Consider the following 72,089-nt stretch of genomic DNA (forward strand, 5'->3'; position numbering starts at 1 on the left):
TTACCCAATGTCAAGTAATTTTCGAGGCATTGAAATTCTAATTTAGCAAATGAAGTAAGCTAAGGCTCATAGACAATGGAAAGTGCTTTGGGAGGTTGCCCAGCCCTTGTACTGGTGAAACTTGATAACATCAGTAGTTTAGCTGCAAAGGATTTGACCCATCAGCATTTTTTAGGGGGTGACCAGAAACTTCCTTGGAGCAACTGTCTAGGTTTCTTCCAAGTGTCCATACCCAACCTGGTTCTGGCTGTGGATGAGCCCTACCTCTTGAGATGACCGGGCTGAAAAGAGTTATTCAGGTTAAAATGTGGGATTGCCCCATTTCTCCAGAAAGGCAGGTTTGGGGAAGTTCAGGAATCTTGTCTTAGAAACAACTCTGGATAGAGAACTTCTGTTTCCTTTGTATGGTTTTAGCAATGGATTGGTATTCTTTCTAAAATGCCATTTTAAAGATTTTAAGTGACATTTCACTTTGAGAAACAATGCCCAACCAAATAAGCCTTGCTGGTCAGGGCCTAAAGTATCATTTTAAAGGGCAATTGGAAATTGAATTAAACTGTACCATTTTATTCGTGATTGCTGGCTTTATGCTTTTCTCAAAAATAGAGAAGGCCTATTCTCTCTTTCCCTGATGTCAACAAATCACCTGTAAAATATAGGACTGGGGGCTTGGAGTAAGAAAATGTTTGTGCTAGAATGGACTTTTGAGGCCTCTCATCCAACCCTGCAATGCCAGGAAACTGAGGCAGAGAGAGGACACACAAGTCACTAGTCACAGAGTAAGTCAATGGAGGAGCAAGATGTAAAAATGTCTGATTTCCAACCCTGTGCCATTTTTATGACACCATTCTGCAGTCCCTCTATCAATAAATACTTCAGTATTGTTATTTTCTCTTTTTGTTTCCTACTTGACACTGTATTAGATTGCTCAAATTGACATAACAATGTACCAAAGTTACTGGGTAGCTTAACCAACAGAAATTTATTGTCTTAAGAGTTAAGGAGCCTAAGATCAAGGGCAGGGTTGGTTTCTTCTGAGGCCTTTCTTCCTGGCTTGCAGACGCCCATCTTCTCTCTGCCTCAAGTGGTCTTTCCTTCGTACGTGCATCCCTGGTGTTTCTGTGTGTGTCCAAATCTCCTCTTCCTATTAGAACACCAGTCAGAATAGATCAGGGCCCACCCTAATAGCCTCATTTTAATTTAACCATCTATTTTAAGACCCTGTTTCCAAATACAGTCACATACTGAGGTACTGGGGGTTAGGTTTCAACATGTATTTTGAGGAGACACAATTCAGCCCAGAATGCCTCTCACTTTTACTTTGTGATCTGTAAATTGTTTCCATGCCCATAATGCCATAAACCCTCCCCATTGTGCTGGGAGGGAGGTGTCACCTCCATTTTGTCTTCACTCAGAGCTATTAAGTGACTTTCTCATTGTCACACCATTGCAAGGTCTGTGGTGGACCCAATACTCCAACAGGGCTTCTAATTCAGAGGTCAGGGTCTTCTCACTACATGTTTTAAAATCATGACCATCACTGTTGGTGAATGAGGATATGCTGATGTAATCAATTCACATAGTACTACTTCCCTTAGATAAGACAAAATATTTAAAATTCCTTTCATTACCTTGCTGTAGGTTGAAAAGATATGTTTAAACTTTGCCTTACCTTGGTCTGTCTCTGAACCTTATACCATCTCTCATCACAGCAATTTTCAAAACCTGAGAGTGTAATGGCTTCATATTTTGACCACATAAAAATGTTTCCAATCGAACTGACAGCATCCAAAACAGCTGAATAAATGTATTGGGTCCCTGGAAGATGGCTGGACATCCATTCTCTAGGCATCTGTTGTACAACAATGTACAATAAATATACTTAAATATACTACTGAAATGTATGTTTAAAAATGGTTAAGGTGATAAATTCAGTGTTATGTTTTCTAACCACAATCAAAAAATATATCTACAGTTACACCATGAAAAAAGTGAAAATATACAAAATAAAAGAAATTTTTTGCATTCACATATCTGATAAGGCACTTGTATCTACAATATTAGATGGTCTGTTACACCTCAATAACAGACAAATAACCCAATAAAAATGGGCAAAGGATCTGAATAGATGGTTTTCCAAAGCAGATATACCAATAGCCAATTAGCACATGAAAATATGATCAGCCATGAGAGAAATGCAAATCAAAATATCAAGATACTACTTTGTGCCCACTAGGACAGCCATAATGAAAAGGACAGATAATAGGAATAACAAGTGCTGGGGAGAATGTGGAGAAATTGGAACCCTCGTACACTGCAGGTGGAATGTGACACAGGGAGGCTGCTCTGGAAATCAGCCTGACCGTTTCTCATACAGTTAAACGTAGAGTTACGGTACGACTCAGCAATTCCACTCCTATGTTTATAACTAAGAGACATAAAGCATATATCCACACAAAAATTTGTACACTTAGGTTAATACTAGCTTTATTCATAATAACCCAAAAGTGGAAACAACCCAAGTGTCCATCAATTGACAAATGCACAGACAAGTGTGGTCTATCCATACAATGGAATGTTATTCAGCAATAAGAAGGAATGAAGCACTGACATGTACTACAACAATGGATGAATCTTGAAAACACTATGTAAGTGAAAGAAGCCAGACTCCAAAAACCACATGTAATGTGATTCCATTTATATGAGATGTCTACAATAGGCAAATCTATACGGACAGTAGATTAATGGTTGCCTAGAGTAGGAGGTATTGGGGCATTGAGGGATAGCTGCTAAACCATGTGGCATTTTGGGGGTTAATTAATATGTTCTAAAATTTGCCCTCGCTGGTTTGGCTCAGTGGATTGAGCACTGGCCTGCGAACCAGAAGGTTGCTGGTTTGATTCCAGTCAGGGCACATGCATCGGTTACAGCCAGGTACCCAATAGGGGGTGTGCAAGAGGCAACCACATATCTGATGTTTCTCTCCCTCTCTCCTTCCCTCTGTCTAAAAATAAATACATAAAGTCTTTTAAAAAATGTTCCAAAATTTGTTGTGGTGATGATTGCACAACTCTGAATATTCTAAAAGCCACTGAATTGTACACTTTAAATATTTGAATTGTATGGTATGTGAATTACCTTAAGACAGTTTGGTATTGGTGGAGGGATAGACACATACAGAAATGGAACAGAAAAGAGAACTCAGATAGAGACTCATAGAAATATTTTTTGACAAATAGGCAAAAGCAATTCAGTGAAGGAAATATAGCTTCTTCAACAAATGATGCTGAAACAACTGGACATCCATATACAAAAATTGAAGCTTGACCTAAATCTCCTATAGTATAAAACATTACTTCAAAGTGGATCATGGATTTAATTATAAAATATAAAACTATAAATCTTTCCAAAGACAACACAGAAAAAATTCAAAACCTAAAAGTAGGTGAAGAGTTATTAAACATGACATTAAAACCAAAAAGATAAATTGTACTTGGTCAAATTTTTGGACTAAATCAAATCTTTTGGGCTTTGATATACCTTGTTAAGGCAATGAAAAGAAAAGCTATCAATGAGGAAAAAATATTGCAAGCTAGATATTTAAAAGTCATATCTAGTAGTTATACATTCTTTTAGTGATCTTTTCATACTTAGCTATGCCTCTCTGACTTACTCAAATCTAAAATACATTGGTACTTTTATTAGTGTGTAGTCGATGCAAAGGCAATAGGATAGTTAACACTTCAGATCTTGTTTCTACATTTTCCATCTTTGGGCTCTAATATGGATGTGGCAAATTTGAAAAAGGAACCTGAGACCCTGGGGCCGTCCCTTGCCTGGGGCATTATGTGACAAGCAGTGGGAGCTGGGTTTCAGCCCTTAGCTGTGTCTTTGGGCAGGTGTTCCTTGGTTATGAGCCCCAGATCAAGAGCTCAGTGTAGACTGGTCAGTCCTGGCAAGGAGGAGACATGCCTTCTTCTGAGCAATCAGTAAGGAAGGAGAGAACGAAGACATAAGACTTTTGAGGCAAAGGAGGGTTTAGGGTCTGACGTGGAATTCCAGGGACATGGTTTCTGCTACTTTGCCCCTATTCTCTACAGAACAGAGGGAGATACTTGAAGCTGCATTTGTAACTCCATTTTGCAAATTAAAATATGAAATCATGACATTATTATGTGCTGGCTTCTGGGTACAAGAGGTATAAGAGGTTCAAGTTTGGGAATATGTACAACATTTCACAGGTTTTTTATATCATGTTCTTGGTGACAAGTTAGAGTTTTTAATTTTCCAAAATTTTCCAAAATTTTTAATTTTGTCTATTATTATTTTTGAATTTATTATGAACATAGATCACCTAATATTTGGAGGAAAAGGAGTTACTGGTGATTGTTGAGATTCCCTTTTGGAACAAAAAACGAAAGGGAGTTTGGCAAACTGTATTTTAGAGTGTATTATAGAGCTACAGGGTGCAAAACAGTATGGCACAGGAATAAACAAAATGTTAGTGGAATAAAGTGTCCAGAAATTTTGAGTCATGATGTTTAGTATGTAACAATCATTTCAGATATATATGGGAAGTTTAGGGACAATAGGTGAACCACTGTGAAAACATTAAGTTAGAGCTTTAACACATCCACACATGCTTATAATCTGAGATGAGTTAAATATTTAAATATTAAAAATACAAGCATTACAATGGCTAAAAGAAAATATAAGGGAATTGTACCAGTCTGGGTCCAGTCAGTAATTTAAACAGGGGAACTTAACTATAAATAATTATTAAGTGTGATAGGAGAGTAATGATAAGTGAGGACAGAGAGATAACAGTGACAGGTACCCTCCGACCAAGGGAGAGTGCCAAAGGAGGACAAGTTTGGGAGGGGCCCTGCCCCCAAGACCAGCATCCAGACTCCATGGAGAAGGTCCACCTGCACACCACCAGGTGGTGGAGAAATTACATAGTCAGAGCAGATCCCTAGTCACAGGGCAGCAGGAAACAGACCCTGGGCAGGGCTGTGAGCGTTTATGAGGCTGCACCCTCTCCCCACCACATGTCCCTACCACCCTGCACCACCAACAGACCTCACAGAAGGGACAAGAAAGAGAACAAACACAGCGCTCCCAGACCAAGAGGAAAAGGTGCCAGCCTCTGGCCACATTCGTCCAGCACCTCCTACAGTTAATTTCCACACTGTGTCTACTGCAAAGGAGAAATGCTGAGAGACTCTGGTCCAATAGGGTAGAGTAGATACCAAGGCTGAAGTTAAGGTAATAAGTTGATAACTAGCACAGAAATATTTTTATAATTTCAGCATACTTTTCTTTGCATGACTCCAAGGACAGAAACTATAAAGAAAAATCTGATGTCAGACTTGACTGCATAAAATAGATAATCTTGGCAAAGTAAAAGGATCCATTAAAATAGTTAAAACAACTCTTTACGATATAATAGTTGATATTCTTAAATATGAAAGCCTTTTATAAATTAACATGTACAAATAAAGCCTACCAGTTAGCAATTCAGCATCAATACACAACATATGGAAACAAAAACACATAGAAAGATGCTCAGTAGCAGTTCCATTAATAATTTTACAAGTGCAAGTTAAAAAGGGCATGTGGCAAGTGCTTGATAAACACTTGAATGAATCATTCTGCATATCAGATTTCCTAAATTTAAAAATATGACTAATGCCCAGTACTAACAAGGGTGTGTGGGAACAGGCATTCTCAAATATTAATGATGGGAGTATACGTTAACACAAATTTTCTGAATGATACCTTGGAAAAGCCATTAAAATGTGCATAAAATTAACCTAGAGATTCTACCTCAGAAAACTGAGCAAGTGTGCCGAGAACTATATATAAGTATATTCATGCACCATTGCTTATAATTGCAAAAAACTCATTCGTCAATAAAGGATGAGTAAGTCCATTAAGCTACAGACGCACATTGTCATACATAGCTATTAAAAAGATTAGTAGTGATTTCTATCCCTGGCATGGAAAGCTGCCTAAACTTCTGTAGTAACAACTCTGCTGCAGGCAGTGTGTGATATGATTCCACTTTACCTGAAAAATCATTGGTAGATTAATGCATAAGTATCCATACATTTGTGTGTGTGTGTGAAAATATATACAACAAATGTGACAGTCTCTGGTGTAGAATTACAAGGGGTCACCCTACATTTGGGATGAAGAGGCCAAGGGAGAACAGTGTCTCCTGGCCACAGGTCAGCATACTGTCACTGGCAGCCCTGTGGACACCAGTGCCTAGGAGAGGCCATTGGTCCCAGGAACAGGGCAGGGTCCAAGGGATACTCACAGCAGCTGGCGTGCACTCTGAGTGGTGCCACTTTCTGACCACAAAGCCTCTGGAGACCTTGACCACTGTAATTTTGCCTTTAAGAGAAAGAAAACACCTAACAGCAATACCTCCTACCAGAAAAAAGTGGTAACTGACATTTTTATAAATTGCTTAGTAGCAGGGTAAATAATAAAGGTGCTTTGTAGAACATTTAATAACCTGCATCTCCACCGTCTAAAAATCCTTTACACGTCCACAATCTTGTCTGACCCTCCCAACGACCATTTTGCCAGAACTGGGTATTTTTTGTCTTCCTTTAATGAATGAGGAGACTAAGCTAGACAGGCTGAGAGATGCTTCCTCCAGTAAGAGAGAGTCGTCCATCTACTTTCCTAATACATCATCCTGCCCTCAGAAATGGAGAAAGGGGGAAAGGTTGGCATTAAGGAGATGTGAAAATTACCCAGCCACAGTGCCCTGGGCCACCACTGCAGGATGGCACTACGTCCCCATCCCCAAATCTGGCTGCTCCTCCTCATGCTGCGCAATCACCCACAAAGATCACTCCTATGTTTGAAACAACCAGGGGTGCAAGGTTCTAATGGAGTGGGGTGAAAAGACAAACACTCATGTGTTTGTCTTCCAGGCAGAGACCATCTTGGGACCTGAGTGACAGAACCTTTCTGCTCCAGCCTCACTCCCTGGTAGCCTCTGCATTTCTGGCTCACGTGGCCTCAGTTCTGCATCCACTCACTTAAAAGGCTCTGTCTGTTAGTGATGGGCAAGAGTGGTTTTAAATTGACAACTTAATTCCCGTTATTTCATCAGGCATTTAGGATTATGTTATCCTCAGTAACAGAGATTCCCATCAGGCTAAATGCTCTTGTTTCTGGAACATTCTTAAGGAATAAATTCAACAGTGGGAATTTCAGGAAGAGTGAGGAAGATGGGAGAGACTTCAATGGCAGCAGGTGCCAGGGTCTGGTCCAGAGAGCACGGATAGCTGCCTCTGCCTGAGGCCTGTGGTTCTGTCTGGGGGGAAGTCGGCCTCAGGATGGCAGCGTGGGGATTTCCTGGCCGGCTGTGTGGAGGGAGGTCACCAACCCAGCCCAGTGGGGCTGCTGAAGCACATTTAATAATAGTGATGACTCACTCGGGACTTTTCTCTCCAGTAATAACACTGGGAAATTAAGAAATAGGCTGACACATTTGAAAGGACTTTGTGGATGCCAAGTAAAAGATCAAAGGGTCAGGAGGCCACGTGTGGTCATCCTCAGTGGTCAGCAGAACACTCCTCAGGAGCAGCCCCTGTCAGCCTCTGTTTTTAGGATGGTAGGTACCAGACCAGCCTGCTGTTTCCTTTTCTTTTTCAGAGCTTTCACCCCGCCTCAAACCCCAAGTATTCTGCTATCACAAGTCTGCTTCTGAGAGGAGCATAGTCCTTTGGTTTTATTTTCTTTTAAAGGCACCTGTGAAATTATAAAAAGTGTATGTTGGCCTCTGTCTCCAGTTCCCAGAGAGCTCATAAAGCTCTTGTAATCTCCTAAATGATGAGACACTAGAAACATCTCTTACTCTAAATTTCCACACCTTTGGTGACCAGGAGTGTGGAGATTTAGAGTAAGAATCTAAATCCACCAAATGTGACAGAAGTCACCAAATGTGTGGAGAACTGGAGGGAAGAACTGGAGTTTTTGCTTACATAGGAAGGAAAAGAATTGAGGGGTTTTTTTCCCACTATAGTGCTAATCACTTTTTTAATAAGCTATAAGTAAGATACAGGACAATCATTTAGATTCCAGAATCTTATGTTCTTTGTAACCAAGGTCCCCGATCCATAGCAGGTCTCCCCTTTCTGAAAAGGAGCTGCCAACTGATATGAGTTTCAGCTTGCAATTTCATGTCAGTCAACAAATTTGTATTGAGACCTGAATATGAATATTCTGGTGCAATGGATACAGTGATAATGAAGAGAGAGAGAGAGACAAAGAGAGACAGAGACAGGAAGAGATGGAGAGAGAGGCAGAGAGACAGAGAGGAGAAACAGAGAAAGAGTGAGAGAGAGATGGAGAGAAAATGAGAGAGAGGGAGACAGAGAGGAAGAAACAGATGAAAAGAGAGACAGAGATAGAGGGAGAAAGAGAGATAGTAACAGAGAGAGAAAGTGAGAAACAGAAAGATGGAGAGAGAGAAAGACTGAGATGGAGAGACACAGAGACAGAAATGGAGAAAGGGAGAGAGACATCTATCCCTTACTTTATTCAACAGAACACCTGATACAAAGTGGAAAGCACAGAAGTTTCAGAGCAAGCTCTCCAACCTGCCTGGGGTCTCCCTTCTGGAGCAGAGAGAGGTCATCTCTAAAAACAAACATCTGCTTTCACACTTAGAGCCTCCAGAGAGCCATGAATATGGAGTCCGTTTCAAGGCACACCTCTTTGCTACCAAGATTTTATTTCATAAAATTTTTTCAGTTTTTACAAGTTTATTTCATAATTTAAAATGAGTGACATTTACTTGTTGGGTTTTTTAAATTTTTTTCCTTTGGGGGTGACAAGAAACGAATATTCTAGACATCTGGAAGCTCTCCTCCTGAAACTGTCTTGAAGGGAAGAAAGCTCTGATGTTCCCAGGGCCATGGCTTTTGGAAGAAGTCTGAGAAGTCAGGTGCATTCACAGTATCTGAGCAGGGCAGTGAGGGAACCTCCCAGGCTTTGGCATCTCCAGATTGAACCAGGACAGGAAGGTGTGTTAGTGTCCTGGTGCTGTCATAACAAAGTACCACAAACAGGGAGCTTGAACAACAGGAATGAAATCTCTCATGGTGTGGGGGCTGGAAGTCCAGTGTGAGGGTATCCACAGGTCGGTTCCTCCTGAGGCTGTGAGGGAGAATCTGTCCTCAGGCCTTCCCCCATTTTCTGGTGGTGCTGGCACTCCTTGGTGTTCCTTGGCTTCTGCTCCATCACCCTGATCTCTGACTTCACCTTCCCATGGTGTTCTCCCTGTGTGTGTGCATCTGGACCCAAATTTCCCTTTTTTATGAGGACACCAGTCACATTGGGTTAGGAGCCTGTGCTCCACTATGACCTCACCTTAACTAGTTATATCTGCAACAAACCCATTTCCAAATAAAGTCACATTCTGAGATACTGGGGGTTAGGATGTCAACACACGAATTTTGGGGGAACACAGCTAAATCCAAAACAGAGAGATTGTACTGGGGATGGGGTGGGAAAAGCCTCTGGCAGAGGCAACTTTCATTTCAAAAACTAAGTAGACAGCCTTGAAGAAACTTTATTTTGTCATGTATTTGTTTAAATGGGTAGAGAAGCAGAAAATGTAACTAGCACAACTCATGGATGTTTTGTTAATGAAGAGGATGTGAATAAAGTTGATAAATTTTAAAAAGTAAACCTATTATAAGAAAAATATGACTAGTACAGATCCTACATGGATATAAAAATCCACATAGATGTGGTAAAAATTTACATGGAAGTGGTATCTGAATGATGAAAGTCTGGCCAGTTGTTTGCTATGGATTGAATATTTGTGTCTCCCCAAAACTAATACCAGCGTGATGCTCTTTGGAGCCGGGCCCTTTGGAGGTGATTAGGGTGAGATGAGGTCATGAGGGTAGGGCCCCCATGATGTGATTAGTGCCCTTATAAAGAGACATGAGAGAGATCTCTTCCCTTCTACCAAGTGAGAACATAGCAAGGAGGCAGCCACATAAGAATCAGGAAGAGGCTTCTTACCAGAACTCGACTGTATTGGTAACCTGACCTCAGACTTCCAGCCTCCAGAACTGTGAGAAACACATTTCTGTTGTTTAAGCTATCCAGTCTGTGGTATTTTGTTATAGCAGCCTGAACAGACCGAAATACTGTTCTTACAGATGTGCCTTCTTAAAAGATGGGTCTGGCAGCATGGGGGAGATAGATGGGAGGGGAGAAAATGTGGACAAGATAATAGTAAGACTTCAGTTCCACTTTTAGGCCAGGGTGAAGGCACCATCAGAGTCGGATCTCCTGAATCAGCTGTAAGTTGGGCATCTGTACGAGCCCCATAACCTCTCCTTACCTGGCCCCTCACTGCTCCAACACTTTCAGGAATTAAAGCCAGCTTCTTGGCATGGTATATAACTTGGAGCCCTGCCTTCCTCTCCAATCTCATCTCCCACGTCACAAGTTCACTATGTCCCAAGTGTAATAACAACGCTCAGAAGAGGCCTACCAATGTTTACCAAATATGTGGACACTTCTATGCATTTCTGACTGGCGCATTCCTTCAACTAAGCCCTGCTCCATTTGAGCAATTCCTCACAAAACATGATCCTTTTTTGGAAAACCACAACACCAATCCTAAACACAGAGTTTTGGGTTTTGGTTTTGATATATTGAGTCTTGAGTCTTCCTGTTTTCTTTCATGTATGTATTTCAATCACACTTTCAAATACCCATATTTGCTAGGTTGAAGGAAAAAATTATTATTCAAACAATTAAAGAAGAAAATTGTTCAATGACATTTGTTAAGGCATGGTAAGTAGGTTCTACTCATAGAATTGTGCACCTGAAAACCGTATAATGTTGTTAAGCAGCATCACCCCTAAAAAATCAATAAAAAGGAAAAAAGGTAGATTTTACTCAAGTGGGGCCATCATGATGGGTGTAGGAACTACTACAATGGGGGAGACCCCTTTATTTCTTGCAGTAGGGGAGAGATCAGACTCAATTCTCAATATAGCACGGACAAGTTGGAACGTATAGCCACAACACAAGGTGGGTGTCCAGGAATGGAAAATGGTAAAGAAGAAACATCAACTAAATGTCAGAAATTCTGGTTAAACCAACCTAACAGGATTCTTGCTGAAGGCTGGCCAAGGTGAGCAGATTCCACCTGAGGGTTGTAGGGGATGAGGACCCTAATTAGCCATCAAGGATGATCATATATGAGGGTAGGGGATTCTAACTAAACCAACTTAGTATTTTTGTTAAAATTGGACAATGCTGAGAGAAATGCACAAGTCCAAAAATAGAGGCCTAGTTGAAATTCAGGGGAGTCAGAATAGAGTTTGGTCAAGGACAGAGTCTTTGTCACTTATTTATGGTTGCTTTGTCAAATAAAATTAAAGGATGTGAGTTACAAATCTACCTTTTTTCCCCCACTTTTCCTGGAACTTTTTAGAAACAAGAATCCTAAAGAAAATTGGAAATTAGTAAAAATTTTAAGAGTTGGGCAAAACTTGGGACCAACCAATTGGAATATTGGCATTTGAAAGTACTCAATAGACTCCCCCTTATAATTTTCACATACACAATTATCCTAAACATATCTTAAGGATCCATCATCATATATATGTTGGTTTATTTCTCTACAGCTACCTAAATGTGTATACAGTCCAAGTAACCCTAAAGAACCAGGAAATCATATTAATTGAGGAAGGATGCACTCCAAGAATTCCATTACTATAACCTATTTTATTTTCCTCTTTATGCAAAATAAATTCAAAGGTTAAAAAAATTTAACAGTGGACTGGAAACTAGTCTGGTATTATTCTAACCTCTGTTACAGGCATGCACGAACTTTGTCCTTGGGCAAGTTCCTTAGTTTATCTATGTCTCAGTTTCACCAGTTGCAGAATGCAGGTAAGAAAGAGTAAGTCCTCCTTCTCCTTATTATGGATCAGAAGGCATGCTTTTTGACCTTTTGCAAAATGGGATGCCTCTTTCCCAGGAAGTGTAGAAGTCATTATCAGAGTGTATATCTTAAATAGATAATTTGATTAACATAGGCATAGTGTATACAAACAAAAATGATGGAATTCTGGAGTGGATCAAGCTCGAAAGGTGTTCATAGCATATTTCTACCTTTTTGGTCTGAAGAAAAGAGTACTGCTTGAACTACTGAAATATACTTTCTTGCCTCATCTAATAGATTATAAACTCCTTGAGAGAAGACACATTGTAAATCTCATTCATACTTCCCATTCATTAGTAATTGCTCACCGAGTTGAAATACTTGCTATTTTTTCTCACTTTATCTAGAGCAGGGGTATCAAACTCATTTTCATGGTGGGGGGGGTGCACATCAGCCTCTCTGTTTCCTTCAAAGGGCCAAATGTAATTTTAGGGCTGTATAAACGTAACTACTCCTTAACAGTTCAGCGAGAGGGGGGCGCTGCCCAGGTAGAAACAAGGTGCCGGCAGGATAAAACAAGGTGGAGGGCTGGATTCCACCTGTTGGCCTTGTATTTGCCACCTGTGGTCTAGAGCATTTCCCAAAGTGTTTTATGCACCATTGTACTCAACACATTTGTTGGATGAATAGGATAGCTCTTATATTTATACCGTTAACAATTTCCCTTTGTTAGGCATTGCCTCTTATTTCTCGTTTTATTAACTAATGCTGCAATGCGCTATCTTATGCACCAGTATTTTCCCAGACATGTGGTTACCTACTTACAGTTTAATTACTGTGATTAGAATTTTGTAAAAGAAAAAAAGGAAAGCAATATACACAAGGAAAAAGAATATATACAAATCAACTACATGATTAGAAAAGTACTATAATATCCATAAACGTTAATAGTGGTTATTTTTCGATTGTGAAATGATTGATAATTTTCACCAGAAAAAAATTCTATTAAAAAAATACAATCCTCCGTCATTGAAAGAGAATTTAGCATTTCTTTGCACGCAGCAATGTTTCTTTCTCTGTATTTTTGCTATCTGTTCTCGCAAACGACCAGCAGGCGCCCTAATTAGGGCAGAAAGCGCGGGAACTGGCTGTCCGCTCGCGGACTGGACTCTCAGATCTGAAGGAGCAGTGGTTTCCCACATAGGATTAATTGAGCGAATTACAGGCGAGCGGCCAAAACCTTCTTGGGGACCAGGTATCCCGCTTGCCGGGGAGGTCACAGAAATCCCAACCCTGAGTCCCTGCCACTGGGCCGTCCACTGCCGGACGATCAGGACACTGCCTTGCCTGGGCAGGGGACACAGCCAAGGGCCCGTCGGACCAGCCGGACCCACAAAGTCAGGGGGACATCTGGACACAATCCCCCCCTCGCTTCCAGCTCCAAGTCCCTGCCCTCAGTCCGCGCCGTTCCTGGCGTCAGCCCCAAACTTGAGTAGCACCAGACCCCGCCCCCTACCCCCGGCCCCACCCACGGCTTCTGGCTCCACCCAGACAGCCTCGGCACCACCGCGCGCTCCGGGGCCCCTCCCCTCGTCTCCGCAGCTCTCAGCCTCCGCCCGCCCAGGCGTAGACCGCGTTCTTTGACCCACTAGGCCCCACCTCCACTGTTCCGGGCCTCCCTCCGGGCTCAGCGTCTCCGGGCGTCAGCCTCAGGCCTGGCCACTGCAGGCCCCGCCCCCAGCCCCGCCCCCCGTGCGCGTTCCTCTCCGCAGCCGGCGGGACGCGACGGCGGCGGCGGTAGCGCTGGAAGCGGTCTCTTGCTCCTTTGTGCTCAGGCGGCGGCGGCCTCTCTAGTCGTCACCGACGTGTTCTTTCGGCCCGCCAGTGCACACTCTTCGGTGACGAATTATGTCGGCGGCGGGAGCTGGCCCGGGCGTGGAAGCGGGCTTCTCTAGCGAGGAGCTGCTATCGCTCCGCTTCCCGCTACACCGCGCCTGCCGCGACGGGGACCTGGCCGCGCTCTGCTCGCTTCTGCAGCAGACGCCGCGCGTCCACTTAGCCGCTGAGGACTCCTTCTACGGCTGGACGCCAGTGCACTGGGCCGCGCACTTCGGCAAGGTGGGCGCGGGCGCTTTAAGGCGCCATTTTCCGCGGCTTTCCTGTGGGGGTCGGGAACGTGGGGGCTGGGGGCGCGGGGCGTGCCGGGAGCGCGGGCAGAAGCGGGATCCGCTGCGGCGGTTCCCGGAGGGACCCGGGGCGTGTCGGGACTGTGGGGCAGGAGCGGGCCCAGAGGCGCCCCGAGGGGCTTGAGGCGTTTGTGTGGCGGCCCCGGTTTCAAACAGGGGTGGCCTCCTGGAGACGCTGGCTTCCCGGGTGCGCCGCCCCTGGCGGAGTGAGGATTAGCGCCTGCGGTCGGCTGGGAGGTTCGGGACCACCCCCGGCAGCCTGTGCTGGGGGCCCGGGCCTCCCGCGGCCGGCCAGTTTGGGTGGTGGTGAGACGAGGCCCTCTTGGGGGCGCGCGAGCTGCCCGAGACCCGGTGCTTCTGGGGAAAGCCGCGGGGCGGCCGGGATCCGGGCGCTCTGTGACTGCGGGCCCTGGTGGTTTTCTCGCTCCCGCTCTGACCCAGGGGAGGATTACTGGCGTCGGGAGCGAAGCGGCGCGGAATGCGGAGGATCGGTGGGCCGGGTTAACCTTCTTAAATGCCGAGTGTTGCCAGCGGCGAGCTGCGTCCGCGGGAGCCGGAGCCGGAAGGGGTCTGCGCGTCTCTGGCTGACGGAACTGCTGCCCCGGGGCTGCTTCGGAGGCGCTCCCTTCTCCCCTCGCCCCTGCTCCGAGGTTCGGGTCTGCGCCCTGCTCCCGCTTGAACGAGCGTGTACACGAATTATCTGGAGACAGCTTCTCTGTTAGCTGAAGGTTGTATTTCAAATGATCTCGGTGGTGGAATAACCTGATTGAATTGTAAAGTCATCAGACCGTTGTGTAAGATGAACGGTAACACTTAAAACATGGTTTTGGGGTATTTTGTGTGTAACGTTGATTGTATGCCTCTGAGACTCTTAGCTTATCCAGGTTTAGTAAAATCAGTGATGATTGTACTACCTTGCGAGGAAATTACTATAAAGGTGTTAAACTAGGTAGAATTATTTTCCTGTGATAATTTGAGAACAGATTGCTACTTCATATTTTTTAAAGATTCCTTAACATATTCCTCGCCTGTGCAGTAAACGGGATTTTTTAAATCAGAGTAGTCATAAAGTGACACGGTGCGTTTCAGAAGTAACTAAGATTTCTATGCCAAAATTCATGGACATTTAAAAATGTTCCTCTCTGAAACCATGAGGTTAAATTGAAGAAATGGTTTTTGCAGAAATACATGTAGGATAATGTGAAATAAGTTACTTTATTTCAAGACAGACCTGAATGTCTAGCTGATGAAGGTGCTTTACTTGACTCTTGGTGCTACATTTACAGTACGATTGTATCTTTTGAGAAACAGTTTCTGATTCCCCTCATAAAGTGGAAAAGTCAGGAGTTTATTATTGAAAGAAATGAAGGAGTTATGACAGTGGGGGGAGTCAAGTAACGGTAAGATCCCAAGGCACCAGACTCTGCAGTTGTGTACCAGTTGCTGAAAATGAGCACCCACGGGAAATCAGTCCTTAAACAAAACAGAGCCCTCTTTCCTGCCCTTCTCCTTCTAGCCTTGACTGTAAATGTAAATAGATTTCCCAAGGCAGTCAGTGGTCTGAGGCATTTTCTCCCTCCTGAGTGCATCTTGCTCTGGTTTAATTTTACATTAAACTGTAGGTAACTCTCAAAGCATTGATTCTCAACATTTTTTGTCTCTCTGTTTGGGGGAAAGACACCCTAGTAACAGGCAACGAACAGTGTTTTTGAAAAGGCTTCCTTGTTGATGCCTATCCTCCCTACCCTTTAGAGAATGACACAGTGTTGTATGACAATCCAGTACATTCTGTAGAGTGCTTAAGCCTCGTTTCAAATGGTCATTTAGAGTATTTATTTACTGGCCCAAGGGTGCCTTCAGGTATCTCTAGGGATAAATAATGGTCATAACTGCTTTAAAATGCTTCAGTTGGTAAATTTCATGTTATGTGTGTTTTATGACAAAAGTAAAACTGACTTTTTGAAAGTCTCTGCTTTTATAGAACATGAGTAGTAGATTAACCTCAGAAACCAAATGTTGCAACTAGAAGCAGTTACTGTAGTGTTATCAGCTGTCTTTAATTATTGTATCTGTATTGTCTTTGATACAGAAGGGGCCATGCAGGGATTTTCAACCTGCGGCCTGCAGGCTGCATGTAGCCCAGGATGGCTCTGAATGTGGCCTAACACAAAATTGTAAATGTTCTGAAAACATTATGAGATGTTTTTGTGATTATATGTCACAATGTATTTAATATGTGACCAAAGAAAACTCTTCTTCCAGTGTGGCCCAGAGACACCAAAACATTGGACACTCCTGGGCCGTAGGAAGCATCATTCTGTCTTTGAGAAAAAGCTGTTAGGACAGAAATTAGGCCAGGATTCAGTGCTGTTAAGTTCCCAATTCAGTCCCCGCTAAATACCTCCCATTCCTTGAAAACAGCTTCCCTTCTTTCATATACATTCAAGGCTACACTGTGCAAGTGCCAAGTTAGCATTTAGCATATTATAAACTATTCCCAACTTTCAAGCTTGTGTTTCTAGAAATGTGCCAGGTGTGCACAAATTACCTAACCTTTTACGAGGTTTATTTGTTCCCAGAACACTAAACATTTAAAATCTCTAATTATACCTTGCTTTTACAAGCTATCTTACTGAACAATATTTTTCCAAAATTTCAAACCCAATTTCCAAAATTGAACTGATAGGTAACAGATTTAAGTCCAGGGAGCTTTTGATTGGTGTTAAGATTAACAGCTTTTGTCATGCCAAGTGATTTTCATCCTTGTTTCATTTTTGTTGGATTTGACAGTTGTTCATTTTGTCACTAGTATTGGCAGCTTTCTTTTTTAATCAGTACATTAACAAAGGCAGTATATAAAAAATATACCAAAGTTGTCTCTTTATCAGCCGCCACTCCCAGATTCAAGTTCCTTAAAGACAGATATCATGTTTTAGATTTGTGTACCTCCCAACTGTGAGAACTCATCTCACAAAAATGTTGATGGCAGTAATTTGCCCTGTGCAAGGAAAGGCTTAAATTTCTGAAAGAGGATAGGAGACACGGGGTGAAATGAAAACATAGCTATTCTTCATTTGAGGTCTGCCCTCTGGAAGAGAAAGAATTTTGGCAATTAGAGCTTTTTCAGTAATTGTGCATAGCTCTTCGTCAGGGGGAAACTGGGCAGTCTGAAGTCCAGCTCCTGAGAACACAGAAGGTGGAAAAGTATAAGTTCTTGAGAACAACAGGCCTCTGGACAGTTCTTGGCATGTGTTAGGCATTAGTCAAATGTTTGTTGAGTGTGATGAGTTCTTTTACCCAGAGGCTAGTAGAATTTGGTACCTGGCTGCAGTCTTATCTTAACTCCTGTCTTCCTTTTAGTCACCTGACAGGTACAGACCTTAGCGATGCTCTACCCCTTTCTGCATTTTTTCCCCTATACAATCAGTTTGAAAAGATTGAGTCCTGCCCTCTCACTTACTCTACACATCTTTTCCCTGAAAAAATACTCTGAAGGATGGGCCTCAATTGAGTATTCGTCAAGTGATGCATTGTATAAAGATGTACAATTGTGCAGACTGCAGAAAACAGCCTTTGGCTAAGCAGAGTTTCCTATGGCTACAAAACCTTTTTTTTAACCTACCAATCACTTTAACATTTTTATACTTTAGTGTGTGAAAGTGGCAAAACCTAGTTTTGATAAAAGTCTGAATAATGCAGTTTACTCTTATTTTGTCTTTTCCAATGGTAGAAAAAACAAAATTTTTTAATTTATGTAGTGTCAGGTTTTTTTTACTTTATATTTCTATGTGCCAACTTTTTAATAAGAATGTTCTTTTAAGTGCCTTTTAAAATTTGTATAGTACTGGGAAAAAATGGCTTGCTTTGTTCTCATAATCAGAAAAAAAATTGGTAACAAAAAAAATGCCACTTAATTCCATTGTACCATTTAGATTATTTGAGTAATATTTAATAGTATACTGACATTTATGTATGTTTCATTTCTCTTTGTGCTGTTTTCAAAGTTGGAGTGCTTAATACAGTTGGTGAGAGCTGGAGCCACACTTGATGTCTCCACTACACGTTATGCACAGACCCCAGCCCACATTGCTGCTTTTGGGGGACACCCTCAGTGCCTCATCTGGTTGATTCAAGCAGGAGCCAGCATTAACAAACCGGTAAGGGAGTGTCAGTGATGGACTTGGTTTGGTTTGGTTTCTTTTTCCAATTGTAATTACATGGTATTGAGTTTTAAATTGAGGCCTTAATTAGAGTTTGATATTTTTACCTGTGGGCTCTTTGGAATTTATGTTTATTGAGTTATTTGTGGATAATAGGCCTTTCACATAGCAAAGCTTTCTCACCCATAGACTTACTATGATCCACACTGAACCAAAGTGATTTGCCCAAGGTTACAGTTGTAACTGAAGGACTCTGTCGTAGAGTCCAGCTTTCCAGCTCCCCTGCTTATAGCTGCCTTAGCCTCATTTCCGCTGATAATTGCGGAAACATATCCATACTAGCAAAAGAATGGCTATTAAATCATCTGTATGGTTAAGTTAGCCTTAGAATGACCAACATGGGTTAATGTTGCTTCTGATACAAGCCGGAGGTGATGACAATGCAGATAAGTAGACATGTGTCATATAGGAAATGGCTCCTGGACACCAGATGCAAGGGTTTTGTGTTTAAGCATACAAACATGAACACGACAGTGCCAGTTTTCTTATGGTTTGTTTTCAGTATTCTTTTCACATAAGTTGTGGGGGGTGGGGATCCACAAGAAGAGTGCTTGGCTTATTGGGAACTTGCTTGAACTCCACAGATAGTCTGGCTGGAGCATCCCCAGTCTTGGTGCCCTGTCCTGGGATGGATTCATTTAAGGGACTAAGTGCCATGGGCTTTGCAGCTATTCTTTATGCCTTTTTTTTCTTTTCCCTTTATATCTTCTTCCTACTAATAATCATCAAACGCCTACTGTGTGCAAAGGACCTTTTGTTTTCTCTTTTCTGTCTTTCTATCTTTCCTAATATTCAGTCCTTTATGATATCCAGGTATAAACTAGTTGCGACCCCTCTCCTAAAGATAACACAGCTACCCACTTACAAAGTAAGTAATTGAAGAAAGGTGTTTTAGCAGTGATTTAACACAAGGACCAGTGGAAAAGGGGAGTGAGGGGGATAGAAGGGTAATTTGTTCGCCATAATAGACTTTTAATAGGACGGTAAAGGGAGAGCACTGGGTTTTAGGCCTGTTTCTGTTACTAAACTGGAACTCAGGAAATGGCACAATTTTTAGGTTTCCTCTGCTACCTCTTTTTCTTCGTTCCATCTCCCTGCATGGGTGCCTTTATATATACAGGCTTCTCTGCTCCTTTGTTACTTTTATCCACCTATTCAGTAATTGTATACCATTAGGCATCGCCTGTCTTCTGCTTGTCTCGTTCCTGGTCCTGCATTCTCCTTTCTTCCCCCTGCTTCTCAGTAGAAAGGGCAGTGGGGCTTGATTATACATTCTGCTACCCTCATCTCTCTGGCCTTGGGCAGGTTATTTACTTAGTCTGCGGCTTAATCTTATCAATAAAATATGGACAATCCATGAATGGTAGTAATTAATTTTAATATGGAATTTAAGTACAGAATATTCTGTATGTTAATTTTCATTAAATTGTTATGTAGCATCTAATTTAGAGCTAAAGAAATTGTCTAACGCTACTTTTCAGACCTTTTAAAATCTAGAACCCCACTTTTCATATAACATTTTTAGCAGGTCAGTATTTTCCACAAGTAACAAGCTTGTGGCCCTCCCCCACGCCCCCTTTCTCTGAGCTGCTCTAGATAGCACTATGTAGAACTCTCTCCTGAACTCTGCTTCCAGGGCTAGAGTCTCCCAGATCTCCACTCACAGCCCTCCATATGTTTTAACTGCTCACCTGGTTCAATATCCCCAAGCTCTCTCATGTACAAGAGTGTTGCTTGGATTTCTTAGGCATACTGGCATTGCTCCTGAAAGGATCTCAGGTGACTATGGTCTTGTGTGCTCAGTCTGAATCTCAGATGTCATCTTTATTAGGTAATAGTGGAACTGCTATGACAGGCACTCAGTGACCCTTCAGGTCCCAGTAGCCCTTTTCTTGGCCCCCCTGACACACTGTTGACTCATCTTGAGGTAGACACTTTTTCTCATTTTCCAGATAAACTAGTATAAAACCAGATCCAGATTTTTCTTAGGCTTTGTGTGTGTGTGTGCATGTAATTTTTTTAAACCTAGTATAGTATTTCTTTCCTCTTTTTTTTTTTAAACAGAGGGAAGCAAGAGAGAAAGAAAGGGAGAGAAAAGAAACATCATTGTGTGGTTGCCTCTCATGCACGCCCTGCGGGGGAGGGGGGGGACCTGCAGCCCAGGCATGTGCCCTGACTGGGAATTGAACAGATTACCCTCAGGTTCTCAGGCCAGCATTCAGTCCACTGAGCCACACCAGCCAGGGCCTTAGTAATATTTTGTTAGTTTTAACCCATCTTCTAGTTTTAGTCTTTTGGCATCTTTAATGACTAACCATTTTTCTCAAGTCTAGTAAATACTATCTGCCATCTCTAAAGTTGGCATCAGGGGTTTCTAAAACTTAGATGTACTGTCTAGAAGCTCAGTGTTCTAAGTTTTACAAAAAGGAAGTGAAGGCTGTTTTCAAGTGATTTATTTTTGTAAGTCTACAGCAGCGATTTTCAGCCTTTTTCATCTCACAGCATACATAATTACTAAAATTCTGCAGCATACCAAAAATACATATTTTTTTGCTGATTTGACAAAACATAGTTATAATTTTGATTCATTCACACTGGATGGCTGTTGTTATGTTGGCTATTGTCATTTTTAAATTTGACAATCTAAGGGATATGAGGTCAATGCCCCTGACTAAATCGTTAGGTGTTGCATGTTTTAAAAGTTCTTACAGCATACTGGTTGACAATCACTGGTCTATAGTGACTACCCATGGGTGTCATTTTTTGTGTTTGCAAATCATCTCTTTAATACCCCTTCTAGAATTTTGCTGACATTTGATGTTGCTTTTATAGTTTCTTGTAAGTGAATTAGAAACAAGATTTTTGTTTATTTAAATTCAAGGTGGCTTGTCTTTAGATTTCTGGTAACCTCTCCCACTTTCATTTATTACTCAGAGTTTGCCAACAATACTTCTAGAATCCTACTACAAACTATTTGGTATTCTTGAAATGTGATTGCTCTGAAATGTAACCTTAAAATGGCTCTTTACTCTTACTCTCTTGACTGCAGTTTTCTTTAAGTAGTTTATTCTGTCCTGCCCAGCTTAATATTCTCCTGGTATAACCCAAAATAGGAGCAGGGTAGTAGTTGTTTTGCTTTTTCTCTGTCATCTGTTACTGTCCCACCATGGTCTGAAAATAGCAAAAACCCTTACTTTTTCTTTCTGTTCCAAAGGTAGCTTTAAAAAAAAATTATTTTTCTTGAGGATTTTTATTGTTTTGCTTTTTGAAAAATCTCATAATAATATCAATTCTGCTTTTCCTGGCAATATTTGCCTTAATTTTTATTTGTCCTTATTATGTACCCACTCTCCCCCAGATTTTGTGGAGAATGGGGACATGTTAAGGTTACCAGTTCGTTGCCCAGCCAGGGCACATGCCTGGGTTGTGGGCCAGGTGCCCAGATGGGATCATGAGACAGGCAACCTTTAGATGTTTCTCTAGCACGTCAACGTCTCTCCCTTTCTTTCTCCCTGTCTTCCCGTCTCTCTAATAATAAATAAAATCTTTAAAAAAATTTTTTTTTAAATCTGAGTTCAGAAGATAGTTTCTTGTACAGCTACATGGTTTTCTTTCTTTCTTTTTTTTAAACAAACGGGGTTGTTATTTTTAGTTATTTGTGTCACTTTTGAGCATATTTTAAAATAAATATGCACTTTTCCCTCCATTAAGCCGTCAAGTCTTTCATAATACATTTTTCTATAAAATAATGTGCCACACTTTTACTTTAGTTGTCATCTCAGTTTTTCCCTCTGTGAGTAAATATCCATTGATGAGCTCAAATATTGACTGAATTTATGAATGAACTGTTTGTTTTCTAAGTACCAGACACTTTGTACATTTGCCCCACTCCTGCTTTATATCTTTATCCCTTCATTATGTGGTAGTTGTCTTCTGCCAAGTTCAGCTTCCAGTGTCATGGAAGTGTGATTCATTCAGGAACTGTTGCTTCTTGGCCACTCTGACTTTCCCAGGCAAAAAGTCCTAAATCAGTTTTTCTAGCAGAAGTGACTGCTCTTGATTGTTGTATCTTTTTTGTCTCTTATTTATGTGAGAGCCTATAAATGAAATTGTGTTTCAGACTTTTTTCCATTGATGCAGTATAAACTCACTTGTCTTTTTTTGGATGACTACATTAGTGGTCAGAATCATTTTCCTGAGTCTGCTCACTTCCTCTGCCTCCTCCAGCATTTTTTCTGAAGCATAAATCTGGTTTTAATGCAGGCTTTCTAAAAGTCCTTGCACAGAGTTGCCCATCACAAACAGCCTCAGTTGTATTGTATATGAACTGGCTGTCTTTGACCCTGATGTTCTACCTTCCCATCGTTTCTTGGCCCTTTAACCTCAACCATGTATTCTAACGTGTAGTCCTAATTCAAGTTCAAAATTAAAATAAAAAAAGAAATCCAAGGGAGGCACTGAAGATATCTTTACCCCTGTCTGCCACAAGCTAACCTTGTGGTAGATAGGGGTAAACTAGACCAGACTTTAGATAGTGGTGCTATTTCTTGGCCTTGATTACTTTAACTTGTCAGAAGATAATTATTTTGGATTTTATTTGCAACATATTTGTGCTAAGACTCAGGATAAAATGATTTCTAAACCACCATCTAGAATGTACATGCTGTCACTGCTATAGAGGCCCCACAGATCTTTTTGTTCTTGATCAAAGCATGGCCCTTCCTTGGTCTGCTCTTATTTTCTCTTCACATCTACCTTTCTTTGTGTTCTGCTTCAAATTTGGCTTACCATATTGTTCATTTCAAAGATGAATGAGGTGGTACATGGTCTATGTTAGTTATTTTATTTAAAATGTGGAAGTCTTGTTGGACCTCTGACACTTTTTGTTGTTTCAGGACTGTGAGGGCGAGACTCCCATTCACAAGGCAGCTCGCTCTGGGAGCCTAGACTGCATCAGTGCCCTGGTGGCTAATGGGGCTCACATCGAGTAAGTGTCTTTGTTTATTCTTCCCAACCAAGATGTAGTCGAGGGTGTTGTATTTAGAGACAGAATTTAGAGCAAGCAAAAGTCCTGAATTTTCTTTTTAATATTAGTAATATAATTTTGCTTTTTTAGATCAGTTGGTGTTAGTGAGCAACATTGTGCAGGTTAGGATGACCACAGAAGGGGCCTTAATTTTACAGCACTGACAGAATTCTTGCCATGAGAGAAAGCATATTAGGATGGAAAGAACAAGTTTAAGTAATTAAACTTGGAACCTAGCATCATTGACTTTGCCACTAACTAGTTGTATCACTGTGGGCAAGTCTTCAAACTTTTATTTGCCAAGCTGTAATTTCAAAACAAGGTCCTTGAATTGGATTTGAATATTTTCAGGCCTCTTGGCTCAAAAAATTCTTGCAGACAGTTAGCATTTCTAAGTTTTCATTTCCTCCTCTTTTAGCAGATGTGACCTAAGTACGACTTTCAATGATTTGTAACTCCTTGTAAGATGTAACTATATTCATTAAAGACTTCAAACTCTCTAGGCTTTTGATACTGATGACATTATTTTAGAATATCCTTGTTTTAACCCAGTGTACATCAACTAGCTTATTTATGGTTTGGTAAAATAATAGTAATATTTAAGTGTATTAATTTTAAAATGTTTTATATGCAAATTATGAGCTAGCCATGGCATTATACATTTATTTTAGGTAGTAAATTCATTTGTATTTACTTAAAAGATTTATGATATAAAAATTTTTCTTCTGCAGTTCACAGCATTAACAAAATGGATGCGGTTTTCACCCTTAAGTGTTGAGTGTAAGCTATAGAGCTATAATAACCAAAATAACTATAATTTCAGCTTTTTTTTGTTACACCTTGAGTATTTTGAATATTTAAAAATTAATTACAAGCCACTTTATATAATTGGAAATGTGAAATTTTAGACTTTGGTAGAAATAAAACCCACGAAACTAACTTAGTTTAACCCTTTGGTTTCCACTTCATTGTTTTGACTCTGTATTATAATAAATATTGAAAATAGACCCTGGACAGCAAAACTGTATAGGTTAATGCAAGACCTGTCTAACATCAGGGGCTATCATTAGGCTCTTAGTATCTTAGCTTCTGTTTCATTAAGTATTACTGTTAAGGTTAGTCATTAGTTTGGGCTTGGATCATTTACTTATGTAGTGATTTAGTGTTATAAATATGACCTGTATTAACCATTACATTTCAGGGAACCTTGCAATTTCATATGTAGTTACGACTTAAGGTAATGTAAAAACAATTGAGTATGTGTTATACAATGTTAAAAACATTGAGATGAGTCTCAATGGATTGCTTTAAAGCATAGATATATATGCAGTTTTCTTACCTATTTAGATTAAAAGCTCATCTTTAATAAGAGAAGCTTTGCTTATAAAATACAGAGTCATATAAAATAATTAAGTTGCTTAATTGTCATTAATTGAAATAATAATTAGATGTTGATCTTTTAATGACTTATTTTTCTAAACAATACTGTTAATTGGTCCTGAACATTTTATTACTAAAATGTAAGTTTTATTCATTTTAAGGGATAGCTTAATCCTTTAAGCCAATAAATATCTATTGCTATGTCCTTTTAATAGGTGTCTTTTTAAAATGAGATCATTTTATTTACAATTCTGTCCTTGGTTACAGGACCCTCGAGTGTCTCTTTTCCACCAAGTGTGACTGAGCATGGCCTCAAGTGCCAGTCTGTTTTTCCTTCTCAGTATAAGAGCCACTCCCTCGAGACCCTGCATTATGGTGATTTCCCTTGACTGAACTTTCAGATATTTTTTTAGGAGAAGTGTTTCACCTGTGCCACCTAGCCAAAAGCAATTCTTAAAATTATAAGTCTTTGGACTGAGATGGAGCACAAGTAATCATTGTATATTGCAGTTTTATATAGGGCTATTTAGTTTTAACATCTAGATAAAATGTCAATATTGCCAGTAAGCTAAATTGTAAATTGCTTTCAGATCATTGTTCTGCACGTTTTTATAGTTTTAGCCTACCAACAAATACTAGTTTGATTCCCCCAAATTTCAATATTAAGATCTGTTTCACTTGTTTCCTATAATGCCTTAAAGTTACTTATTTTTTTTCCAGTTCAGAATAGGCTAGATTATTCTTTATATTACATGCCGTAATACTTAGGAGATAATATAAATTTTTTCTTTTCCCATGAATAGATTAAAACTGTCTCATATCAGTATTTTATCACACTTGGTGGTATTTAATAATTTTGTTCTTAATTCCTACTTTGCTTTTTATGTACCAGCTGCATAAAGTGGCCAAAGTCTTAAATTGCTGCTTTTTGGTCATTGGGTAGAGAGTGGTGAGGGCAAGTGTACCACACATCTGTGGCTACAGTAGTTTGTTATGTAACTAACTTGTCAATGTAGGCTGCATCTGTAAGATAACGCATGTCAACTGCTGTGCATCGTATTACATTTTCTAGCACCACACGTGAGTATATTGATGCAGTTTTTTTTTTTCCTTCTCTTATTTTACATCTTGAGTTTTGGTGCCAAGTTTTCTTTTTCATGTGAGGTTTTGTTTCCACTTGTATGATGATCATTATTAGTTGCCATTGTTTAGGTCTAAAGATAAACAAACATACACAGGATTGAATGTCAGTTCTGTGACCAGACTTAATGTTTATGTACTTTAAATGATCTAAACCTCTACAGATGCTTCTCATTTTTTCTCAGATACGGAGTTTTCATTAAGTTGGTTGTTATCCTTTATTTTGCTTGTATGTCAGTTCAGTTTTTCATTGCAGCCAATATTTGAATGCTGCTGCTTCACACTTAGGATTTTTGCTTGGCAGAAGGGCATATACTAACATGAAAAAGTTGTTGCCTCATTTTTCTTTTGTGATCAGACTAGTACCAGTATAGGATTGTGTTAATGTGATTTTGGAAAAAGATGTTTAAAAGCTTGTTACCTGCTGATAGTTAAGAAAACTATTTTACTGCTAACATTGTCAAATGCACATTTTGAGCCCTATTATGTTTACTTTTAGCATTTTGGCACCATTAATTTTGGTTACTTTGTATTTATTTTCTTGCAAGATTGAAGTGGTGAATGGTTCCATATTAACCAGATATTTAAGTAGCTTTTTTAGTGCCTCGGTAAAAATAAAGGGATTTAGCAGGATTTAGAGTGAAACCAGAATTACTTGTATCTCAGGCAAATTTGCTAGTTCATTTTAATATGACAGTATACAGGTGCCGGTGTTTAATCAGGCTATGACAAAGTCTCCTAGCTTTCTGTAGGAGAGCATTGCTGTAGAAACCATTAATTCTGTGGTAATCAGACCTGCAAATGAGCTACACATATTTTAACTTAGTTATTTTGATTCCAAAAAGAACTTAACTATGACCATCAGATACCTGGAGAAGCATCTATATATAGTCTTTTATAAAAATAAATTCATTGACTCACTCTGAAAAAAAAAAAAACTTCCTTGTCTAATTTAGAAAACAGGCGTAATTGGCTATAATAGCAAAAATCTGAAATGTGATCTTCTTAATGTTGCAAAATGAAAGTATGTTGCTGAACTTTTAGGAATTTGTCACTGAAATGGAGTTGATTTAGTTTGGTTCATAATTGATGACCATGTTTATGACGCACCTTTATTTGTTTACCCATAGAACCCTGTCTGGAAGCAGAATTTTCATTAAGGGAAATAATGTGATGAGTGTATTTTTAATATTAGTGTAAGAAGTTTGTAACTTTTGCATTTGGCAAACCCTGATTAACCTTTCATTCGTGTTTGAAATTCGTGGTTTGGTTTTGTTTTACTTTTCTTTCCTTTCTTTTTCTTTCTTTTGTATTTTTTGTGGTTTCTTTTCATTTGTCCATTTACTTGTCCTTCAGAATAATATTTTAACTGTGAAATTTATTAGAATTATAACTACAAATTCATAGTTTCTGATTTTGGATCCTCTGCATTCCTGTCACTCTTACCTAGTGTTGCCTGCCTTATCTAATGTCACTATGGCAAACTTGTCTGATCTTGCTATTTCCTGAGTCTTTTTTTACTTTTATGAAAGTGCAACAAGCAAGGTGGAGGAATTAACTTCCTGAGATAGCTATTAAAGTTCTGCCTAATGGGCAGGAACAGATGATGGAGTGACAATACTGTAGAATTGTTGACAAATTTAGTTTAGGATTTTTATTATTTTTTGTACTTGAATAATATATAGGTTTTAATAGTTTAACCACTGCTTTTATAAATAGTGCTTTCAAATAAACCAGTGATTTCTAAATCCAAATATCTTTTTCCTTTGCTAAACTATAGTGGGAGCATGTTAAATACCTTTATCAGAGTATTTGAATGATACTCTCAAATTTTAATGTATGCAAATGTAATTGGGGTTCATTTGCAGTGTTATAAAACTATCCTCATCAGTTTTGAGCTTAAAATGAAAACTTGGCACCAAATTTATTCAGGTAGAAACTTTAAAAAATAGTTTCTTCTTATTGTACCTAAAGAATTTATTTAAGAAAGTCTTCATAATTATTTAAGAATTTGGATACCAAAGGGTTAAAAATACACGTTTTTCTTTTACTGAAGAAATTTTAAGATGTTTGCTAATGTTTTGTTTGTACAAATGGACATTTAGTAATGTTTTTAATTCTTTTTTTTTTTTAATGATTCCATGTATTTGCTTATTTCCATCTAGGAATAGTTACTAATGTATTTGAGATACAGCATACCAAATTTTAAAGTAACCAGAATCGTGAGTTAATGGTTTTTAGTCCATACTGTTAAATTTTGTTGAAATATTGACATAATTAAATTGGCTTCATGCTAAAAATTATTAGAAGTGATTGAGAAGGCAGTGTATTAGAGCAATAGCTTTTGGTCAAGGAGGTCACATGACAATGGCTTACGCTCAGTAAATGTGCTTCTGCACCTCATGTATGTATATGTATTTTTAATCCAAATGTTGCCTGCAAATATGTGATCCCTTATTATTTAAGTTTCCTGTTTTATGAACCATTGCCCGTTTTAAATCACACAGAAGATTCTGAATCTGTAAAAACTACACATGTCAATGTTTTACAGCTACGTAATTCGAATTGACTTGATTTTTTCAAGTAATCCTAGAAAGGGGGAGCATTCCATATAGAAACTGCTGAAACTGCCACAGGTGCTTCTCCGAAAACCTTACAGTTGTGGCATTGAATGTTCAGTATGGCTTCCTTTCTTCACACGAGGCATACTGTTGAGGTATTTGTTGCGGTGATTGGTTTTAATGCTAATCTAGGAATTCAGATATAGAGTCTTTAGATTTGCATGCTTTGCTTACCCTAATTTATGATATCTACCTTTTTACTTGTAAACTAACAATAGTTAAGTTGAGATCAGAATTTTAACAGAAATATTATTTATATAAAAATTGTGGTTATCTTTTATTGTCACATGGCATTGACAAAAAGAAAACATCCTGAAGGTGATGTGACAACTCAGATTCTAAAAATTACATTTCAGGTTTTTCAAATTAAAAATAAAAACTTCTTATTAGAATCTAGGCTTCTCATATATTCTAATGTTGTGACACTATAAGTGGAAAATAGGTGGAGGATTAGCTGGCAGCAGAGTGGAGTTTCATTTTAAAGTCATTCTTAGGTATGATAAATTTAATGTTATGTTCAGAATTTTATTAAAGAAAATAGAGTATATAAGCATTTACATTTTACCTTTAGTAAAGTTTAAAAATGCTGGTTTGATTTTGCTAGTTTTTTAGCAGAACAAATAACTCCTAGTAAAAATTATTCTGTCTTCCTATGTTTCATATTCCAGTTTTGAAAGAATTCTAGGAACTATTGGGAGAAAATGAGTGGTCTGCCCAAAGATGGCTTTTCATGTTCTTGCTGACAATTAGAGGAGCCAGAACCTATAGAACACTCCCGTCATGAATGACAAACTGATCTTCCCAGCCTAAATATCTAATCCTGTCAGCTCTCATTTATAATAAGTAAATTTTAAAACATCAACAAACTAGACCCAATTTGAACATCAAGTTGATAGATACCTGATTTCTTTAAATCTCTGCCCATTTTCTAAGATTTTTAAAGTGGATATTAGAGAGGACCAGAAAGGTCCTCTCTACAGCTATAGAACAACTTGGTCCCATGGGGGATCTCTTGTTCTCAGAAATGGACAAAGGGAAATTTTAGATCAGTTGTAGTCTGTTTGCCCAAGCGCATCAAACTGAAGGCACTAAATTCAAAAGTGTATGTTTTTAAAAGATACAGTCTAAAACAATGTCTACAGTTTCATTACTACCCCAACTTTTGTGCAAAATTAAGTTTTTGAGGGTAATTTTGAACATTTTCTTCCAGATTCTGTAAATTTCTCTTTGGACAAGTGTGTGTAAAGGCTGCAGTCTGGATTGACTTAGTCTTTACCAGCACCCCACTTGCAGAGGCCAGGCAGCTAGTGCAGTGTGGCCTTACCACACACACTGTGAATACCTATGGATTGATTGAAAGGGGAAGGGTTGACTATTTAATAATCTTAACAGAACAAAGTACCGCATTTTAATGTGAGGTTATCTTAGAACCTGTCAATTGTAAGTCACATTCATGTGCCCAACTCCCATTGAATTTTATGAAAATAATAGGATATATAAATAAACAGGATAGCTTAGGTTTAATACCTACTTAAACTTGGAACATTAAATAGTTTGAGGGTTTAATAAATTGATGATACATTTTAACCAGGATTACTGTTTGAACTCTTTTTCCCCAAATCTTAAAACATCAAATTGTAAAACATCAAAATTGAAACATGCTTATTAACAAATAGGACAGCTTACATGAAAAAAGACTTTAAAGACCTGAGCTTCTTCTGTTAAAAATTAGGTGTTATAAATTAAATTTATTACCATGTAATAATTATTCTTGTTTTTACTTGGAATAATTAATTGTTTTTACTTGGAAATCCACCTGATATTCAGCCTCTATAGTACATTTGAAGGTCCTCTCTACTTTATTAAACATTAAAAAGTGATTTGAGAAATTGAGACCTATAAAGACAGTTTTTACGTTCCTCATATTAAATACATTGCCTATTTGAATTGTAAGACACTTAGAACATTTAACAGGAAACACTGAAATGGAATAGGAGTGAATGATTGTATTTTACATGTTCTCTCAAGGTCTTGTATTTTATATTCTAAAGTTTACCTTTAGATATTTTTCTTGGTATTTAACATTTTGTGATTTAACAGATTTAAGTTATTCTTTTGTTTGAATTGATTAGTGCATACCATTACTAGAAAGACTTTTTCAGGAACCCACACACAGCTATTATTAAGAATAGAGAGGACTAGTTACCAGTTTTGTCTCTTGGTTAACAGATCCAACTTGCTGCTTGTTTTTGAATGGCCCATTAAACTAAATGATTTTTACATATTTAAATCAAATATGTAAACAAAAATCAAAAGAATATTTTGCTACTCATAACATATGAAATTCTAATTTCAATATTTATAAATAAAAATTTGTTAACACACATAGTTAAGCTCCATTATTTACATATTGTCTGAAGCTGCTTTCCGGCTGCAATGACAGAGTAGTTGTGATTGAGATTGAGGCTTCTAAGGCCTAAAATACTTATTTTCTAGCCCTTTACAGAAAAGGTGCCTGCCCCTGAATTAGATGACTCCTAACATTCCTTTTCATCCAATTTCTGTAAAGTACAGTCTGTGATTGAGCAGCTACTTGGAAGTTTTTTAATGTGAGCAGAGCAGAATTAGGGAGTTAAACATTTCATAGGGATAGACACTGAAGGAATGAATGTAGGTAAGTAGAAGAGGAGATGGCAAGGAGAACATTCAGAGGCAAAAGAGGGGAATGGTGGGTTTTGTTGTTGTGTATCAGTGTCAGGTGTTAACAGGTCTTTTGCTTGAGAAGAATATTAAACTGTAAATGTATGTTGTGTACACTCCAGTCCTCAGTAACATGAGAAATAGTTTGGTTGAAATCTTTTGTAGCTCACTAGAAGCAGAGAAAGGAAACTTTGATGTCTGTTTCCTATAATGGTATAGGGAGGTTGCCAAAATTATAATCTCCCAATTCTTCCACAGTCGTAGAATGTCTCACATCCTGATATCTGTCCATACAGTTGATACAATAGAATGTTTAGACTTCCCTTTTGTCTCACTCTAATTTCCAGTCCAGATTGATTTGGATTGTTCTTGTTTACTTCCACGGTCCATGCATAGGGAATATATAGCATGAGTTGGCTGTAGTTCTTTGGAGTTTTGAAAATAATGCCTTACAAAATCTAGAAATGTGATTGGCTCTTAACCCAGCCAAGTGATGTGCAAGTATTTGACTACTTTTGGTGAGGGAGAAGGCAGGGTAAGGTGATGTTAGCAGTATTATGTTAGGTCTAGGCAGATACTCCCACTCAAACATTTATATTCTGTGGTCTCTGGATATTGGCACTAATTTGTTGCTTATTTTTCTTTAAGGCTATATTTCCATGGAAGAACAGTAAACTTGCTATTCTGTCCCAGATTCAGTCTGCTATTCTGTTTCTGAATGGAAGAGTAAAGGAATTGAGTGCATTTTGAATGTTATTCTTTTCAACAACTTCAGAACATTGGCATGCTTCTTAAACATGCTCCTTAAACAAGTTTTCCTTGGTGATCTGGCATTTATGATGGTAAATGGCATTTTAAAAATCTATGTGTGCCGCAGCAGGTGTGGCTCTGTAGATTGAGCGCCAGCCTGTGCACAGAAAAGTCACCAGTTGGATTCCCAGTCAGGGCACATGCCTGGGTTGTGGGCCAGGTCCCCAGTTGGGGGCGTGTGAGAGGCAACCTGTCAGTGTTTGTCTCCCTCCCATCCCTTCTCTCTAAAAGTAAATAAATAAAATCTTTAAAAGAAAAAAAATTTTTTTAAAGAAATGCTCATTTTAAAAAAGTTTTATGTGCTGTTCCTTTTTATTCTCTGGTCCATTAAGGGGTGATCTTTGGTGTCAAACTTCATTTGTTCTAATTTAAGCAGCAACTCGTTTCTCTCTTCTTTGATGTTGGAGAGTAAGTTCATATTTTATCTGTAGAAATGATCATTGTGTAAACTTTGCTTATGTTCTGGGTCTTCGTCTTTTCAAATTTTGACAGCTAGATTTTTTTAATTTTCAGGTGGCAGTTTTAATTTTTTTGTTCACATTCCTAAAGAAGTAGACATTTTTAGACTGTTCTCACTTGTGATATCTTCTGAAAATGAAATACACCACTTAAATATCCAGCTATACACATTTTAATACTGCATTTACATAACATGTTGACATTAAAAATCAAGTACATGATCGTTTTGTATACATGTAATTTGCTATGCCCAAACTTTGGTGTTTACTTTCCATTTAACTCATGTATCAAAATTAAAATATTAAGAATTCTAGAATAATATTCAAAATTCACAGCCATGAGGTAAAATTAAAATGTCAATTTTAGTCCCCAGTAGCTGTACATCACTGCCTTATATGTTTAAGAAAATATTGATGGTTTCTAGGATTAAGTCCTGTCTTTTATATCTGATAAAATTGAGTTTGGGCTTTTGTCTTTCTTCAGAATGTATAATACATTTTCTTTATCTCTTCTTCTGAGATGTGAAGACATGTTTAATGATGGTCCAAAAATATATAGATTTTTCATTCCTAAAGCTGGAGCTTTATGAGCATGATGGCTGGAAATATGAATTCAAGGCTTATTATTATCTTTAAAAAATGAAAAACCCTTATTTGCCCCGAGTTCTTTAGTTTTCTTCCTGAAAAAAAAATTTTTTAATTGACCTAGGAAAGAAGCATTAAGGGTTTTCTGCATTAGTTATTTCACTTAACACAAAATAGAGCCTTATTCGATCATACCTTTGCTCTGTTCATAGCATAGCTTGCTGAGTAGGTACGGAAGGTGTCTTTGCTGTTTGGTACTTCTGCAGTTTCAGTGTATTGACCTGTACCTAACAACCTGTTTTGCTTTCTTTGCAGATTTATTTCACAGACCAGTGTTTTTTCTTGTCCTCCAGGGAAACTGCAACATGGATTTCCTTTTTATTCTTTAAATTTTTGTTTCCTAATTAAGGTCTACAAGCTCAACTGGTTCTTTTATATTCATCTTATTCAGATCTTTCATTTATGTTCTGCCACCACTTCTTCCTTTTAATTTGAATTTTAGCTACTACAGAAGACATGAGACCTTTACTTACTAGTGTTACTAGCCACTTAAGATTTTATTCTTTTCAGTAGTAGGACTCAGCGTAGGGTGTGAGTTCCTGAAATAGTATTAGACTTTCACAGGAAACATCCACTCAAATGCTCTAAAATTCCAATTCCTGAAAGTTTCCTAAGCAAAGCCAAAAAATAATATAAAACACCAAAAATACGCTTATCTTTTCTCATATCCAGTTTGATGATGAATTAATGTCGGGACATCCTTCTAAACTTCCACTTATAGTGTCACATGTTAGCATAAAATCTGGCTTGTCGATGAGCCAATTACACGCCTTTGTTTTTAGGAAGCCAATTGTTATGAATGCCATGGACAATTTCAGTACATGTTTGTTTGTTATGATTTTACTCAAGCTAAAGGAATGGATTATTAAAATTAAGTGCAAATAATATAGAATTCAGGTTAAGTCTGAAGTTAGCATAAATTTAGGTTCTTCAGACTAACAAAAAATGATTTTGAGAAGTTAAATAGGAAGATGCCTTTAAAATTTTTTTACTATATTGATTTTTAAATTACTGTCTCCCAAATCTTGCTTAGTAATCAAATGTGCATAAGAGAGAAGTTAGTTAAAGAGCTAGGATGAGTAATTCCTTCTTTAATGAAGACTTGCTGTAAATCTGTATACTCTTTCATATCACCTTCAGATAGTTAGTCAGTTCGACAGGAGCAGAGACCAGATGAAAATGTTAATGGGATGTAATTCAGTGTTTTTGTGTTGTACAGCCTGAGAAATGCCAGTGGCCTGACAGCAGCAGACATTGCTCAAACCCAGGGTTTCCAAGAATGTACCCAGTTTCTCTTGAACCTCCAGAATTGTCATCTGAACTGTTTCTATAATAATGGCTCCTTAAATGGGGGCCATCAGAACATATTTCCTAATCATGTTAGTGTGGGAACAAATCGCAAGAGATGCTTGGAAGATTCGGAACCCTTTGGAGTAAAGAAGGCTAGAACTGAAGGTGAGACCACTTCGTGGGTGGGAAAGAGCAGTTTTGTTTTCCTTTCTTAACATGTTTTCTTTTTTATGGCTGAAAACACCTTCGAGATGAGACCTTCGCTTAAGGTGGTACTGTGCCTGGAGGATTCTGGTGCAGTGATGATGGAGTTTTTCCTGTATTGCTACTTTGAAGACTGGCCATTTAACAAAAGGAGAGGGTTATAAGAGGGCAGTGTTGATAGCTTAAATGTAAATGTGTGTATGTAACTTTTCTGCACACCCAGGTTTACCTGCCATGAATTAGAAAGATTTTTTTCCTTTGTTGTACCTGTTGGAAATACAAATTTTAAAAAAAATCTGCCACTATGCCTGATTTTTTTGTATCCTGTAAATGTTCCTGATCTTAAAACAATTGTCGGTCTGGTAGTAAAACATAGTTTCACATCTGGGAAGGTAGATGTTTGCTGTACTGTTCCACTTGCACTATGACTTGGTCTCAGCTGGTCTCTGTACCCCACAGTGTAATGTGTATTTGTCACAAGATCTGGTGTGTCATTTTGACAATGAGGACTTAAGTCTCTTAAGATAAGTCAAGTTTTAGGTAGTCTTCCCCCTTTTTATCTTTAGTTTTAGAGTTTGTAAATAATCATAATCAGCTGAGTCACTCTTTTAAGTGGAAAAACCTCCCTTTTAATCTTCATCAGAAGACAGTAGCTTACGAATATTTCGTGAACCTATACGGAAGGAAAATCAGAGATGACATTGAAAAGTAATCACTCTGAAATTATGCACTCAGGTAATATTTGCTGAAAATAAATACAAAGTTGTGCCCTTTGGCTTACAAAAAAAAAATCAACTATACAAGTACAGTATGAGTAAACCCTGGCTAGCTATAGATTTTAGTTGACTTTGAATTTGATGTGGGTCAGTATTATCCTCTTTTCAATGCTTTGTCTCTTTAACTGGAGTGTATCTAGACAAAAAGTTTTTTTTTTTTTTCTATGATAAAAATTGTATTATCTACTTTATAACTTAAAATCTTGGTCACTATAAAAACTTGTGATTATGTAACTTTTTTATAGAAATGAATGTATGAACTTAAATGTAATGGTTTATCAGATTCATAGTTTTTATAAGTTGTGAGCCTAATAATCTAGAAGGTACTATAATAAAGCACATGGAGGTATGTCTAAATTTTAAGAATGGTTTAATGGTGAAGTGTTGCTCAGCATTGTCATTGACTTGTAACATGTTTCAGTATATTTTTTTCGAATGTCTTTTAAAAGCTTTTTAAGAGCATTCACTTTTTAAAAATTCACTTTTTTGTTTATTTCATGCCTGATTAATATTTTGGAATTGTATTAAGCGTTAGCTTCATTGTGCCCTCATGCAAGAATTTTGTGTATCTATGTCCATGAATGTAGGTTTGTCGGATAAATCTTAAATTTTTTTTTTTTAATTAAAGGATTGTCACTTAACATTTTATGTATTAAGACGCAGAAATGTACCTAGGGAGTTTTAAGTGTCCTAAAAAGCCTTTCCAAAGACTCCTGAAACTTGATTTTAAGTTTCCTAAACCCTGTTGTTACACAAATCTGGTTTGAAGCATCATGCAAGATTTTCAGGGCATTTTATTTTCCTTCTCTAGACAAGGATTCATTTTGGTGAAGTAGGGTTAGAGATTCACATTTTTCACACTAAACTCACCATGCAGCCTTCCCAAATTGCCCCTTCCTAATACTCAGCCCAAGGATGTCAATTCAGAAGAAAATGTGATTGACGCCTGGCATTTGTTTACATTTGCAGGTAATAATTACACATACCTAAGGTTGCGCGCTGCACTGCTCCACATGTGCATGAAGCGATACTCATTACCACAGGAGAAGTCACTGCTTGACACCAGATGCCACCCCCATGGCTCCTCTTCTGTCTGCTGAGCATTATTTTAATTATTTACTCCCTAAACTTTCTAATACTCCAGTGCTTGGTAGTGGTAGTACTGAGGTGGTTTTGAATGTCACTTAGAGAGAGAGAGAGAGAGAGTGTGTGTGTGTGTGTGTGTAAATTCATATTTGTAAGCATAGCTTTTTTCATGCCACCCTCACACCTGCCACCACTCTCTATTCTCTGTGGGAAAGGAAGAGTTGATTTTTTTCACTGTACCATTATATACTCTTTGAATGACGCATCGGGGTAATAATTCTTGATTACTAAAACAAGATCTCCCTCCACCCCAACCACCCAAAAGTTCTAAATGAAGCTGTTCTTGGCTTCAGTATCTCTTCTAGTTATTTCCATTCTTTGACTAGTTTTTTAGTATGCAGTTCAAGGTTGGTTGCCTTAGTTCATTTAATTTCTGGCATGTTGTTTTGCTTTGCTGTTTAAATATATGAACTTGAGTCTTCACTCGTTCTGAATTCACTTTGTTCTCATGCCAAAGTAAAAGTATTTTTTTCTTAATGTAACATGCATATAAAATACATTTTAAAATAATTTCACATGTGAAAGTATTCAGAAGAGTTTGGGATCTTTTTTTTTTCTTTTTTGAAGTACAAGTTTGGCTTTTCCTTAGTGGTTCCTGAAATAATATCTTGGCTACATAAATGCGTAGCTTGAACGAACTCCCAAAGATATGCCCTGTGAAATTCACTCTTTCTTTTTTTACTTGGAATCATGAATCTGAAAGTTAATTCCTCTTCTCCACAGAAAGCAGTATCTCTCGGCTTTAATAAACTATTTTCAAATATATTACAGTTATTGGGAGTGATTTTCCCTTGGAAACTGTATTGATGTAAAAGAACCAAAAGGAGTTTGACCTTTTTGTACTACTCAATTATAAACTGTCCTTTGGAAGCAAGTTGTACTACAAAAATGTATGCCTTAAAATACCTTTCATGCAGTCATTCATGGCACTATCAAAATACACTTTAATCAGAACAGGCATAATAGATGGGGCCATGAACTTTGGAGGATGAGATAAAATCCAAAGTTATGTGAGTGGTTTTGATGAAAAGTATTTTGGGTTAATATTTCCCCAGTAACGGATTTTGTTCATTTATGATGGTGCAAGGAAGTATCTATATAATTAGGTTTGGGATTCTCTCCCCCCCCCCCCCCAAGTTTTTAAACCATTTGCCCAAGAGGGAATGACAGACTTCAGGACTTCAGCTGGAGCTACTTTGTGAAGATTGGTTTAGTTTTGTTAGCATTCCTAGTTAATCTTCAGGGATAACACAGTACAATTATTTATACGTGTGTATGTGTTTCTTGAGAGCTGTTGCTCAAACTATCAATGATCCTGCTTAGAAAAGAATTGCCGCCCTATCTACAAGAGAAACCTTTATCTTGTTTTTAGCCAATACTTTTGGGGGGCGCAACTCTATAGTATAGAATGAGGAGAGGCATTGTGAGTTACAAACCAACCAAGTAACTTGACGGTTTTATTTTGGGAAACTGCCATAAGAAGTAGGCTGTGGTATATTATACCAGATCTCAGGTGTTAAGTTGGCCTTACGGTTTTTGATCAAATAGGTATTTTATTGATCTTAGCATCTCATACATAACATGTAGGTATTTAGTATAAAAATATCCTTTTAGGAAATTATTTTCAGCAAAATTAGCAGTGAGAAGGTTGTCAGTGCAATTTGCCCAGGATGAATTTAACATAAACAGCTTTCACTTTCTGTTCTTAATTGTTCATGTTGACCAGCATTTATGACTAGGGAGGGGGAGGATGGATAACTTAACACATTGTTAAGTAATGCGTTAGATAATTATTTAATCAGAAGATTCAAGAAATCAGACTTGATGTCGTTCCATACACACACACATATGAGGTGGAGTCTCATAAAATACTTTAATTTTTGGTTTCCTTAGTGTTCCCAGATTTGCAGTAAATGGCTATTTATATTTGCTTTAAAAAATTTGACCAGAGTGAGTAAACACTTGAGTTCAAATAACAAATGATTGTTTCATCGTAATCCCTAAAGACAGCATTTTATAAATGTAATCTGAATGAATTACACTTAAGAACCAAGCAATTTCTATGATTCCTGCTGTTAATGGTTGTAATCTTGAACTCAGCAAACCTCATGTGCCTGGTCTGTTCCCAGCCGTGTGTCTGTTTCACATGCACCTTTCATTCCGTGTATTTTTAATAACCCCAAACCCTCAGCATTTCCAGCACTGTCACTGCTGTTTTGTGTCCTTCACATCTCCACTGCCTACCCTCTTGAATTTTCCCACCCCCCCTGGCCTGCTGCAGTTGGGGCTGTGTTCCAAGTTCCACAAAAGTTACCTGCTAATAGAACTACCTTTGCACTGCCCTTAGATACTACTTTTATATTTTAACAGAACCATTCTTTTCAATGGTAGTTACATGGGTTAAATATGTTCTATAGTAGGACAGAATAGTTCTAATTAGTAATGGCTGGTGGGAAACCAAGGGAACATTTCCTTCCTGGCTCCTTTTATGGGGAACTGAGGTCAGAGTTGCCAGTTGAGTGGAAAGACCACGGATATGAGGTGTCTTGCCCTGCTACTGCCTCAGCATTGTGGGTCAGTGCCTGTGACAGACCTCCAACTGACACCTTAAAAGATGCACAAAGAAAGGAAGATCACTATCTTAACCCCATGCTTCAATTAAATCCACTGTGTGAAACTACTTAGTTTTTACACATGTCAGAGGGTATCTCCAGTGTAGGAATATCTAGGAATTAAATAAGGCCTTTTCTCTACTTCCAACTGCCTTCTTACAGTTTATATGGTTTTAGAAGCTCCTTAAGAACTGTCTTTAAGGAGTGTAGTCAACTTTTTAGGTGAAAACACAAATGCAAGCCTCTACATTGTCCCCGGCACCTTCCTGAATGGAGCATGTTTCTTGGCTCCTGAGGTCAAGGATGAGAGGACTTAATTGGGCAGTGGCCTGTGGTGGGAGGAAGGTATTTATTTTGAGCCACTTCTAGATGGTTTTCCATCGTAAAAAAATGCATTATTTAATGTGTCCTGGAAGCTTCCCAAATACCTGCTTTGTCAGTCAAAAATGTAAGGACACTTTACAAAATATTCATTAATTTCTCCTTTTAACTCAGAGCCGATGGAGAAACAGGAAGGGAAGGTACTTTTTCAAAACATCAAACTACCATTTTGGAAGACTTACAGGCCACCTCTCTCAGATGCAACATGGACTATTTAAGCAGTTCCTTTGGCAGTGGTGATGGGTATGTGTGGGAGAGAATGCCGCAGGTGACACCTGTGGTGGGAGAAAGGCGTCAAGTCCACATCTAATGTCTAGTATTCTGAGAGGCCAATTTTAATTTCATGACTTACAAAATACAATTTTAAAAAGCAAATGCAACCTTAATGCCCCCATCCAACTAATTGAGCACTTCCTGTTTCCAGGTGCTGTGAATAAAGTGAAAGCATTAGTGTGAAATACATTACTCAAGGTTCTGGGGCAGCTGGATTATCAGCCAAGTAGTGAAATATCCTTGCGGATACATGATGGGAATAACTCACTACGAAGACTATCTACAGAGAATTATATTCTAGGGTGTCTGCATTAGCATACACTTGCCACCTTGAAGAGTTTGATTACCATAAAAAAAAGCAAAGCTGTTGGTAGTCTTTTGTTTTATCCTGTAGTAATGAGAAACTACATTAACAAAAGACAACTACTAAATGGAACAGCTTCAGAGTTGAAATCCTAGTGCGCCGGATAGGCTTCTAGTTAAGAGATTAATTTTTGCTTTAAAATGACGATGTGCCACAGCTCCTCTTTACATACACGTTTGTTTTGAATTATCTCCAAACTTCCTTTACCACTGACTCTGGCCCCCTAGTGGCAGGTCTGCCTTCATGTCACACTTCCACTCCTCCCTGAAGCGATTGTGATTCTTTCGATTTTACAGGTTACTCTAGTTATTAATAGTTCTTGCTTGCTTTCTGTTTTTATAACTTTTCTGCCTAGGGAGTAGGCCTTGTTCACTGATATGGGTACTATTCTGTGCACTGGGCTCAAAGGAATGAATTAACAGATAACCTTTTTTGAAGATTGGGGGGGTGATCTTCATGTCTTTTCGTCAGGTTTTTTTTGTTTCTTTTTTTTTAATCTGCTTCTCACAGATCTGAAATTGCACGTATAACCTAGTTGCCACCTTCCCCAGGGAGCACTGGCACCTAAATTCCAAAACAAAACCAGACATTAAGAGTGTGGCTACTTAAAGCAGCATTGTGTCCTCAGTGATGTCTTTCTTTTTTACAAGGGTATTTGTGGTGTTTCCATGATAGCCTGTACCAGTTCTCAGTAAACTACCCAATTTAGCTTAACGGGCATTGGAAAGTGCAGGCAGGGGGCGGGGGGGGGGGGGGGGGGGTGGATCAGACCCCGTGCTGGCTGCAGGTTTGTCTTTAAAAACTGGCTAAGAACTCCCTGAAGGCTGTGGATTTTGTCACCTGGTATCTGGAACAGCCCTCTCCAGTCACCACCACCCCTTTTTTAAGATGGCCTATTTACCACTGAGCTCTTGAAAGTACTGTGTTTCATAGTGAAGATAGAATCTCCTATCACCAGTTAAGAGCCCTGTGGAGGATTACGGAAAGCATTGAATGCAAAAGACTGAAATCCATGACTTAATTCCCCTGGTTTTTAAAGCACCTCTATTGGTAGAGTACCTGTGCAGACGTCCATTTTTTCCCCAACGACACAAAATCACACTTCCTATTTCTCCCACATACTAATTCAGAATTTGTGTTTCTCTTTCATTAAGAGTACATTACCATCTTTGGTTTCAAAAGTTGAGGAGATAATCTGGAATATGCTAATTCCTAGATTGAAAATAACTTGTGTGCCTCTAAAACTATAAGTAATTAAAGCTGCACAAAGTTCAAGTCTCTACTTTTAAAGTATTTGAAAGAAATACTTAGCATGAAAAGTTGTTACTTATTTGTTGTATATATTCTTTAACCCAAAAATAATGTTGGGTATTCATCTGAGTAAAGAACCAGAAATGTGTACAAAGGAGCTTTTATAAGGATGTTAATTTAATTACGGTATTCATGATAGGAAAGAAAGCTGAAGCAACCCAGACAAAGTGGAGAATTTGGTGGTGGGTGAATTATAATACAGCCATACTGTGGATTTTAACTTTAAAGATTTAAACTTGTTTGATGGGATTCATTCATGCCATGGTAAATGGATAAAAGCAAAGCATAAAATTGATTTTTAGGATCTGGTTTTGAGGAGAAGACTAGATTTGCTCAAGACTAGATTTGTCTTTGTCAAATGAGAGTGGCTGCTCCTGAGAAGTGGGGATTACTAGAGTTTGCAGGGAGAAGTGTTTCTGCACAGATTGTGTAATACTTGGAGGAAAAATAATTAAATATGCATATTAGCTTTTCTCCAAGATGAGGATTATAATTTTACAAGAAATGTAAACATAGCTTAAGCTCCAAATTTCTTGGAACTAAGACTTTAACATTTTTTTCCAATTTTATTGTATCTTGAAGCACAGGACTGGTGCCACACCAGGACGGTATTGACAGGCCTGTCTTGAGTCTTGGCTTTTACCTTATTTTCTGTTCCTGAAATTAGTAAATTTTTTTAATTTGAGGATCATTTCACGGTTTCTATATTGTTACTCAAGAATTGTCTTAGTATTTCTTTACGAAAAAAATTGAACATTTGTTTTGGGGCACAATGTAGAGTATGCTGAATTTTAAAAAATATTTCTAAATGTCTCTGGATTATAATTTATGTTGTCAAATAACAGCCTTAAATGAGAATTTATGTCATCAGTAATCTAAAATAGGTATCTTAAATTTCATGACTTTCCATTGTAACTGCACACTTCAGGAAGTAACTTTATACTGTGGGAACATTTCTCGGTAGTATACTAAATTCATTCGTCATCTGCAGATTATGAAATTATTTGGTAATTTTGGAATGTTCAGTGCTCTAACAAAAAAGAATGAGAAACATTTGTCTTAAAATCCTGTGTGTACAAGGAATCTAAAATAGCCTTTGTTTCCTGTGCAGCTCAAAGCTTGGATTACTCCATGCCACTAGTGAACGGCGAGGTGGAAGACGATGCTGACAAAATGCACGTCGATAGAGAGTTTGCTGTTGTAACAGGTGGGAGTGGACAGTTTGCCGTTAGCTGCAACAACAGTCCAGTGGTCGAAGACACCAAACAGCAGGAGGGTGGTTCTGTTGGACCAAAAGAAATAGAAATATATACTGTTTCAGCAATGCAAACCCCTTGTCGTTGCAAGAATCAGTATGCATATTATTTCTAACATAAGCTTCTCTCAAAAGAGTTTTGCACTTTGTTGTCCAGTGTTTTAAAGAATGTTATACTATAATTTGCATATTTGGGGCAAGTTTGTAGATACAAGGATAAGTGCTTTTGGTGCATTCTATGGATATGAAAAATACAAGTGCAGTATTTCTATTTTGATTTTAAATTTTTGCTTCATGTGCCTTGTTTAATTTTGATAAGGTTTTGCATTTTTAATTTTCTGATGGAGGACTTTGGGTGAATATACCAAATGAGCATCTATTGCTAGTAATTTCAAAGTGATAAAGGTGACTCGCTATAAACATTGAGAATTAGTAAACATTGTGTTTTTGACTTGTAACCAGCACGCCGATACAGAACCTGTCACTTGACCCTTAGTGGTTGCTCTGGTTTCTGTGCCATGCACTCTAGGTCTAGTAAAATGCTGCATACCATGTCTCACAAAACACAGTTTATACACTGAAATTTTTAGTGTATTAAAATTTTATTATCGATAGTCATTATCAGTTTTTAAAAGCCATAGGCTCAGATTTCTTTTAGCTTTTAGATTAAAGATTTATCCATTCAGTTAATGCTTTTTTTCCTACTGTTCTTTAATTTAGGTGACCATGAAAACATTTTACTTTTAATGTGTTAATATATGTAAAAATAGATACTGGCTTTTAAAAAGTTTGATTATTATGTCTTTATACTATATTCTTCACTGGGGAGAAAAGATTACATGTTTTGTTTCCCAGACTTATATGAAAAAATCATTTCTGTTCACTAAAATGAAAAAGAATTTGTACATATTTCTAGAAGCTACAGAATTGTACTGGAGGATGGAGTCACCTTTTTGCCAAATGATTAAATGAAACGAAACTCAAAGCCAGCTTAAAAAAAAAAAAGTAACATTGCTAAATGCTTTTAAAAAGGCAGAAGTAATCACTCTTTAATCTTCAAGCATTAATTCCCTGGGTTTTCAGGTTACATTTAATACCAAGCTTGAACATAACATTGAAAAAGCCATACTTTTTTCAAGCCTGGCTCATCCCATATACAGGTGCCACGTAAGCATTCCCGTATTTTCCATCATTTGATTTATAACACTATCTGACTGAATAAACAAATGTTAAATCTCTGAAGACGACTTGTAGTAGATAAGTAAATAGGTGAGAGGGAAGTGTGAGTCCCGAAAGGCAATTTGAAACAGAATAAAGGACAGTGTTGGAGATGGCCAGTGGTATGTGAGTCCTGGCCAAGCAGGGTTATGTCTTAGCCAGTCTCTGGCATGGCTGCTATTTTCACGCTCAGTTTTTTTAGATTTCCAACTAATCTTGACTTTGAGATTGCATAATGGAACTAATTTAACTGGGCACTAAAGGAAAACAGTCCACACACAGATTTCTGAGGTGTGCTTATTTATCTTTGCAGACCCATCACCTGAAAATACAATTTTCATCTTTGTTGGTAGCATACCAATTACTTGTCTTAAGAACTATCCATGTGTTTTATCACACAGCAACAGTTGTTTATACTTCATTTTTTTTAAATTAACACAAATATTTTCCTGGAACAACTTGGTTTTTTCTTTTTTTATTTTACTTCATGTTTAGTTCTTGAAACAGTTGTTCTTTAGACTTGAGTTTTAACTAAATAGAAAAACTATCATTTAATTTTTTTAAAAATTCATCATTCCCTGAAGGATTTATGGGAGTTATTAAACTAGGATTGTCTCTTAAATTGCCAGAAAGTTGATGATTAGTGGAATGTTGAGAAGATGTTTTTGTTCATTGAACAAGCTGCGATTTTTTGTTGACAGGGAGGTTCTCAGGACACATAAAAACTCGTGTTTGAGTGCAAATCAGAGGTCTGTATATGAACCCAAAAAGTAAGCCCTTCATGGGGAGAGTTACCCTGTGTGAGATGTGTTAGGGTAATCGAATGTACAAAATGGGTCCTCATCTATTGTAACTCAGCTTTCTGTGTTAAATACCATACCATGCTTCAATAACGCAGAACATTGGGATGAAGTCTAATATCATCAAGCAAGACAATTTTAGGTCATTCTCTCTACTGTTCTGTGAATTCCTGTGAACAAATCTCTCTAGTGTCATTATACAGAAAAATACTTTGTAATTGCCTACTCCCATGTGCCCAAACGTTTGTGATTAACATTTTTTCCATAAGACATCCTTCTCTTAATGGATGCAGATCAAACTATCAACATTTCCAACATAAGTTGTTTTTGAAAGTGGAACCTTGGATATCATAATCACCTTAATTGCTGAATTCAGAAGAAACTCTTCAGAACTGCTGTTGGCCTAAGACTGTCTGCATGAGAGCCATTAGTTCTTCCTGTAGTTGCTGTACTCGGTACTCTGCAGAGCTGCTATGTGGCATTTTGCAGAAGTACTGTGTAGATTTGAGTGTTACAGGGAATATTTATATTTTCATATTCCTGTTATGCTTCCCTGACTTGTGAGATATGACAGTGTCTCACCTAGTCCAAGGAGCTGCCAGAATTCACGTGCTTCATTACCGCTTTCTTTTTCTCCTTAAGAGCTGGAGAAGTTTGTGTTTTATTTCAGCCCTTTGTGGGAATCTTTACATTCAGTTCTGGTGAACTTTTTCAGGAGTGATTTGAAAAATCATTCTTCAAAAGTAATCTTAAAATGGGAAATTTTTTTTGGTGGCTTTTCAGTACTATTGGTGTTCTTTCATGCAGTATGTTTATCAATTTAAGTTTTTTAATTTGGCTCCCTAATACTACTGAAATTTATAAACATTTCCTGACTTCCCAGGAAATTCTACTGTTGTGTTTTAATTTTAAATCTGTGCACTGTTTTTACTTCGGAAAAGAAACTGGTTTGTTTAAAAGAAAAGAAACTAAATAAATCCTTTAAAATTATAGCAGCAATGAAGCATTTTATAGTTTCTCCTCCCTTCTGGTTCTGCATTTTGGTGACAGGTGTATTTCTTAATGCAGATATGAAAAACAGTAGCTCCGTATCGAATACATTGACAAACGGATGTGTCATCAATGGACATTTGGACTACCCTTCCACGACTCAGCTCAATGGGATGGAAAGCAGGAATGACCAGTGCTTAACAGGATCTAATGGAATTAGCAGTGGATTAGTTCCAGGTCGGCCATTTTCAAGTAGCCAGGGTTCTCTCTGTGTTAATGGGACTGAGGAGCCAGAAAAGACCATGAGTGTTAACCCTGAGATGTGCGGTTCTCTGCATCTGAATGGGAGTCCAAGTAGCTGCATAGCTAATAGACCTTCCTGGGTGGAAGATATTGGAGAAAATTTGCACTATGGACATTACCACGGGTTTGGGGACACTGCTGAAAGCATCCCTGAGCTTAATAGTGTAATAGAGCATTCCAATTCTGTGAAGGTAGAAGAAAGATATGCCAGTGCCGTCCTGACTGCCATGAACCTTTACCATGGCTCGTAAAGACAAGTGGGCTGGCTCTGTCTGGGAGAATTAATCCTTCCCAGTAACCCACTCAGAATACTAATGTAGATCAATGTAAAGGAATGCCACAGCTTGTCCTATTTTTTTTTATACTTTAGCTTTCTGAAGAAGTACACTTGTGTTTGACAAATTTCTCGTGAATCCTAGTGAATGCACGGGTAGGTTTATTTAGTGTATAGGTGTTTCTTCCATGGATAGCGGGCCTCTTAAACGATGCACTTTTGGAGTTTAAGTTTTCTGCTGCCAATCCCCATATTTTCTTTTGAATACTGTCACCATAAATTGGCATTTTTCCTTGTGTCAAATTAAATTATATCTAATCAAGATAAATTAGAGGCAGTCAATGAGGTGCTTGGTAATTTAACTCTTTGCACGTGGGCATCATTTTGAAAATCTTGCTTTTACTCATTCCTGCAGAATTTTTGACAGAAGACAGCTATTTCCCTATGCAAGATATAGCCTTACAAAGATTAGTTGCCATGATTTATATGAAGAAAAGAACATTTGTGTTTTTCAAAGTCTTTTCATTGAAACTCTGCAACTTGCCATAAGAAGGTTTTACTTGTAGACACATATGGTGGTTTGGACGCATAAGTTATGTCCCTTTCATGATGTAACTCACTCCCTGGGTTTCAATGAAAACACACGTAGCCTGGGACTGACTCCTAATTAATTGTTTTTATTACACATTTCCTACTTCGTCTCTAGAATTTTTACCACAGATAATGGTTTCCTTTATATGTAGTGGAAGTTACTATTTGTAGGAACCGTCGGGTCAAAATATTTAACTGACTATTTCGACTTATATTTTCTTTTTTCCTTGTTTTTGTGTTTTGGGGGTTTTCTGCTTTAAAATATATACCACTATGTATATCCAGTAAACTGAGAGAGTTTTTAATCTCTCTTAATAAAACTGTTACATGTATGATTTTATAGAAGTTAGCTTTTGTTTAGGTGACTAGTGGTTACACTGTGCAAATATTGTAATGATTTTTACTTTTCTGATTTTTTGTAATAAAAATTGGTGAAGATAAAGAAAATGTCAAATGAACAAACCAATGTTCGAGGGTGTTACTAACATTTTGTTTTTAAACTGTCCTTTACAAATTGAATAAAAATCTCTCACACTTGATTTGCCCTAGGCTGTGGTTTCTTTCCAGATATGAGGAGTGAGGGAGGGGGAGTGTCCATGGCAGCAGTGGGAAGGGAGGTAGAAGTCTAGTATTGCCTTTCATTTTGCTTGTAAGATTTTACTTTACTCTTCTGATTCCTGCCGTCTAGTTTTGTTTGTTTGTTTTTTAACCACCTTTGATTTATACTCGAGTTTTACGGACGCTTGTCTCGCTGGATCTGGCGGGATAGGCAGAGGGGCAGGTACTAAACTGCTGTCAGCTAACAGTATTGTGTTACTGTCATGAATAACAACCACCATAATTTACTGAACTACTTTCGGCCTTCAGATATTAAATGAATATAAGCCTTTTTAAAATTTAACTTACACGTAGTTAGTAAATGGTCATTCTGGCATACCTGTGTATGTTATTTAAAATACTCACTACTTTATGCATATTATTGTAGAACTTAAGAGACCAAAATGAAGGAGCATTAGGCTTCGGAAGTGTCACAAAAATGACTCTCATGAGAACAGAAGAATCTGCTTGTGTCACCACCGCCCTCTCCCATGCCCATGGGCGTCAGTAATCAAGCTCCAGACCCAGAGGGCCTCAGAAACCTTTTTACTGGACTGACCCAAGAAGACCCCAAAACGAGAGAGATGAAACCTAATGCCATTTATTCCCTGCTTGACAATTTTTTAATGTATTTCAGGGACTTCCTAGTTAATATTTGTTGAAAACCATTAAGTGAATCTCTTAAAAATATGCTAAAGATCAGAACACATTTAGTTAGTCTTGGAAGTTAGTGTACTTGGAGGTAAAAATATGACTTGAAATCTATAACAGGGCAATATCCACACTTCAGTGAGTCATTGATACGAAGTTTGTCTTTGCAGTTCAGTCATTGACACTAGTACATTAACTTTTTGTTTAAAGATGCATAAGGAAATTATGAAGAATTATATCATGCCTGGAATTTGCCTCAAAATAATATAGGAAAGTGAGTGGAGACAGAGCTCAAACAAGATTGAGTATGAGCTGATGTTGACACTAGGTACATGGAGGTTCATTATTCTGTCTACTTTGTATGTATTTGGGAAAAAAATTTTAATTAGGACTTGAAGAAAAATAATGTTCTATACTTTAAAAAATTGTGGACATCATTTTAACACTAATTAAAAATAAGCTGCTATTTTGCTATGCTTAACTCACCAAAATTAAGTTCATACTGAAATATTACAATAGTTCACTGGGATTCTTAACTTTTTGGTCTGGAGACCCTTTGTTTTGTATTCTTAAATACTAGTAGCAAACAGTTGGAAAATGAAGTAAAAAGTCCACTTACAGTAATGCCCAAACCATAAAATACCTAGGAATATATCTTAAAAGGTGTTTGAGGCTGCTACTGACAACTGTAGAACATTTCTGAGAAAAAGAAGGCCAAATGTTTTGATAGAGGTACTTAAAGAATATCTGGCCTCATACAAGTACGTAATTGAGGAAGGGAGGGATATTTTAGTAGCCTTTGCAGTTAGTTAAACATAGGTATTTGGTGTAACACCAAGGCCACAGTGGTAGTTTCTTAAAGGTTAATTGCAGTGTTGAATCAGAAACCAATATCAATGAATTTATTGTACTCAGTGTACAATAAGGTTTCTCTTGCACTTTGAATCGACCTCTAACCCATGCTTGATTTTATAACATCATGCATTAGCTATTTGGAAATCTTGCAAATGTTGAGACATTCCATTATTTAATGGTAAAACCCACTTACAGCTGACAGTCTAACAAAAATTGGAAGCTGTCGAGCACATGGTAGTGGATACAAGTGGTGCAGCATTCTAATTTTTGCCTGAAAGCTCAAGTTTCAACAATGGCCTCTAATCCTGTCAGTTGCCTTCCTCGAAGTGGCAGATTCACTTGGTTAATTTTTTAAAATAATGTCTGCTACTTGTCTTTTTATTTTCACATTTATTTTTTCATTGTTTATTTTATTACCATTGTCCTAATTTCTTTTTTTCTTTTGCCCCCCTCCACCCAGCCCACCCCTCTGGCCCTCCCTCAGTTGTCCATGTCCATGAGTCATTCATACATGTTCTTTGCTCCCTTCCCCTTCCTTTCCCCATCCCCCACTCCCACCTCCCCTCCTGCAGCTATCAGTCTGTTCCATGTTTCCATGTCTCTGGCTCTATTTTTCTTGTTATTTTGTTCATTACATTGCAATTATAAGTGAAGTCATATGGTATTTCTCTTTCACCACTGGCTTATTTCAATTAGCATAATAGTTTCCACGCTGTGGCAAAAGGTGAGGACTTCTGCTGAGTAGTATTCCATTGTGTAAATGCACCACTTTTTTAATCCACTCATCTACTGTTGGGCACTTGCGCTGTTTCCAACACTTGGCTATTGTAAGTAACACTGCTATGAACATCGGAGTGCATAAATTCTACTGAATTGGTGTTTCAGGATTCTTAGGGTATAATCCCATCAGTGGGATCGTTGGGTCATAAGACAGATTCATTTTTAGTTTTTTGAGGAAATTTTGTACTGCTTTCCACAGTGGCTGCACCAGTCTGCGTTCCCACCAATGGTGCACTAGGGTTTCCTTTTCTCCACATCCTCACCAGCACTTCTTGTTTGTTGATTTATTAATAATGGCCACTCTGACAGGTGTGAGGCGATATCTCATTGTGGTTTTAGTTTGCATCTCTCTGATGGCTAGTGATGCTGAGCATTTTTTTCATATGTCTATGGGATGTCCATATGTCCTCCTTGGAGAAGTGTCTCTTCAGGTCCTTTGCCCATTTATTTATTTATTTATTTATTTATTTATTTGGAGATTTTACTTATTTTTTTAATAAGAGGGGTAGGGAGAGGGAGAAACATTTTGTGTGAAAGAAGGTTGCTTCTTTTTTTGTTGTTGCTAAGATTTTATTTACTTTCAGAGAGTGAGAAACATCAATTGGTTGCCTCTCACATGCCCCCAACTGGGGACCTGGCCCTTAACCCAAGCATGTGCCTTGACCAGGAATCAAACCAGCAACCTTTTGGTTCAGAGGCTGGCACACAATCCACTGAGCCACACCAGCCAGCCTTTGCCCATTTTTTCATTGGATTGTTTGTCATCCTGGAGTGGGGTCGTATGTTTTCTTTATATATTTTGGAGATTAAACCCTTGTCCAATGTATCATTGGCAAATACGTTCTCCCATACAGTCAGTTCCCTTTTCATTTTGATGATGGTTTCTTTAGCCATGCAGAAACTTTTTAATTTGATGTATTCCCATTTGTTTATTTTTTCCTTTATTTCCCTTGCCCTAGGAGATATATTGGCAAAAATATTTCTACAGGGGATATCTGAAATTTTATTGCCTATGTTTTCCACTAGGACTTTTATGATATCACAACTTACATTTAAGTCCTTTATCTATTTTTAGTTTCAAGTCTTAATAACCATAGTTTATCTTTCAAATAAAAATGTTTTCAGAAATGAAAACCAGTTACATTGTAACACAACTACCAGACAAGTGCTTTTCTTGGAGACAATTATATTTTGGTATGCAACAGAAGTCCTTTGTGTGTACTTCGCATTTTATTACACAGAATGGACTCGGTGGTTGAGATTTAATGAAATTATTTTTACTGCATCAAGGACATTCTTAAGTGGAATTTCTTTTTTAATGGCACAGCAGAGAGGGATATTGTGGTAACCACAATTGTTGCTAAGGCTCTGACCACTGCTTTTGATCCATCAGTGCAAATGTCAGCATAGGAAAGAAGGTGAATCACATTTTGGTAATACACTTGTGACTTTTGGGTCCCCCAAAACAGCTTGAGACCCCCAGAGGTCTACAGATCATAGGTGGGAAATGCTTGAATAAATGTATGTAGTGTTTGGAGCAATGAGACCTCAGTGACTGATGAATGTTGGGACTGTAGCAGAGTATTCACTGAATCACTCAGCTTTTCTCTGGGTTTATTTTTTATTTTTATTTTTTGCATGAGGACAACGGCTAATGGGAGAAGACTAACAGGAGACAGAAACAGAATACTTTTTGAAGGGTTTGCCTGAAAGGGGTAGCCAAGAAATAGGCCATAGGGAGAAAGGGGACGTGTCATCAAGAGAGTGTGAAGATAGGAGGAACATATGAAAGAAGGAAGACTGACTTGCAGGTGAGAGATGGACCTTCCTGAGGATGAGAGGAGTGGCAGGGTCCTCCCCACCAGAGGGGTGGTGTGTGGGGGTGCAAGTGTGGGGGAGCTCTCTCCAGATCGCTTCCGTGGGGGAATTGGAAACCACCAGCTCAGGGGGCAGATGGGAGAAGGAGTTGGTGTGTGAGGAGCAGTGGGAAGGTGAGAGTAAACGGGCTGGACACATGGTGTGGTGTCTGGGAGGTACAGGCATCACTTAACATTGCTAACCAACTAAAAGTGACACTGGACAGAACAGTTGATAGTTCATGTTGGACTTACTCTGAATTGTGGTTCAGCTAAGCAAGTACAACTAAGCATAGAGGGTTGTTTGAGTGACTGGGATAAGGCATGGCCTTAAGCTGGTTGAGGTGGAGAGTATAAGGTGGCCTGGAGGGAGCAGAAGGCTGGCAGGTTCCACAGACAGAGGTTCTGGCAGTTCTGGCTGTTGAATGTGGGGCTGGAAAGTGGGGGTGAGGGCTAGGATGTATTTGTGATGAGGGTCATGATGGGTGGGTGGATAGTGAAGGCAACACAACCCAAGGAGTGAGGAGGAGGTGAGACAGTAGGATCGAGGGGCCCAAAGAACAAATTGCTTTGTGAACAGTGAGATAGCCCCAAGTTACGACATGGGTAGAGTCAGAGTGAGCCATCCACACAAACTCTCGGGAGGAGGATGAGGTCCCGGGGTAATAAGGGAGCAAGCGCAGTCTGGAAGCAGCACGGGGCCAGTGTGAAAGGACCCTGGCACCTCTGAAGGCTCGGGAGAGATCCCGCTCTTGGGAGGACAACCTCAGCCAGAGAAGGATGCACCATGAGGAGAACTGGAGTGTAACAGGGGCGTTTGGCTAATGGCTGGTCAGGGGTCCAGAGGTGGTGTGGGCAGAAAGGGGCATGCAGAGGTGAATGAGATTGAAATTGGGGTCTAAAAGAGAGGAAAGAGCACTGGGAAGAACTGGGAAATTTTTGTCTTAAAGATGCATGTTTGCCAGACTTGTTCTTAATGATGCACCAAAATGACTGGTCTATTAAGCAACAAAACAATTTGTAGGGAAGGAAAAATAATTTTCCTTCTACCCTTCTAAGTTCTGCTGGCTAGACCAACAATCAAATTGACAAGAGGCAGATGAACAGAAGATAACAAAATTTATTGTGTACATATGGAGGTTCCATAAAACTATGGGACCCCAGGAGAAATAGGGCAGTTAAGGCTTACATGCCTCAGTAAGCTAAGGAGAAGGGTGTGTGTGCCACGGCTTAGGACTTCAACAGGGAGGAAAGGAATCACATGAATGCAAATGTTTGATAAACAAATGTTTGCTGGGCCATCTTGGACACTGGGACATGGAGAGGATCAATCAAACAGACCTTGCTAAGTTCCTCCCTACCTTTAGTTCTTATTACTCTACGGGTACCTATGATGATGGCTAGAGGGCCTGCTCCAAATTTCGGGCAGTTAGGGGGAAAATCAGTTTCTTCTTAGTGTTTTGTTTCTTAAAAATAACCACCTTAAAATAATCAATATCCCTAAAAGGCATTTTGCGGGGGTGGCAAACTGCCTCTCCTCAAATTCACACAAATGAATTTGACTCCAGCAAGTGGGATGTTTATAGTGTCTTGTATGTTTTCTCTGGTACAAGTAATGCAGGAGTGAGCATCTCTGTGCAAGCCTCTCTGGTTTTGTGGATTGAGGGACGGGTTACTTAAGTCTTAAAGACTTAAACTACCTGCTTTGGTGGATCATCCTAAAGTTAGGAATTCAAAATTTAGATGGTGATTTTAGAAGAGTGTTGAGATGAAGAAAAAGAAGCTGAAATGGGGAAAGACACTTGAAGGAGTTTGGGAGGGGACAGGCTCAGACAGGGGAAGGAGAAATGGCTTCCTTGGCATGTCTGTGTCCCTCTGGGGCCCATCAGCAGACGGAAACCACACAGTAATTTAGAGGGAATTTTAATATAAAAAAAAAACTTCTGAACTATAGTAGAAGGATAATTAATTATATAGCTGGGAGGAAAATTCTGAAGATACTCCAGGGCTGAGGCTGAGGACTTGGAATACAAACTTAGAAAGGGGTCCTTTGCCCAGGCCGCAGTTTGAGCTTCAAAGGGGAGCTGTGGTCACAGCCTGCCAGATGGTGAAGTGCCCTGAGTGCCTGGACAGGGAGGGTCCACAGACCCAGCAAGCAGGGGGCACGTTTCTGTGATGAAGTCAAGCTGGGGCTAGCAGGAGCACCTGGAGGTCACTGCTTCCGGCATGAGGCCTAGAGTCCATGTAGGAGGGTCACAGCAAGGTGGTCGCCAGACCCTGGCTTCAGTGTCACTGAGGGAATGACCGCATCAGAGCACCTCCAGATAACCCATCACCACCGCACAGGCACGTGCACACGCACACCACCAATGAGTGTGAATTAGGGGCAAGAAATGGCAAAACGGCTCATCCCAACCGGTTAGAGACCCCGTCCTCCTGCTGTGTGCCCTCAGTGCCCTGCGCCACACAGCATCACACCCACTGTGAAGGATTGGTGCTCGGAGTCCAGTCCGTCATCACAGAGCAGTGCTGGAGGGTGAGTTCGGGCTTCAGAAGCTGTGGGTGGACAGCTGGCACAGCATCCACTCTGGAGGTGCCTTTGTCAGAGCTTCACAAATAACTGGGTTTTTTGTTTAAAAAGTACAAAAGCTGCCTGCTCTAGTCACTTCTTTGAGTCTCATATTTCTTTGAATTTCATGTGTACAAAATTAAATTTATTTTTTCTCCTGTTAGTCTGCCTTATGTCAATTTAATAGGCCAGTCAAAGAATCTAGAAGGAAAGAAGGAAAAAATGTACTCCCCCTCCCGATGTCCACCACCTTCAGGAGAGGTCAACCTGGAGGGGACAAGGGAGGGCACTGGATGGGGGAGTGGCACAAAAGACACCAGTTTTTTCATTTTATCACTGATTTTTTTAGGATGATCTGAAACAAATACATTCAAATAAAAACATTTTAAGAACAAAATAAGAAAGATTGGATCAGAACAACTGCTTGGTTCATTGAAGTCCCTCCCACCTTCCTACAACCCTACTCCACAGCACCTCCCCGACCTTCGAGATCCCAGTGCAGGTGGAAAACGACTTACAGTTTTCTGTTTTACCGTTTCTGATTGCCACAATGCTATCACCAGTGAATTTTTATTAGATGTTTTTAGAAACAACTACAAGAATTGCAACTCAGATGCATCAGTGAGTCGGACCCATTCCCTTTCTGCTGAAAAATTTCATTACTGTCATTTGCTGGTACTGATTTTCTGGCAGTTCATATAATTCAAGATAACCTAAGCCAATTTTGCAAGCAAAACAACATGGACCACTACATCAAATAGCACACATTAAGTCCTCAATATATAAAAATGACATTATTTCCTTATTTTGGTAGTTTTGAAATTCTCTCCAGAAGAGAAAGGTGGGGGATGTGTGACAAGCCTACAACAGAACACGGCCACTTTCATTCCGGGCAAGACAGGGTCCTCTGTCCACAGCAGGAAACCTAGGATTAAAATTACAGCTATTGAAGTGTGCCCATTAGGTTACATTAAAAAGAACAAAAAGGTTAATGTGTACGCCAGCAGTGACGCCCATTAGCAGCCTCTACCTCCTGCCAGCATCTGGACATAACAATGGCAAGGTTTTACAACAGAGGAAATGGATGTAGCCTTTTCCTCACGTGGAGGGAAAATCCTCTTAACAGACAGAGGTAATGACAGACTCGGTAACAGGTGAACAGAGCAGAGACTGCACTGACAGACTCAAAGGAGACTCTCATCTTAGACTATGAGACAAATAAACATTTGCCACACACGCAGCAGAAATTCAGCAAAAATATAAGGAAAAAAGAAGATGCCAGGCTGATGACTACTGGAGGGGAACCTGTCCAGAACCTTCTCCACGTGACAGCTCCCACCTGGTGCACATTCTGTGGGCTCATTTTCTCTGTTACAGTGATGTACATGGTTCCGACCCCTGGTGAGCCCCAGCGGACACACGGAAAGAGGTCGTTCTCACCTGCTTTGCACACTGACCTTCCAGAAACATGAAATCCCTTCAGAGCCTTTCAGATAAAATTTAAATTCGAACCAAGACACCGATTTGTTGAGGTGACATCTGCCAAGTACAGTGTTTGTGTAAAAACCCTGCGCCACATTTGATGAGGACCGGGAGGCCTCTCTATGGAGGGTGGCCTTTGTGATCTCGGACTGGGCTCATGAACCTCACGTGCAGTGATTGCTTTCAGGGGGCTACTGGGACAGGGAGGTGTGTGACCATCACCCCCTGAAGCTCCACACGAGATCAACAGCAGGAAGGAGGAAGAAAACAAAGGAAGGAGAAAGCACAACCCCCTGAGCAGCCCAAAACTTCATTGTCTTACGGCAGGAGGGATCAGTTGCCACAGCAAGGACTGCGCTCCCGGGCAGAGGCAGAGGGATGTGTTGCCGAGGAAAGCAAACCCAGGGGAGTTTACTTTGTCCTGATGTAGGGAAAATATTTACTACGTAAGATTCACCTGTGTAGGTCTGGTGGCTGCATGCTTGCTAAGGTCATTTTCAGTGTTTGTTCAGAGTTTGCAGTTTAGGTGACACAAGAGTCATGACCTTGTCAGGCTAACAGATGCTGCGGCAGATGCACTAAATGGGAATGGGGTCCTTGAGGTTGTCAAAACAAAGACAGCCTGATAAACCCTGGCTAAGAGCCTAGAGAGACACGGTGAGTAATGTGACATGGTACCCAGAACAGAAAACGGCATTAGCTAACAATTAAGGAAATCGGAATAAAGGGTGGACCTTTGTTATAACAAGTATCAACATCGGTTCCTTAATTGTGGCAGGTGTACCATACTAATGTAAGGTGTTAATGACAGTGGCATATCTGGGAGCTCTGTACTATCTTTGCAATTTTGTACATATAAAACTATTCTAAAAAGTTATTTTAAGTGGGTTCTGTAAAAATTGCCAACATTAGCAGGATGTGCCCCAGTTGGACACAGAACTGCCCCTCTGGTAGAGGAGTATGAGGTGTGAGACTCCACTTTGTGGACCCTGTTACTCGGGGAAGTAAGAGGTAGGAACGATTATAAGACACCTGGAAAGTGGAACTAAGTGTGGGCGGGTCTGTGCCCTTTACCTGGTCACCGGGTGCATGCATACACGTGTTAAACATTAATGTGGTGATGGCCATAGGGAAAGGGGAGTGGAGTGGGTGCAGGTGGGTAAAGGTGACGAAAGTGGGGACTGAAAGAGACTTTGCTTGGGGTGATGGGCACACAGTGCAGCATGCAGATGGTGTTTTATTGAGTTGTATGCTTGAAACCTGTACGGTTTTGTGAATCAGTATCACCTCAATAAATCCAATTAGAAATAGTTAGATACGTGGTTAGAAGTTTGCTAACGTGGAATTGACAGATGTGGAAAATGGACACTCTCTGGCAGTTGAAGAGGCTGGAAAGGTTTATTGCTTCAAGACCAGTTTGTCATCGTATATTACCAATTAAAACATCCAGAACCTTCAACTGCAATCCACCTCCAGAGGGAATTTTCTGCAGAAATATTCACTGTCATATACGAAATGTAAAATGACAAAGATCATTGCAATAATCATTGTTTGTTGTTACAAAACTTTGGAAGCAACTTAAATGTAATCAGTGGGAAGTGGTTAAACTTGTTCTGATGCCACAGGATATGGGAGACTATGGGAAGGAAAGAAAGGCAGGACAGCTCCCAGTCCTGACCTACAGGCACCTCCAAGGCACCTCCGCAGGTAAAAAGACCACGGCTGTAGCAGAATCCCATGGGTGTTTTAAAAGGAAAACAGACCAAGTCCCCAGCTCTGTATCTATGTATGAATGTGTATGCAATATGCAGACGCTGCACAGCTGGAAGAGGTTAGCTCTGGGGCGAGGGGGACGGTGGAGAGAAGGTGAAGGACTTTCACTTGGGGGCTAGATTCCCTGGGCTCAAATGCTGCTCCTACTTAGTGCTGTGCAACCTGGGCAAAATCCTTAGCCCTCTCTGTACCTCCGTTTCCACGTTTGTACAGTGGGACCTATGCCAGTGCCTACCTCACTCATAGGACCACAGTGAGGATTAAATGAGCTCATGCTTGAAAATAATCCCCCATCACTCCCACACCCTGTGAAGAAGATGGAATGTGGAATGAGAGGGGCAGGTGGATGGTTGAGACAGCCCAGTGACAGAATCAATAGGCCACATGGACGGTGTAACCCAGGGGGATGAATGCTAGAGATGACCCAGGTCACACAATTAACCTAGACTCCCCATGCTGGATGATTCCAGATATTACTGTATTTTGCTGTGTATATGTGCACTTTTGCCCAAATTTTTGAAGGAAAAATAAGGATGCACATTAAACATGGGTATAATGATTACATACTATGGGTAAAAAAGGGACACAATAATCCCATGTATAATGTGCACAAAACGTGGGTGCACATTATACACGGCAAAATACGGTATTTCTGTTTTGATGTGTAAAAAGAGAAACTGAATTACTCAGTGATATAACTCAGAACATTGCCATATTTCCACCTATTTTACACCTGTTAGAAGTAGCCGCTGAGAGGAGAGCCATTAATGCAACAAGACAGAGGGTCTGCAGTGGAAGCCTCGCCAGGCCTGGGCTTCACAGTCATGGGTACCATGAATAGGGCCAAACTGAGCATGCTGGAGACTCCCCACGCCCCCATCACCACCTGCTTGATAAAGCAGGAAATAGGTTTTAACGAATATTGTACAAACTTCATTTGTTCCAAACAACTTCTGTTGAAGATGAACTGAAAAGCATTCATTCTGACATAATATTTTATCTTTCTGTCACTATAAGGAGTAAAAAAAAAAGCCAGACTGACAGCTCCCCTGCTGGGACACAGTGAATGAGACGTAACACAGGTCCACGTGGTTAAAGTTCAGAGTTCCGACCAGAACAGAAAAGTCAAAGAACCCCATGGTGTTGAGCTGGACTTCGAGGCATCCATGTGAACTCGGGGTTTTCAATACAGATACAAAAACAGGTCTCGGTGTGAATGTGTGCACACGCACGCATGCACACACACACTGGGATACATAGAAATGGTGGGTCCCCTGACAGGATGCAAGTGGGAGAAGGAAAGAAAGCCTGCTTCCAAAAGATCACTCAAGGAAACCCAGCCCAAATGCTTTGTTATTCTCTAGGTGACCCCTATTTTCTGTCGTGACCCTAATAATAATCCCATTGTTGCAAAACCAGTCCAAATCCTACCAAGTTGAAAAGAAGTCCCTCGCTGACTTGTTGGGTGTAGGTGGTAATCCCACATCAAGAGAGCAGCTCTGGCAACAAACCCCACAGGCCTTGAGGGAGCTGCCAGTAGGATGCTCTGGCCAGATGGTCCAGGTGGTCCAGGCGGTCCAGGCTGTGTCCTGCTGACCGAGATCTAAGGTGGGAGGAGATGGGGCCTTTTTCCTGTTTCGCCCTCCCCTACTCAGTCCCCACTCTTCTTTCCTTCAAGTTCTTGAAGGTCTTGCATAAGAAGGAAGAAGGAAAACATACTTCGCATCAGGCTGAGATGTCCGCAAAACCATGAGATCACCTCCAGTGTATTGTGCTCACAAGTCCCTGTGGCTTTTCTCTTTTTTTTCCAAAGACTCCATTTTATTATACTTTTTGGTATGACCTGGATCCCTAATAGAGGAATAGGTATGTGCTCTGCTGCAGAAAGGGAAGGAAGGCAGATAATCCCACTTACTGCATAAATAATGAAGCTATTTATATCTTTGAGTGTAGGACTTTTTCCATATTTGGCATTACCTCCTGTGGGAGAGGAAAAAAACAAGTTTCCTCCTACCTTCTAAATTCTTCTTGTTGGACTAATAATCAAATAAACTCAAGACAGAATAACAGGAGAAAATGACCAAGTTTATTATGTATATACATGGTGGGAGAGGGGGTTCCATAAAAATATGAGACCCAAGGAGAGATTGGGCAGTTGAGGTTCACCTGCCACCTTGCTTGAGCTAAGGAGAAAGTGGGGGGTGAGGCACTTCAAAGGGCAAGGAGACAATTCACATGGGGATGGAAAAGCAAATGTCTTGTAAATAAATGTTTGCTGGTCCACCTTGAAACAATGGAACACAGCAAGGACTTTGATCAAATGGGCCTTGCTAGGGTCCTCGCTGTCCATCACACTAGCTCACATTGAACTATAGTTATCCATGGCGATAGTTCCCTTCCTGGAGCAGGTCCTCTGTCTGAATTCTTTTAGGCAATTAGGGGGAAGGTCAAAGTTTCTTTCTGAGTCTTTTGTTTCTTAAAAATAACCAGCTTAAAATCATCTGTATCCCCCCAAGCATATTTTAGGGTGCCACACTCCAGTCCTCCTCATCTCTAAAAGGAAGAGAGCATTTAAATTCTGGCACGCTCATTTTTAAAAATATTTGTATGGGAAGGGTTAGGAACAGAGGTGGGAAAGTAATTCTGGTGGAGATTACAGAAAGCTGTGATAAGCCAACGCTAGTTCTATGCTTGTAGGTCCTTAAAGAGGGTGAAAACAAATTCTTCCCTTCCTAGCTACCTGTAGACAGAGTATCCTACCATGCACCTGGTTGGTATTTGCTGTTGAAAGGTAAGTGACAGAGACAGTGTGCTTATCACAAATATTAAAAATCTTAAAAAGAGTAAGATTTCCTCATTCCTCCCCAAATGCATAAGGGCTCATCTATTTGACAAAAAATATATACAACCAAGTTGTAAAAGATACCTCTTTTATAAAGATATTGAAAACTGGCACAGAGAGAGGATGACAGGAAAATTAGCATTACATAAGAAGTCTGGGCCTGGAGGAGCCAAGAGTAACTTTGCCTCCAGGAGTACAGAGTCAAGGACAAGACCCACCAGCTGGGACGTAGCTCTCATAATTAACAAAGCTACCCAGAAAGCCTCGGGGAACCGCATTCTCTGATTTACCCCAAATGCCCACCACAGCCCGGGCTGCCTTTAATATCATAATTTTATTCAAATTACTTTAGCTATCAATCTTGGAAACCAAATTTGATCAAGTTGGCTCCTTGACCATGTGGATTTTAAAAGTTGAAATGGTGATATTTAAAGAATTAATGGCTATTTTTGAAACTGGAAAGAGAGTCATTCATTTCACCTTGAGAGAGACAACTCATGGAAATGAAGTTAAAACATGCTAAATTGAATTTAAAATGCAATTGAAATTGAACCACCAGATTTGCTGAAGTTACATATGTTGTCATACAGGAAGTCGTCAGCTATGCTCCTCCCGCCCCGCTTTTAATTTCTGTATTTTGTAAAGAATGGAAAACTTTCTCTGAAACTTACTTTATGTATGGAATGTGACAGAATATGTTTCTGCTAAAATCCTTAGGCATCGTTAAAGAGATAACACAACTCAGTTAATTAATCAGCATAATGAATAAAAATATGCAATTAAAAAAAAAAAGCAGGAACGGTCTGTCAGTGCCTGACAGATTTGATCGAAGTGAAAAGACCAGATAACATGTCAGGGGAGGGGTGGTAAGTGAAAGGCAATCTGCAGAATGCAAGAAAATATTTTCAAACCATATATCTGATAAGAGGTTAATTTCCAAAATATGTAAGAAACTGCTACAATTCAATAGCAAAGACAACAATTAAAAAATGGACAAAGGACCTAAATAGACGTTTCTCCAAAAAAGACATAGAAATGGCCAACAGGTACATGCTCAATTTTTTCACTAATCATCAGGGAAGTGCAACTCAACACCCCAATGAGATGTCACCTCACACCATTGGGATGACAATCATAAAAAAAGAATTGTTGGCAAGGATGTGGATAAATTGATAAGTTGGAACCCTTGTACACTGTTGATAGAACCGTAAATTGATGCGGGCACTATAAAAAATGGTATGGAGGGCCTACAAAAATTTAGAACTACCTGATGATCCAGTAATCCTACTTTTGGGTATTTATCCAAAGGAAAGGAAATTCATTTCCAAGAGATATCTTCACTCCATATTCATTTCAGCATTATTCACAAAAGCCAGGATATGAAATCAACCCAAATGTCCATCAACAAATGAATGGATTAAAAAATGTGGTATATAGATACAAAGAAATATTATTCAGCCTTACAAAAAAATGGAATCCTACCACTGCAACAATATGGATGGACCTGGAGGATGTCATGCTAAGTGAAATAAGCCACTCACAGAAGGACAAATACCGCATGTTTCTCTTATACGATGCATCTAAAATAGTCAAACATATAGAAATAGACAACAGAATTACCAGGGGACAGGAGGAAGAGGAGAATAGGGAGTGGTTATTCAATAGGTATACAATTAGTTATACAAAGCCACTTCTAAAATCTGCTGTATAGCATAGGGCCTACAGTTAACAATAAGGTATTGTGCACTTAAAACTGTATTGAGAGCCCTAGCTGGTGTGGCTCAGTGGACTGAGTGCCAGCCTGCAAGCCAAAGGGTTGCCCGTTCGATTCCCAATCAGGGCACATGCCTGGGTTGCAGGCCAGTTCTCCAGCAGGGGACATGTGAGAGGCAACCACACATTGATGTTTCTCTCCCTTTCTCCCTCCCTTCCTCTCTCTAAAAGTAAATAAAATCTTTTTTTAAAAAAGTGTATTGAGAAAGTAGCTCTCATGTTCAGTGTTATTACCTTAAACACACACACACATGCACACACACAAAGAAACACAAGGAAACTTTTTGAGATGACAAATATGTTTATTACCTTGATTGTGGTGATGGTAACACAAGTGTATACCAAATTGTATACATTAATTATGTGTAGCTTTTCTATACCAATTATACCTCAATATAAATTATACCTCAAAAAAGCTGTAAAAAATCAAGTTATATCTTAGCCATTTTTTAAAAGATTTTATTTATTTTTAGAGAGAGGGGAAGGGAGGGAGAAAGAGAGATAAACACCAATGTGTGGTTGCCTCTCACTCGCCCCCTCCCAGGGACCTGGCCTGAAACTCAGGCATGTGCCCTGACTGGGAATCGAACCAACAACTCTTTGTTTCACAGGCTAGCACTCAGTCCACTGAGCCACGCCAGCTAGGGCACAACTTAGCCATTTGAAAAAGTAAAACTAGTGCTTGTTTGGTTTTTCTTTGGCAATATTTATATATACAATTCTCTTGCTTAAATTGCTTTGAAATGTCTGAAGGAGTATTACATATTGAGCATTTCTAAATTGTTTCTGCCTTTAACGCTTCAGTATTTCATCATTTAGGATCATATTTGTTGTTAATTCCTGGAAAATACTTTTATTATATTATGTAAGTTCTCTTCTATTTCAATTTACATCAAGTTTATGATTAGGTAATCTGCTGAATATTATCAGGTGCATTTTGGCCTATAGTGATAAAATCACGTGACTTTTCTTCTTCGGTATGTTGGATGCAATGATTTGTGTTGATGGATCTCTTAACGATAAAGCTTCCCCATGTTCTTAGAATAACACCTACCTTACCACAGAGTATGTTTTTTTATATATAGCCAGGTACAGTGTACTAATGTAACTTCGTATATTTGTATCTATACTTATAAGAAAGCAATGGCTACCACTGTGTCCATTTGAGTGAGGAGATCCCTTCCCCACCCTTTCGAAACTTGAAGAACAGTCCTGCAGTTGCCAGCCACCGAATGTCACCTGTGGGTGCTCAAGACACTGCCCCACCTTGTAAACTGTCCTCTTCTCAAGGCCTCCTCCAACTATCCAAAGGGATCCTCTCTAAGCTGAGGTAGTAGGTCAGCCTTTTCCTTCCCTAAAGTAAATGTTCACTCCTCAACAAGCTAGGTGGGAAAAGGTGGGAGAAGGGGTAACAAGTCCAAGGGAAATCTTTCCAGGACCCCCTTTATCCCACATCTGTGAACACCATCATCTACTTAGGATCTTGAATTCTGTTTTCCAGCCCCAAACCCCTTCCTGAGCTTCAGGTCTAAATATTCATCTGCTTTCTAGAAGGCTGTACTTGAGTAGCCCTTTTCATCCTTCATCCTCAAAACCAGTCATTCTCCCATATTCCCTGTCCTAGCTAGTGGAAACCCCAGCCACACAGCTCCCAAAGCTGGAGGATGTGAGTGGTCCTTGACTCCTCTGCCTTCCTCACTTCGCAAGAGCCACACGACAAATCACAGTGGTTATAACTCTGGAGTGTGTCTGGAATCTAACCACCCCTTGGCACCTCCCCACTAATGCTGCCTTCATGCAAACTTTTATTTCCTCTTCTTGGATTGTAACTATCTCTTTCATTTGAATGCTGCTATCTCATTTGCACACCATTGGCAGAGTTCCTTCTAAAACACAGTCTGGCTGTAAGAGTAGCAGATTAAGATATTTTAATGAGGACTGAGTCCAGACACCCTTACTGTGAAACCTGAGGGATGCATTGGCCTGATTCACCTTCTCTTCACCCCGAGAAGGGGGAATGAGAAGGAGAGGTCCTCGGAGCTGCCTAGACAGGTTGGTCTAGTGGGAGAAAGGACAGCAGAAAGGCTATGGCTTGGGATCTGAAAGCCACATTGCCTGGGCTCAGACCTCAGTCTTCCCAGTTGTGAAATGGAGAAAGAGTATCTGCTTAATACTGTTTAAGAATTAAATTAGTCAATGCAGAGAACATCCTTAAAAGGTTCTCAGCCCATGGGAAGCACTACATAAGATTTAGCTAGTACCACCTGTGTTGGTTTTGTGAGGCCACCATAACAAATACTACAAACTGGGAGCTTAAAAAACAGAAACTTACTGTCTCACAGTTCTGGAGACCAGAAGTCTGAGACGAAAATGTTGGCAGGGATGGTATTTTGTGAGGTCTGTGAGGGAAGGATCTGTTCCAGGATTTTCTCCCTGGCTTGTAAATTTCTGCCTTCGCCTTCACATGGTGTTCTCCTGGTGTGTGTGTACCTGACTATGCGTCCAAATTTCCCCTTTTTATAAGGCCACAGTCACATTGGATTATGGCCCACCCTAATGATCTCATCTTAACTTGGTCATCTTCAAAGACTATTTCCAAATAAGGTCACATTCACAAGTTACCAGGGAGGCTAGGACTTCAACCTCTTTTAGGTTCGACAATTCAACTCATAATAAATACACATGAAAATATCTGGCCGTCAGTAAATAAATGCCTATTTTAGTCTGGGACTCAAGAATATCTAAAAAAAAAAAAAAGATAGATTTAGATGTATTCAGATTCTAGGGGATGATGGGAACAAATGATTTTTATCTAGGGGGGTTGTGTAGAAAAAAAATAGGAAAAGTTGTCATTTAAAGGATGGCCAGAGAAAGAGGAGCTTGATAAGACTAGCAAGCTTTGTGCAGATGTGCTAGATGAAAACTGAGAGCCAAGTGGATTGGAAACTGTGGAAGAAAGATTTCAAGAAGGATGGTGTGCTCAACAACAGCCCAAGCTTCCGAAGAATCAAGTGGGATAAGAACTGGAAAAGTGTCCAGTCAAACTTGGAAGTAAAGAGGCCACTTATGAGAATGGGATTGTAGAACGGTGGGGACCAAAGTCATATAGCAAGGCTGATGAGCAAATGAAAGGTAAACAGAGGCTATAGGTTTAGGCAACTCTCGTTAATACTAAATCCAAAAGGAGGTGGGTGCAATCACATAGGGTGAGGGGTTGGGGGAGTTGGCATTTCAGGACGGCAGGGACCGGGGCATGCTTACATCTTTAGGGGAAAACGTAGGAGGGAGGAAGGACTCCATGCCACAGGAGACAAAAGGGACAACTCACAGATCGAAGTCCTTAAAAGTTAGAAATAAATCTAAGCCTAATAATCACTTCTTAATGAGGTACCTAATGTTTTTTGATATGAAAAAGAGAGCAAAGAGAAATACAGCTAATAGAAATGTAGGACCCATGCAGCTATGGAGATACTTTTAGCCAGAAGCACATCTCACACTACTTCATGATTAGACTGAAGCCCAACTTAGCTGTTATTTAAATTTTGGAAACTTAGACCTTTGGTTGTAATCAGTTCAAAGCAGGTCACTAGATTAGCCAAAGGTATTGTGTTGGAGCTGGAAAAGGAGAATCTCAGTGCCCAGTGGCCCTGAGATAAATATGGCTCCTGGCCGGTCCTTTTAAAAAGCTTGCTTCTGTGTGGTATATTGCAGGACCAAATTTGCAGTTGTGACCCTAAAATATAACTTCCTACATATTTTATAACCAAAATTCCATCTTGCTCTAGAGGTCCCATCTGCAATGAAGCAGAAGGATGCATGTATAGATAGATGGATAGATCGATGAATGGATGGATGGATGGGTGGATGGATGGATGGATGGAGAGATAGATAGAGATAGGGAATTAGGTATATGGAAACATATAGAGTTAGATAGACTTAGTAGAGATCCTGTTATAGTTTGTGGATTGAATGAAATATGGCCTGCAGTTCAATTTTTCTTAGTGAAGTTCAAAGTGTTCTCTTTCAAGAGTAATGAACTCTTTAATTGTCTCTGTGGTTGGTGTCCCAGAGATTTTATTTTTAAGATTTTATTTATTTATTTATTTATTTATTTATTTATTAAGTATATTTTATTGATTGTTCTATTACAGTTTTCCCAATTTTCCCCCTTTGTCCCCCCACCCTGTACCCCCCAACCCTCCAGCTTCCCCCCCACTTTAGTTCATGTCCATGGGTTGTACATATAAGTTCTTTGACTTCTCTGTTCTTATGTCATCCTTAACCTCTCCCTGTCTATTTTATGCCTACCAATTATGCTTCTTTTTCCCTATACATTTTCCTCCTAATTCTTCTCCTCTCCCTCCCCACTGATAACCCTCCGTGTGATCTCCATTTCTCTGATTCTGTTCCTGTTCTAGTTGTTTGCTTAGTTTTTGTTTTCAGGGGTTTTTTAAGTTCATTTGTTGATAGTTGTGTTTGTTGTCATTTTACTGTTCATACTTTACTTTTTGACCTTCTTCTTTTTCTTAAATAAGACTCTTTAACATTTCATATAAGGGCTTGGTAATGACGAACTCCTTTAACTTGACCTTATCTGGGAAGCACTTTATCTGCCCTATTCTAAATGATAGCTTTGCTGGATAGGGTAATCTTGGATGTAGGTGCTTGCCTTTCATGACTTGGTGTACTTCTTTCCAGATCCTTCTTGCCTGTAAGGTTTCTTTTGAGAAATCAGCTGATAGCCTTCTGGGAACTCCTTCGTAGGTAACTGTCTCCTTTTGCTGCTTTTCAGATTCTCTTCTTGTCTTTCATCTTGGGTAATGTAATTATGATGTGCCTTGGTGTGTGCTTCCTTGGTTCCCACTTCAATGGGACTCTCTGGGCTTCCTGGACTTCCTGGAAGTCTATTTCCTTCACCAGATTGGGGAAGTTTTCCTTCATTATTTTTTCAAACAAGTTTTCAACTTTTTGCTCTTGTTCTTCTCCTTCTGGCACCCTTATGATTTGGATATTGGAACGTTTAAAGTTCTCCTGGAAATTCCTAAGCCTCTCCTCATTTTTTTGAGTTCTTATTTCTTCATTCTGTTCCAGTTGGATGTTTATTTCTTCCTTTTGTTACAAATTATTGATTTGAGTCCCAGTTTCCTTCCCGTCACTGATGGTTCCCTGAATATTTTGCTTTATTTCACAGAACTGAGCCCAATCAGTTCTGTGAGCATCCTGGTTACCAGTGTTTTGAACTCTGCTTCAGAAATGTTGGCTATCTCCTCATCGCTTAGCTCTTTTTCTGCAGTTTTGATCTGTTCTTTCATTTCGGCCATATTTCCTTGTCTCAGTGCACCTGTTATGTTGTAGGGGGGCAGGGCCTTAGGTATTCACCAGGGTGGCGCAACCCTCTTTGCTGTGGTTGTGGCGCTGTCTATGGGGGAGGGGTCAGAGAGGGAACAATAAGGCTTGCTTGCTGGGCTCTAGCCCACTTTTGAGTGAACTCCGTCAAGTAAGACTGGGAGTTTCTCCCACCATGGCAACCCATGAGGCAGTTTACGGCTAGCTTGAGTCTTTAGTTTCCCTTTCAGCCAGCCCACCTCTGGTGCTGTGGGTCTTCTAAGCCAGCCCCACCTTACTTACTCGATGTCTGCCACCTTCTCCCCTCTGTGCTCCACCTTGCCTTGGGGTCCTCTCCGCCCACCAGGTTGCCCATCTGCGTCTCTCCTACCGGTCTGGTGAATGTTTCTTTAACTCCTTGTTTGTCAGAGTTACATGCAGTTTGATTTTCTGACACTTCTTGTTGTTTATTGTTTTTAGATTGGTTGTTAATTTCCTTTTGGTTGTGCAAGGAAGCAAAAGGTTTCTACCTACGCCTCCATCTTGGTTGGAACTCTTATTTATTTTTAGAGAAAAGGAGAAAGAGATGGAAAGATACATCAACTGGTTGCCTCATGCATGCCCCCAACAGGGGACCTGGCCTGCAACCCAGGCATGTGCCCTGACTGGGAATTGAACCAGCAACCTTTTGGTTCACAGGCTGGCACTCAGTCCACTGAGCCACACCAGGTAGGGCCCAAAGATTTTTATATTATACTTTACGTCCGTCTGTCTATCTACCTATCTATCTTTCTACTAAACCACTGGAGAGTGAGTTGCAGATATAACATCCCTGAATTCAGACTTTCTTTTATGTAACCCCAGCACAATTATCAAAGTCAGGAAGTCTAACATTGACATAAAACTATTACTGAATATGTAGTCCACATTGCTATAAAGAATATCAGCGGGGGGGGGGGGGCAAAATGCAGACAACTGTAATTAAACAACAATAAACTACTTTAAAAACAAAAAGAATATCAAAGAACATATAAAGACCATTGACCCAATAACATTCTTTATAGCAATTTTGCAAAGGGCCCAACCCAGGACTATGCAATGTTAATTGTTGGGTTTCGTTTCATTTGTGGTTGTTTCACTCTATGTTTGTTTTAGTCACTCTTCATCTGGAATGTCCTCCAGCCTTTCTTTGTCCCTATGACGCTGTTATTTTTTATGAACACAGACAAGTTATTTTGTGGAATGTTCTTCGATCTGGATTTGTCTGATGTTTCCTCATGATTAGATTCAGGTTATGTTTTTTGGGCTGAAATATCCCAGAAGTGATGCTGGGTTTTTCTCAGTATGTTGTTTTCAAGAGACATCAATGATGTTGATATACCACTCATTACTGGTAATCTTAAGTCTGATCGCGTGGTTAAGATGACATCTGCCAGTTGTTTGCACTGTAGAGTTACTATTTTTTCCCGTCATGATCAGTGAACAATTTGTGTATGTGGGAAGGATTACTTTGAAACCATGTAAATGTATTGTTCCTCATCACAATTTGCTGAATAATTTTAGCATCTATTGATGACTCTTGCCTGGGTTAAATATCCACATGGTGTTTGCAACATGGTGATTTTCTAATTTTGTCAGTTCTAAATTCATTTGTTGGCATTTTACTGTAAGTAATCCTTCCTCCCTTCCTTACTTCCCTTCTTCATCCCTCCCTTCTTCCCTTCCTCTCTTTCTTCTTTCATTTACTTCCTTTTTTCTTTCTCTTTCTTGAACTTTCTCTCTTTCTTGTAAGGCAGACTCATGGATTCTTATTTTATTCAATGCTTTGTAATCCATTAGGTTATTCATTTTTACATAGTTAACTGTTGCAGCTTTTGCCAGTAGAAAGTCTCTTTAGGCTGACTTTTATGTCCTTTGGATATACCCTTTTTGGTTTTTAGCACTTCCTTTACTTTCTGGCCGAAGACGTTCCAGGTTTGTCTTGTACTTTTCCTGCCCCTTCTCTGGAATCTGCCATTTCTCCAACGAGCCGCAGTTCCTTTCAGTATGGAACAGTACTTAGAAATCAAGATCTTCATATGAAGTACATTTGTTGTTTTGGGCTGTCATTGTTTCTAGGCCCTTTCATTAGAAAATACTACTTCTGATTCTTATTCTAAGGGTTCGTAGTGATTCCCGTGAACTATGATACAGGGTTCTTCCTTGCCTTCTCCCATCTCAGAATTTTATCTCTCTTTCTAACACGGAGGACACTGGCTTCTAATACAATCAGTACGCTTGATCATTTGTTCAACCCTGCACCATACCCAGGACAGTGTCAGACCATCCACACCCACTGTACCATGAGAAACAAACCTGCTAAGACTTCAAGGTTGGCTTGCAACTCCTCCCCTCCACCCCTCAAACTAAGACTTTGAAGTTACTTAGGTTCTGTTTCTTTCTTCACTGTGTAGTCATTCGAAACACAGTAAGGTTTACTGCTTTTGTTTGTATCCAGTGTAGTGTTTTACCCATAATCCTTGGTTATTTAATTTTATTTTGAGCATATAATCATTAACTATAATTAAAAATTTTTTGATATAAAAAGGTATGTTCTCTTACCCCTTTCACTTCATTCTCACCACATCTACACGTACACGATCTCACTAGTTTTTGACTTGCCCACCCCATGTTTCTTTCTGCTAAAAAGTAAGCAGCATTTACACTCCACAGTGGCCGCTCCAACAAAGGAACACATTCGCGCTCCTGTTGACGTTGCTGCTCCCATGTACATTGCTACTAAGACACACACTTACTGCCTCATTTGCCACAGCAAACACTAATTTTATAATGATTAAAAATCTTAAGTTTCTGCCTTTTTTGCCCAACAACAGACAAATTAAATAACATCCCCATGTGTAGAAGGGCAGGTGGTCAGTGGGCACTTGACATGTGTGTGGAAATGATTCTTGACTGAGCTTTCTAAAGGCACCTGGGTAACCTGACCTGGAAGATAGTGTGTGCACACACTTCCACACACAACACATACAATGCACTAAGACACATACAACACACAACATATACTACATATACTGACATGCTGCACACACCAAACACACAAGACAAACACACAGTATACACAGACCCACACAAACACAGCATACAAATATACAACACACAAGACAAACCACATACACTAATTCAAAATACACATGCAACACATAAGACAAGCACAGCCCACAACACACACGACACACAGCACACGCAACATGTGACACACACAACATACAAGGCACACACATAAACACCAGTCATCCGCCATACACACAAGACAAACAACACACAAAGTACACACACTAAAGAAGTAGTTGTTTCTGTCTGGCGCCACCAGCCAGGAGGCTTCAGAGAATTCACAATCATGACAATGATTAGTTGAAATGGCACCACCATTACCTTGAATTACCTTGTCTTCAAATAAAAATATCCTGGTAAGCTCTTCATCCACCATGGAGGATCTATGATTTAGAACAAGTACATTTATCTGTCTTTTCCTACGAACCTTTATTTGTGTTCTTCACTGTGAGGCTAACGACGTAATTGAGCTGTCTTCATTCCACCTTAGATAATGGATGTTTCTGACACAATGCTTCAAACATGCTATGAAATAGAAGGTGAACCTGAGGCACTCTTATCATAGGGTGCTTGGACTTGAAACATGGTATTGCTGGAGTGTTAGTTTTGCACTTGGACTTGAGATGAAAATTAGTTTTTAAGTAAATTTTCTTATCTTTTCCCCATCATTTCAGTTCTTGGATCCTTCATCAGACAATTCAAGAACCTTACCTAAAAGTAGACAAAAGTGTAGTTTGATAAATAGCAGTATCATTGTGTCTATCATATCTCATCTTAGCCCAAGGAACCAAGTCATGCTGCCTCCCCAGACACCATGGGAAATTATTCTGTGTGCCTATAACATTACCATGTGGAAAATTACTAAATGCTTAGGAGATGTGTGCCAATCAAATGTTCTCTGGTGCTAACTGTGGGGCTAGGCCACAAGCTAGCTGTGGGTTAGGACAAGGGCTGAGGTGAGGCGAGAAGCTCTAGATCCTGCCAACTCTTCCCATATTGTACCTAAAATAGGTATTTTTTGTTTTGGTTTGGTATGAAGTTCGTAAGCCAGGATTTTGACATTTCTTCCTCTGGTTTAGGTGTGACAAAATTCCTGGTGGCACTGGAGGTTTCTTTTATTTTGGCTTAAATGTGGGGGGAAGAGCAAGGAGTAAAGGGAGAGGGAAGTACATTAATTGATACTTAATTCTGAGATTCCCCACACCATTTGGGTAGCATCCTTCCAGTTTCTGCTGGTGGCTGGCAACCTGTGGGGTTCCTTGGCTTGTAGATGCGTCACTGTAATATCTCCCTCCATCTTCCAGAGGGCATTCTCTCCATGTTTCTGTCTTCCCGTGGCATTTTTCTCTTCTTGTAAGGACATCAGTCATATTGGAATAAGAGCCCATCCTGTTGACCACGTCTTAACTTGACCACATCTACCAAGACCCTATTCCTAAAAAAGGGTCACATCCACAGGTGCAGGGTTTAAAACTGCAACATATCCTTTTGAGGATACAAGTCAGCCCATGACAAGTACCAGCTCGGGGCTTTTTCAGGTCGTAAGTGAGACACGTG

At 39.5% G+C, this 72,089-nt stretch overlaps 1 protein-coding gene across 1 annotated transcript; it reads left to right on the forward strand.

Annotated features, from left to right (window-relative positions):
- Positions 1-13,687: 13,687 nt before the first annotated feature.
- ANKRD10 (ankyrin repeat domain 10) lies at positions 13,688-47,457 on the forward strand. The gene is made up of 6 exons (XM_024578808.4): positions 13,688-14,062; positions 18,135-18,287; positions 23,246-23,337; positions 34,350-34,585; positions 42,599-42,694; positions 45,829-47,457. The coding sequence occupies exons 1-6, from the start codon at positions 13,853-13,855 to the stop codon at positions 46,302-46,304; spliced, it is 1,263 nt and encodes a 420-aa protein (XP_024434576.2). The 5' UTR covers positions 13,688-13,852; the 3' UTR covers positions 46,305-47,457.
- Positions 47,458-72,089: the final 24,632 nt, after the last annotated feature.

Source organism: Desmodus rotundus, chromosome 13 (assembly GCF_022682495.2).
Source record: "Desmodus rotundus isolate HL8 chromosome 13, HLdesRot8A.1, whole genome shotgun sequence".
Classification (NCBI taxonomy): Eukaryota; Metazoa; Chordata; class Mammalia; order Chiroptera; family Phyllostomidae; genus Desmodus; species Desmodus rotundus.

Excerpts from the sequence above, each read along its gene's own strand:
- ANKRD10 (XM_024578808.4), top strand. The coding sequence starts at position 13,853 with ATGTCGGCGGCGGGAGCTGGCCCGGGCGTGGAAGCGGGCTTCTCTAGC. Across the intron at positions 23,338-34,349 it reads GCTAATGGGGCTCACATCGA|CCTGAGAAATGCCAGTGGCC; the intron begins GTAAGTGTCTTT and ends TGTGTTGTACAG. Across the intron at positions 34,586-42,598 it reads AAAGAAGGCTAGAACTGAAG|CTCAAAGCTTGGATTACTCC; the intron begins GTGAGACCACTT and ends TTTCCTGTGCAG.